General features: G+C 43.2%; 4 protein-coding genes across 4 annotated transcripts; 3 read left to right on the forward strand and 1 right to left on the reverse strand.

The window, feature by feature from the left end:
• Positions 1 to 8,383: 8,383 nt before the first annotated feature.
• On the reverse strand, positions 8,384 to 26,393 carry LOC102814840 (chromosome unknown open reading frame, human C9orf43). The gene is made up of 10 exons (XM_006865730.1): positions 26,231 to 26,393; positions 25,996 to 26,128; positions 22,749 to 22,800; positions 21,742 to 21,845; positions 18,782 to 18,785; positions 18,079 to 18,221; positions 17,059 to 17,209; positions 16,414 to 16,572; positions 16,111 to 16,198; positions 8,384 to 8,673 (listed from the first exon to the last, which is right to left on the reverse strand). The coding sequence occupies exons 1-10, from the start codon at positions 26,379 to 26,381 to the stop codon at positions 8,384 to 8,386; spliced, it is 1,275 nt and encodes a 424-aa protein (XP_006865792.1). The 5' UTR covers positions 26,382 to 26,393.
• A 3,091-nt stretch (positions 26,394 to 29,484) lies between these two features.
• POLE3 (polymerase (DNA directed), epsilon 3, accessory subunit) lies at positions 29,485 to 30,585 on the forward strand. Its single transcript, XM_006865699.1, has 4 exons — positions 29,485 to 29,550; positions 29,639 to 29,724; positions 30,037 to 30,155; positions 30,413 to 30,585. The coding sequence occupies exons 1-4, from the start codon at positions 29,485 to 29,487 to the stop codon at positions 30,583 to 30,585; spliced, it is 444 nt and encodes a 147-aa protein (XP_006865761.1).
• An 11,908-nt stretch (positions 30,586 to 42,493) lies between these two features.
• Positions 42,494 to 47,067, forward strand: ALAD (aminolevulinate dehydratase). The gene is made up of 11 exons (XM_006865700.1): positions 42,494 to 42,669; positions 43,745 to 43,795; positions 44,225 to 44,321; positions 44,664 to 44,799; positions 44,920 to 45,003; positions 45,111 to 45,199; positions 45,517 to 45,572; positions 45,648 to 45,735; positions 45,829 to 45,915; positions 46,195 to 46,324; positions 46,918 to 47,067. Exons 1-11 carry the CDS (start codon positions 42,557 to 42,559, stop codon positions 46,977 to 46,979), a joined length of 993 nt encoding a protein of 330 aa, XP_006865762.1. The 5' UTR covers positions 42,494 to 42,556; the 3' UTR covers positions 46,980 to 47,067.
• A 23,053-nt stretch (positions 47,068 to 70,120) lies between these two features.
• On the forward strand, positions 70,121 to 70,876 carry HDHD3 (haloacid dehalogenase-like hydrolase domain containing 3). The gene has a single exon (XM_006865731.1). It carries the CDS (start codon positions 70,121 to 70,123, stop codon positions 70,874 to 70,876), a length of 756 nt encoding a protein of 251 aa, XP_006865793.1.
• Positions 70,877 to 71,426: the final 550 nt, after the last annotated feature.

Here is a 71,426-nt window from a genome sequence, read left to right on the forward strand (position 1 = left end):
GCGCTGTGGGATAAAGCACTGGACAGCAATGTCAGTTTGAACCATAAAGTCGGTGGCTCAAACTCACCAGCTGCTCCTTGGAAACCCTACACAGGGTTACATGGGTCAGAACCGACTCAACGGCCCTTAACAACAACATCAAGATAGTTAGGAGCAGATTATCTAACATATAATAGATAGTCAATAAATATTTGTTAAGTAAGTGTATAAACAGAAGGACAAATTGATGTCATACCTCAGTACCTTATGGCAACTGAAAAAGAAAATTCAGAATTTTTTTCCTGGGTTCATCTGGATTCCCAAGGGCCTCTAATCATTCTAAAGGCCAGAGGTATTTCTGTCCTAAATTTAGCAAATAATTCCTTTGGGCTCATTTTAATAAATTGGAGTTTTTTGAAGGGTCACTTTTATCAGGGATGAAAAGCTATCTGCCACCAAACTCAAGGAGTCTTCTATAACTCAGCAACACAAAAAAAACAAAAACAGTCTACTATTCCAGATGTTGGGACCTCTACCAAAAGAAAAGACTGGTGGCTCTCTAAGGGAGAGAAAGCAGGCATAGAATGTCTGAAGATGTTTTCACTGACTGCTTCAGAGTCTTGCTGTAGTGCTGTAAGATAATCACTGGACTGCTAACCTCAAAGTCAGCAGTTCAAACCCACCAGCTACTCCTCTGAAATCCTATACAGGGTTGCTATAAGTTGGAACTGATTCAATGGCACACAACAACCTGCAGGTCAAAGTTGGGCAAATGTCTTTGTGCAATGTGTTTAGAAAATCATGGTGACTCAAACCAAGTGACCTATAGGAATCACAAAGAAAGGACCAAAGACAAAAAGCAAGTAGAAATGAATTTCCTGGGAATCTACGACTCCTAGGCAGTTAGACTGCCCTGCTGCTAACCTAACAGCTGCCAGTTCAAATGCACCCAGCAGTTCCATTTAAGAAAGACCTGGAAATCTATTCCCCTAAGGATTACAGCCAGAAAACCCTATGGGGCGGTTCTACCCTGTCACTTGGGGTTGCAATTGTAGGAATCAACTCAACTACCAACAACAAGGCAATTCTAAAGCTAAGTCATAAATCTCCCTGTCGGCTTACAGTACAGAGAAAGTCAAAAAGTATTACTACTAGGATTTCAGTTCATGTGTGTGCATGGCTTTATTCCAAACAGAACATATTTAAAGATGTCTCTGTGGCCACCAGATGACTGAAGACAAGTTCTGTCAGTAATACACTTGTCTTCGACTCATTAGAGTGCTTTCAGAAAAAGGTCCAATCAAAACAATAGCTTTCAAGTCAGAGACGTGAGCTCAGAATGGAATCCCAAAGGAGTAACCTTAATAGGTTTTCTCAAAAGACATGATCACAAGGATTTATTGGGAAAAAGTTTTAAGAAAACTGAAAAGTGTACTGGTGAGAAAAAAGGCCAGGAAATTGTGCCAAGGAATTTTTTTCCATCACAACAATGCATCTGCTCGTTCTTAGAGCCTAACTAGGGCTGACCAAGATTTCTTTGGAAAACTTCATCCCACCCACCTTACAGCCTTGATCTTGCCCCTCCAGACTTCTTTTTGTTCCCAAAACTCAAAATCATTCAAAGGGAACATTTTTTAATCCTTTGTTGTTGTTGTTAAGTGCCATTGAGTCAGTTCCGACCCATAGCGACCCTATATTGGGTTTCCGAGGAGCAGCTGGTTGTTGTTGTTGTTGTTGTTAAGTGCCATTGAGTCAGTTCCGACCCATAGCGACCCTATATTGGGTTTCCGAGGAGCAGCTGGTGAGCTTGAAGCCCCGACTTTCAGTTCAAACGGCTTTGCAGTCTGGTGCATTAACCCACAGCACCACACCAGGACTCCTTTAAGGACGCCCAAACTGCTGTTTTGACCTGGTATATCTAAAAGCACAGAATTCTTTGGAGAAGTGTTTTTGTTGATGATGTAAAGTGCCATCAAGTCAGTTCCGACTCATAGCAACCTTGCATAGGGTTTCCAAGGAGCAGCTGGTGAGCTTGAACCAGCGACCTTGCAGCTCAAACTGACCTTATAGTCCAGCGCATTACCCCACACAAACACCACCTTCAGAAGTATATAGACCTAGATAGAGGATATGTTGAGAAACAACAGTATCACATTTTGATATTTTTGCTTAATACAAGTTTCTATGAATTTGTAGCAATGCTTTTTTACTTACCATCATACATAGACCACATCTCCAAGCAATGCTGCTGGAGCCTCCTGATTGTTTAACCTAAAGCTCAGATTATCAGGAAATGGCAGTTAGCCACAGTTTGCCTGACTCCTCCTCTCTCAGAACCTTGGGAGCTGAAGCAGGGCTCCTCCCCCTCAGTCAGTTATTTTCTACAAGGCGGTAGTCTTCCTTTCTGAGCAAGAGCGCTCAAGTCTCAGCCGTGCATTAATGAATCACACAGGCATCAGGATACAGTGTAAGAGAAGAGACAGAACCGGTGTTCTAAACCCAGTTTAGGGTCTAAATTGACCCTTTGACTTCTGGAAAATCACTTTACCTCTCTAGCAGAGCTACCAGGTTCTGTTGTAAAGTGTGGATTACTCAATTCTAAGGGGGCAGTTTACATTGTAATCATCATAGATTTGTATATTCTTGGAGCAATATTTTCAAAGATATGGTAGCAGTCATTTTTTATTATATGACTTCACAGCATATAACCACCAACTCCACGGCACATAACAACAACAACATATAATGTGTGTGTGTGTGTATATATATGTTGTTGTTAAGTACTGTGGAGTCGGCTCCGACTCACAGCAACCCTGTACAGGGTTTCTGAGGCTGTAAATCTTTACAGGAGCAGAAAGCCTCATCTTTCTCTTGTGGAACAACTGGTAGTTTTGAACTGCCAACCTTGAGGTTAGCAGCCCAATTCATAACCACTATGCTACCAGAGCACCATATATATATATATATTTTATTATATATTTTTTGTATCTTATATTATATATATATATTATATACATATAAATATATACATATATATTTGTGATGATTACAGTGTAAGCTGCCCCCTTAGAACTGAGTGGTCCACAATCTTTGCATCAGTGCCTGGTAGCTCTACTAGAGAGGTAAAGTGATTTGCCAGAAGTCAAGGGGTCAGTTTAGACCCTACATTGGGAGTAGAACATGGGCTTTCTCGGTTGTTTTACAATGTCTCCTGATGCCTCTATGATTCATCAATGCAGAGCTGAGGCATGCTGCTAGTTTAGTGGTTACGAGTTGGGCTGCTAAGTTCAAGGTCAGCAGTTCAAAACTACCAGCTGTTTCATGGAGAAAGATGAGGCTTTCCGCTCCTATAAATATTTATAGCCTCGGAAACCCTATATAGGGTCACTATGAGTCGGAACTGACTTCATGGCACACCACCATCATATGTGTGTGGGGGGGGTATATGACTACTGGTGTGGTGCTCTAGGATCGGCAATGGATGGCAAACCTTAAAATGTATCTTTTGCTAGGTATATTCTAAATAATATTCTAAACAAATAAATGCCCCCACTCCTCACTTACAGGAGTCCTGGTGTGGTGCTGTGGGTTAATGCGCCAGACTGAAAAGCTGTTTGAACTGCAAGGTCAGTGGTTCAAGCTCCCAGCTGTACCTCGGAAATCCTATACAGGGTCGCTATGGGTGGAAACCAACTCAACGGCACTTTACAACAACAACAACAACTCCTCACTTAACAGCATGGTTAGGTTCCAAAGACCAGGTTGTTATATGAAAACAGGCACTATACATAAATGGAGATGATCACATCAGATCATAAAAAGATAAGTGCATTATTACATAGCTGTCAAATTATATCATTATATAACTGCCAAATTACTTATTACAGAACTGTCCAAGCCACGGAGAATCATGGTCAGCCAAGCTGACACACATCCTAACTGTCATGGTCAGCATTACCCTCGCCTCATACCTCGGCATTTGTTACTGTCAGACATACGTTGATAGTGTGCAAAATAGTCAAATGATAAACTTTTTTTTACTATTGTCATAAATCTGAAATGTCAGATAAATGAGATCAGTGATAAGTGAGGGGGAAAATATGGGATCCTGATGTGGCACTGTAGGATCAGAAAATTCTAGGGATACAGCTTACATTGTAATCATCGTAGATTTGTATATTCTTCAGGCAATATTTTTATAGTTGGTAGTAAAGTGTCATTTTTAACTATATATATATATATATATATATATATACATACATACATACATACATATATACATAGAGGACTCCTGGTGTGGATCAGCACGGCACTGCTAACCACAAAGTTGGTGGTTCCAAACCATCAGCCATTCCTGGGAAATCCTATACAGGGTTCCTATGACTACACTTAACAACAACGTATATGTGTATGTTGCTGCTGTTGTTAAATGCCATAGAGTCAATTCTGACTCTGCGATCCTGATAGGATTTCCAAGGAGAGCAGCTGGTGAGTTTGAACTGCAAACAAAGTTCAAATTGACCTTTCAGTCCAGTGCTTATCCTCCAGCACTAAACCAGGACTCCACGTATGTACATATGAGTGTGTACATATGTGTATATATACATATATATGTGTGCATATGTGGATATATATATATAACCAGCAATTTTGTATAAATTTTGAGTTTTGTTCCACATTCCTCTCCCACTCTATCTAGGACCTTCTAATGCAAGTTAGTTATCGTCTAGTTAGTATTTATCCTCCCTTTTCTTCCGACCTGTTAACTATCAAAGAATGCTTCCTTTCATATATAAATCTTTTCTTGAATTTTTATAATAGCGGTCTCATACAATATTTGTCCTTTTGTGATAGACTTATTTCACTCAGTATAATGTCCTCAATGTTATGAGGTATTTCACAGATTCAACATTAACATTGTGGAGTATTCCATTGTGTGTATGTACCATAGTTTGTTTATCCATTCTTACACTGACATGAGCATTGAGGTTGTTCCCATCATTTTGCTGTTGTGAATAAGGCTGCAGTGAACCTGGGTATGCAGATATCTATTTGTGTCATGGTTCTTATTTCTCTTGGATCTATACCAATTAGAGGCATGTTGGGTCACACTGAATTTTTATTTCCAACTTTTTAAGGAAGTGTCCTACCATTTTTCCATTATGATTGCACTATGTTACAGTCCCACCAGCAGTGCATGAGGGTTCTAGTTCCTTGCTAGCATTTGTTGTTTTCTGATTTTTCAATGCTAGGATGAAATGATATCTCATTGTAGATTTGATTTGCATCTCTCAAATGGCTAATTAAAATTCAAAATAATTTTTAAACTATTGCAGTAGTACATCAACAGGATGTTGCCAGAAATTCAAGCCAGATTCAGAAGAGGACATCGAACTAGAGAGATCATTGTTGATGTCAGATGAATCTTGGCTAAAAGGAGAGAATATCAGAAAGATGTTTACTTGTGCTTTATTGCTATGCAAAGGCATTAGGTAGACAGCAACTCGACAGCACCTAACAACAACAATGGCTAAGGATCTTGAGCATTCCTTCATATGTTTGTTGTTGGCTCAGAGACTTCAAGGGTACAGAAGTAGGTCATAAAACAGAGAGCTCTAAAGCCCTCTCAAAAAACAATGGAAGGAGGGAGAGAAAAAAAAACAAAAACACTGGGAGGTGTGGTAGAAGTTTGTGAAAAAAGTGTCAAACTCATATCCTGAAATCTATAAAATAGTGTTAAAAGGAATTTTGTTGTTGTTGTTGTTGTTGCTGTTAGGTGCCATCGAGTTGGTACCGACTCATAATGATCCTATGTACAACAGAACGAAACACTGCCCTGTCCTGGGCCAACCTCACACTTGTTGACACGCTTGAGCCCATCAATGCTGCCACTTTGCCAATCCATCTTGTTGGGGGTCTTCCTCTTTTTCTCTGGCCCTCCACCCTATCAAACATGATATCCTTCTCCAGCGACTGGTCCCTTCGAACAATATGTTTGAAGTATGAGAGACGACATTTGGCCATGCTGATCTCCAAGGAACATTCTGGCTGCACTTCTTTCAACACAGATCTGTTGGTTCTTTTGGCAGTCCATGGCACTTCCAATATTCTCTTCCAACACCGTAACTGAAAAGCACCAATTCTTCTACGGTCTTCCTTATTCACTGTCCAACTTTTGCATGCATATGAGGTTATAGAAAATACCATGGCTTGGGTCGGGCGCACCTTAGTCCTCAAGCTGACATCTTTGCTCTTCAACATTTTTAAAAGGTCTTGTGCAGCAGATTTGCCTAATGCAATACATCGTTTGATTTCTTGACTGCCGCTTCCACAAGTGTTGATGATTGATCCAAGAATGAAGCCCTTGACAACTTCAATCTTTTCTCCATTGATAAGAATATTGTTTATTGGTCCAGTGGTGAATTTTTGTTTTCTTTACGTTGAGATGTAGTCCATACTGAAGGCTGTGCTCTTTGACCTTCATAATGACCTACAAGGCCAGATTCAAATTCAGGGTTCACAGATTTCTGGCAGCAGCAGCATACTTGACGTGCAGCATGGGAAGAAACATCCCCAGCCCATAGTCCATCCTTGTCTTCACACCCCCAGCTCCTACCCTTACTGGAAAAGGATATATGCAGATACCTAAACCCACATGTTCAAGCTCTAGGCACTTCCTATCTAAATAGGCTCCTCTTCACCATCTTGGATCCAGCAGTGCACACAGTGGTAGTCCAGTGCACTCCTGGGAGGATGGATCCAGGAAAGAAGCCTTGGAAACGGACTGGAAGCCATCTGGGCAGGGAATTCCAGGGTTTGGAGCCTCAAGAACAAGGTCTAGAAGGGAACAAGGTCTGTGCAAGGCTCTAAAGCACTTCCTTGGCCCTGCAAAATCCTATCTCCAAGAGGAGGGGCATGACTAGAAAAGAGTCAGAGCAGGACTTAGAGCAAGGGCCTTTCCTGCCCGGATCTAAGTGTGGTGACTGGTACATAAATGTTTCATTATATTAGTCTCTCTCCTTTTCTGTAATTTTGAAATTTTCCGTAACAAAAAGGTTATTTTTTAGTACTAAAACATAAAAAAAAAAAAAAAAAAAAAAAAGTGCTTTCAAAAACAGTTCAAGAATTTAAAAATTCTGAGTCTTTATGAGCATAACTGAAATTTTCTTACAGATTGAGTTCCTTAGAAACTGGAGTTTTAGATTCTTCTGGGAGAACATGGGTCCAGTACTAAATATGGGTTCAGTATGACATATGACTTATGGTGTTGAAGAATTTTAGAAGTACCATAGACCACCAGAAGACAAACAAATCTGTGTTGGAAAAAGTACAGCCAGAATGCTCCTTAGAGGCCAGGATGGCCAGACTTTTATCTCTCATACTTCAGACATATTGTCAGGAAGGGCCAGCCCCTGGAGAAGGACATCATGCTTGGTAAAGTAAGGTCAGCAACAAAGAGGAAGACCCCCAACAAGATGGATTGGTACCATGACAGCAGCAATGGGCTCAGCCATAACAATGATTGTGGGGATGGCGCAGGATCAGAAGTGTTTTGTTCTATTGCATAAGGTCACTGTGAATCGGAACCAACTTGATGGCACCTAATAACAATGGTAGAATTCTCACCTCCTATGGGAGAGATCCGGATGGACTCCTGCCTGGTGTGGTGCTGTAGGATCAGCACTGGACTGTGAACCAGAAGGTGGGCAGTTCAAACTCATCAGCTGCTCCTTGGAAACTCTATACGGTGTCACTATGAGTCAGAACCAACTCAATGGCACTAACAACAACAGCAACAATAACAACAACAACTACATATGAGGAGTCCTGGTGTGGCCTTTTAGGATAAGCAAGGTTAGCAGTTCAAACCCACCAGCTGCTCCTCAGAAACCCTATACAAGCTCACTATGGATCAGAACAACTCGATAGCATGTGACAACAACAACTATATACAAGAGGACACAACTTATTAGAAAATGATGTGAGTCTCATCCCTAGAGGAAATCATTTCCAGGAAATGACAGGGTAAGCTAGGAACACAGTTGGGGTTTCCATAGGCCAAAGCTGGCTTCTTATAACTAGAAACCTTTCAGACTTCAGAAAGGAAATAAAAGTGAACACACACACACACACCCCCAAATAAAAGAAAAATCTCTCCCCTCCTCCCAAAAACAAAGAATGAGTCTTTTCACTGACAAAAATTTGTGTTTAATAATAAAACAGTTCTTGACCTAATAGAAGGAGAAAAAATCTAAATGTAAAAGTGATAGGGCTTTTTAGCTCTCTTTTTTCAGAGGCAAGTAGAAAGGAAGAAAGAAAACAAGTTCAGTCCCCAGTAACACCTCCAGAGAGCAGACATTCCCTCCCCTTCTGTCCTTTATATCAAAGGTTGTTGTCTTCAGGATTAAGTATCCTGCTCTCGAACAGGGTTGCCCTGAGTGATATCTTCAGCCTGTGCCTCCAGAGCATCTTCACTCTTTGCCCTGGAGGGTAGGGGTAGCATCTCCTTTTCCTCATCATCAGAGTCCTGATGAATCTTCAGAAGTTTAAGCTCAGGGTTCCAAGTGGTTTCAGCTGTACTGTCTAAAAGGTTCTTGGGGGTTTTCTCTTCACTAGAAGTCTGGGATTCCAGCTCAACCTTCCCTTGAGCACTGATGTCCTCCTTAGTAGACTCTGTCCTGACCAATTCAGTACCTAAAAGAAGACCCAGCCATTAATCACACCTGAAGCCATCCCCAAACTTGGAAAAAGGAGGCTAGAATATCTCTAGGAGCCATCTAAAGGCTGAGGACTGTGCCCTCCAGGACATAAGCCATCCTGTCCAACATAGGTTCCACTCTACCTGCACTCAGTCACTCACAAAGTCTTCTCCACCCTAGTAACTTACTCCTGCTCTTATGGAGGGAGTCTGGAGGATTCGCATGACAGTCCATCTCGGAGTGCTCTGTGGCATCCTGAAATTCATCGCAGTAAGTAAATTCAGACATTAGGAAACTAAAAGCATTTTTCTAAAAAATATTTTTCTTGTGGCAATTAACTTCTAATCTGAGTGCAGGTCAAAGAGCTACCTCCTGAGATTGGGGAGAAGTTTGTATCACAAATTCTTTGCCACCCAGGCCATCCAAATGAAGTCCAAACTCATCTTTTCCCCTTCCCAGTAGGCAGCTAAGAGCTGTGGGAGGTTGCCTCCAAGATGGTTGCCAACATTCCTCTCATTCCTGCACGCATATGCTGCTCCTTCTCACAGAAGATGGAAGATGTGTTCTTCCCTATTGATTCTGGGCTGACCTAGTGACTTCCTTGACCAATAAAATGTGGCTTATCTCTTAAGAAAGTGATCTCTTTCTCTTTTTTAAAAAATCATTATTGCTGTCAAGAAAGGAACGCTGGTGGTGTATGGGTAACTGCACAGCTGCTAACCAAAATGTCAATGGGAGAAAACTATGGCAGCTGCACAATGACCAGAATCACTGGCCCATCAACCCACAGAATCCTGAGAAATAACAAGTCGCTGTGGTTTAAGCTTTGGCGTGGTCTGTTATACAGCAATAGGCAACTTAAACAGGGCCTAGTAGTATGCCCTGGTACATGCTCACCTGCTTCAAAGTAGGTCCTTCTAGCTCCATCTGCTGTGGCTGTTTTGTGTCACTTTCCTGATCTGGCAGAAAACTGTGACCTAATAACCACAAAGTTAATTCAATCCTCTTCCTATGGGTATTTCACATCCCACTGTCAGGCCTCTAGCTGACCCCTAGTCTACAAAGGACTTGTCTTCAGGACATGACTGCACTTGGGTGGCAGGTAATAAATAGGCCTTCTGCATTTCATCAGTGATTCTGTTCACCTAGAACTGTGACCACAGCTGTTATCAAAGTAGTGATGAAGAGAAAGTGTGTCTTAAAAGGCCCAGAAGTCCTCCAAGAAACCTGCAGGCTGTACCTTCACATTACAGCAACAAAAGAAATTATAACTACCTTTTCAGTTTATCAATACTCCTCTTACCAGAATGGGATTCACTTTCTTCTGCCTCCCCTAATGATCCTATGCAGGTTTCTAAAAAACAAAACAAAAATAAAGCAAACAAAAAAATCTCTAATGGTGTTTTTTGTTGTTCTTTTCCCTTTAAAATGTATAACAATATAGTCAAATAAAATAAAAATAATAATTTATAATAAAAAGATGTTTCATCCCACTTTCTAAAAATCCCTCATTTTAACTTTTTTTATTTTAGATCTAGATATTATAGCCTTAAATCTAAACAATATTTTTATAATGCTGTTTTTGTGTCTACCTAAGGCATTATTCATTGTCTCTCTAGTACAAAAGATTAAGATTTAGCTCACATTATATTCTCTTCCCTATGGAGAAAAGACTGAAGTTGTCAAGTATTTCATTCTTTTTGGTTCAAATATCAACACTCATGGAAGCAGCAGTCAAGAAATTAAACAACATATTGCATTAGGCAAATCTGCTGCACAAGACCTTTGTAAAGTGTTGAACAGCAAAGATGTCACTTTGAGGACAAAGGTACGCCTGACCCAAGCCATGGTATTTTCAATAACCTCATATGCATGTGAAAGCTGGACAGTGAATAAAGAAGACCTTAGAAGAATTGATGTTTTTGGGTTACAGTATTGGAGGAAAATACTGAAAATGCCATGGGCTGCCAAAAGAACCAACAGATCTGTGTTGAAAGAAGTACAGCCAGAGTGCTCCTGGGAGGCCAGAATGACCAAACTTCTCTCTCATACTTCAGACATATTGTCAGGAGGGACCAGTTGCTGGACAAAGATATCATGTTTGGTTAAGGTGGAGGACCAGAGAAAAAGAGGAAGACCCTCAGTGAGATGGACTAGCAAAGTGGCGGCATCAATGGGCTCAAGTGTGTCAGCAACTGTGAGGTTGGCCCAGGAACAGGCAGGGTTTCGATCTGTTGTACACAGGGTCGCTATGAATCGGTACCAACTCAATGGCACCTAACAACAACAACAACATCTCCTTGACATTAAAAGATCTAGTTTCATTTCATTTGCATCAGATATTTCTCCAACAAATTCCTAAATGCGTTTGTTTTCCTTTCTCAATCTCCCTTTCTCTAAAAAAAAAATCTTCCCAGGTGCCACCTGAGATATCATCGTAATGTCTTGATTCCCAAATTGGACATTCCCAACTGCACATTGGAATAAGTGGGTTCCAGCAACTGAAATTTTGATTTAGTTGATCTGAGGTGCAGCCTGGGGATATAAGCCCTACCTACCTCCTTGACCTGATGTACCCACTCTACCCTCAGTACCCAAGACCACAGTCACATTGAACTTCTCAGTGTTCCCTTAGCAAACCATGACCTTCCAAGGTTTCATGCCTTTGAGATGATGGCTGTTCCCACTTGCAGGAATTCTCTTCCATATTTGGGGACCACCACTCATCTGTCAGTAATACCGTGGTGACTGGCATATTGCTGTGATTCTGAAAGCTACACCACCAGTATTTTAAATACCAGCAGGGTCACCCATGATGGAGAAGTTTCAGTTGCACTTCTAGACCAAGACAGAAGTGACTGGGTGTCTGGAAGTCAAAAGAGACTCTGATATGTGCTCTGCAACGTAGAGACGCTAACGTCAATGGAAGAAATGAGGAGAAAAATTGCTGAATGTAGCATTTTCAAGGGCAGCTCAAGAAGACAAAGCCAAATATTATAATAAAATGTGCAAAGACCTAGAGTTAGAAAATCAAAAGGGAAGAATACACTCAGCATTTCTCAAGCTCAAAGAAGTGAAGAAAAAATTCAAGCTTCAACTTGCAATATTGAAAGATTCTATGGGCAAAATATTGAATGATGAAGAAAGCACCAAACAAGATGGAAGTAGACTCCTGTCAACCCTGAGATGAGAGAAGAGGAAGGGCTGGCTAGTCCAAAGTTTGGGGAGACTTGGGAACTCCTGAGCCCATGGACACTGACCTAGCCATGGAGGTTAGAGCTGAGAGTAAAGTTTCCAGCTGAGATGAAGTGGTGGGAGGCATGCATGAATGCTCAAACTTGCAGATAGTACCCATTTGATCTAGCTTGGATGGCTTGATGATCAGAACTTGACTAGAAGAAGATAAAGAAGTTTGATACAGAAAGCAAGTAAAAATAGCTACAATTTGATGAACTTGACCTTTGCTTATGGATGTAGTTGCTCAAAATACCAACAGAGAGGGAAGGAGTCTTCACATTAAGGATCAAGCCTATCCCCTCAGTACACAGAGTAGATGGTGGTGGTTATGTGCCGTGGAGTCGGTTCTGACCCATAGCGACCTTGTACAGGGTTTCTGAGGCTGTAAATCTTTACGGGAATAGAAAGCCTAATCTTTCTCCCGCAGAACAGCTGGTAATTTTGAACTGCTGACCTTGCGGTTCACAGCCGTAACCACTACGCTACCAGAGGGATGGGCAACTTAGACGTTGGCTACCTAAAATGGGGAGTGGGAGGAGTTATAAAGGCAGGAAGTGGCTGGCTTACAGTTTTCAACAGGAAGTTTAGTTTCAGAGCAAGGGGGGAAGGTAGAATCCCCACTGGATAGTTTTCATCTTGTCTAGATGGATCTGGCGAAAGGAGATGGGGATAGGACTCTTGATTCAATAGTAATTGTTATCATGACTAATTGCAATTCTCACAACTGTAAAGGTAGAAAATGTGTAACCAAAAGGGGGGGATCAGTTAATCTTACATTCCAGGAACAGAGGACCCTAGGACCATCAAAAGGGAAGAACGTGGGACCCTAACCAAAGAAGCAGTGACACTAGAGGTGGAGGCAGAGGTAATGGCATGGAGAGACAGAACAGTTTAGGACTCAAGAGTCATGAAAAGAGAAAGGCTGTGTGTGGGTGGGTTGGAGACTGGTTTGCAAAATGTGCCCTTTGGTTGTTTAAACAATTATATATTCCTGTGTGCTTTTGTGTACATTAAAAAAAAAAAAGGAGGGAATAGAGGCAAATACTGTTAACCAATGGGGCGTGGAGGGGATTGTAATTGCAATGAAACAAAATACAATTGGTTGAGTGCAAAAAAAAAAAAAGGAAAGAATACACAGTCACTGTACCAAAAAGAAAATGGTGGATGTTTAACCATTTCAAGAGGTAGCGTATGATCAAGAATCAGTGATACTGAAGGAAGAAGTCCAAGGTGTACTGAAGGCACCGGCAAAGAACAAGGCTCCAGGAATTGAAGGACTACAAATTGAAATATTTCAATAAACTGATGCAGCACTGGAGGCACTCACTCAGCTATGCCAAGAAATTTGGAAGAAAACTACCTGTCCAACTGATTGGAAGAAATCCATATTTGTGCCCATTCCAAAGAGAGGTGACCTAACAGAATGCAAAATTCATCAGACAATATCATTAATACTGCATGCAAGTAAAATTTTGCTAAAGATAATTTTAAAACGGCTGCCACTGTACATTGACAGGGAAGTGCCAGAGGCTCAAACTGGATTCAGACAAGGATGTGGAACCAGGGATATCATTACTGATGTCAGATAGATCTTGGCTGAAAGCAGAGAATGCCAGAAAAACGTTTATCTGTGCTTTATTTACTAGACAAAGGCTTTTGATTGTGTGGATCGTGACAAGCTTTGGACAACACTGTAGATAATGAATGTTCTAGAACACTTAATTGTGCTCATGAGAACCCTGTACATAGACCAAGAGACAGTTGTTTGAAAAGAACAAGGGAAGGTGTGCGTCAAGGTTGCATTCTTTCACCACTTATTCAGTCTGCATGCTGAGCAAATAATCTGAGGAAATGGATTATATGAAGAAGAATGTGTCATCAGGATTGGAGGAAGACTCATCAATAACCTGTGATATGCCGACGATACAATCTTTCTTACTGAAAGTGAAGAGGACTTAAAATACTTACTGATAAAAATCAATGACCATAGCCTTCAGTATGGGTTGTACCTCAATGTAAAGAAAACAAAAATCTTTACAATGGATTTAATACAAGATAAATGGAGAAAACAACTGAAGCTGTCAACATTTTTATTTTGCTCTGATCAACTATTAACACTCATGGAAGTAGCAATCAAGAAATCAAATGACATAATGCATTAGGCAAATCTGCTGTACAAGACCTCTTTAAAGTGTTGAACAGTGAAGATGTCAGTTTGAGGACTGAGGTATGCCTGACCCAAGCCATGGTATTTTCAACAGCCTCACACGCATATGAAAGTTAGACACTGAATAAGAACTACCATCGAAGAACTGATGCATTTGAGTTATGATAATGGAGGAGAATATTAAAAGTACCACGTTGTTGTTATGTGCCATGGAGTCGGTTCCGACTCATAGCCACCCTGTATAGGTTTTCCGACACTGTAAATCTTTATGGGAGCAGAAAGCCTCATCTGTCTCCCGTGGAACAGCTGGTAGTTTCGAACTGTTGACCTTGCGGCTCACAGCCCAATTTGTAACCACTATGCTACCAGAGCTCCTTAAAAGTACCATGGAGTGGCAGAAAAACAAGTAAACCTGTGTGGGAAGTACAACCAGAATGTTCTTTACAAGCCAGGATGGCCTGGCTTTGTCTCTTATACTTTAGACATAGCATCAGGATGGACCAGTTCCTGGCGAAGGACATGATGTTTGGTAAAGTGCAGGGTTAGCAAAAAAGAGGGAGACCCCAATGATATGGACTGGTGCAATCGCAGCAGCAGTGTGGTAAAGCATAGCAAAAACTGTGAGGCTGGCACAGGTCTGGGCAGTCTTTCGTTCTGTTGTGCATAAGATTGCTATGAATTGATACCAACTCAATGGCACTTAACAATAAAAAACCACATATTCAAGATCCAGTACAAAATCATCTCTTCTAAAAGGCCTTTCTCAACTAAGTTAGGGCAAGCCACTGCTGTAAGAACAGCACTCAAAGAGGTACTCCATGGTGCAAGCAACACTGATCCTAGTGAAGGCATGACAAAGAGGTATGAAAGACACCAGAGAGGAAGTCAGAGAAGTAGAGTGATCACCCTGGATGACATACCAACTTTGGGCAAATTACATTCCACCCTGGGTCCCGGTCCTTGTTCTGTCTACCTCCCACGTGAAGGTCTGGAACCTTCTTCTATCTTTAGGCCAGAGAGCATTGCTGGTATCTGAGTGCTCAAATGGAATGAATGGGAAAGCAAGAGGGCAGCCCTTTTCTCAGAAGGGTCTCACATGAGCCCTCCTACTGCCCCAGGATCAGAGAGTAATTTTGATGAGTAAACAATGATTTTCACATTAAAATCAGTAGTGTCCAGCCTGAGAACGGCAGAATAAGCTTCTAAGGTTTGTTGTTGTTGGTAAGTGCCATTGAGTCAATTCCGACCCATAGCGACCCTGTATAGGGTTTCCAAGGAGCAGCTGGTGAGCTTGAACCATCAACTTTACAGTTCAAATGACTTTGCAGTCTAGTGCATTAGCCCACAGCACCACACCAGGACTCCTCTAAGGTTTAGGAGGATTCATTTTCCCTCGTTCACATTCCCCACTCAAGCAGAGACACAGGGCAGTATTATCCCTCAGTTTCAGGTGTGAGAAAAGGGCTCTAGACAGAGGGGATACCCATTATCCCTTCCAGCATGAATGACACAGAAAAAGGACTGCTCCTGGCTGAGGCTGGACAGTGTGTTGATTTCATCTTGAGATTCTCTAACTTGTGGCCGGAAGCTGGAGGGCACTGGAGTTCTGTTTACTCAGAACTTTTGAAGGCTTTCATAAGGACTCCCAGCTCTTTCCCGCCTCACTATCCAATGGATCCTCCGGGGTGTTCTCTTCATAACATGGGCTTATTATTATTTCTGATCCATTTACTAAGGTAGGACCTGAATTTAAAATGCTTATGACGCCTGCTCATGGCCATCTCCCAAATCCCTATACAAAACAGAAGTCTGTTACTGCTTCTTTGCTCAGTAAATATTTGGTAGCTGTATGATACGTGGTAGGCCACCAAACTTGAAACATTCCAAGGAGAATGCTGAGTGCGACAGAGGCAGACCCCATAATGACAAAACCATGGACAAATTTCCCTACCCTCAGCTACATTCTGGGAATAAGCTCAAGTATAGGTTCTTTCCAAACACACATTCACTCCAAACGCATCTTCTTACCAGATACAAGCTCATAAATGGTGTCAACTTCATGCTTATATAAAGTGCTCCAAAGCTCTGTATCACTCTTGGTTTCTTCTTTAAGCTCCTGAAACCCACGTAAGGAGGAACTAAATTAGGGCTTTTGGGAATGAAGAGAACTTATCAAAAAGAGTTTATAGAATATAAGATCTACAACCAAACAGTGGGGATCCCTGTAGAAGCCAGGGAGAATTCCACCTCTCATACATCCTAACCATTCCAGGCTGCAACTACTTCTCCCAGTCCCAGCAAGTCCCTGGGGTTCCCCCACTGCCACTCTACCTGTTTCTGAGCAGGTGTTTTCACCTTCCTCTGCTGCTGCTGCTGCTGCTTCCTGGGATCTGGCAACCACAGAGCCAGCTTGATTCTCTTCTCACTGACTGCTCCCACCCTGCCCCGTGGCTGCTTGCTGCGCCCCACTCCAGAATGGTGATCCTTCCCCTCTGGTCAAGACCAAGTCAGCAGAGCTGTTTCCTGTTTGACTGTGACCATAAACCCAACTGAATTGGGACCAAGGGAAAGTGTGGAAAACGTGGATGAAGTGTACCTGGAGATCTGGTAGCCTTAGGAAATCTAGATTTTGTCGTCAGGTTATTATGTAATTTCCTCAAATGTGCAGGTTGGCTCAGCCCCCGTCTCTGGAGAAATGAAGAAAAAGGCTCTAGTGCAGGTATTCACCTATTCAATGGGCACATTCGGAGAACCCAATGTTATGAGCCTTGTACTAGGGGTTATGGGTGATGGTGTGGAGGAAGAAGTGTAAAGAAAGAGAACAGTGCCTTCCTCAAACCTTCCCTCATACATTTGGGTCCAGAGTGGAAGGACAGAAGAAAAAGAAGAAATGAAAAGTCAACTCTTTGAACTCTGAAGAGAGATGAGTTTGGATTTTCATGCAGACATCTTCCTCTGATACTCCCTAGCTCTTACTTGCAGGGTGAGGCGGTGTACAGATAAAAACATCTTAGAAGAAATTGCACTGTCAGGCCGACTCTTTTCCATGGGACGGTTCTTTTTCATCATGGCCAATTCTATCTTCATAGCTGGAGAAAGCATGGTTACCCCTTCCTCTGCCAGGAGGCTGCACAGAACAAAGAGAGCTAGCTCAGGGACAGTCATCGGCTGCTTTTCTAGTAGAGTGTAACTTGAGACAAAGATAAAAGGGACTCAAAAATTTCCCACTTCAAGTATAAAAAGGCCTGCACCAGTAGGTACTCATTCAATAAAACCTTTAAATGCACTTAACAAAATCATACCTGCATTTACTGACACTATATAGTCTCGGGTGTTTTTATTCCACTGAAGGTTTATAACACTGTGACAGGTATTCTCCTCATTTAAAAAAAATTTTAAACAAGTCTTCAAGAGGCTAAGTGAATCGCCAAAACTCATCAAGCCAATAAATCAGTTTCAAGACAAAATTCAAAGGCTGCCTCATTCCAAACCACATATGCTATTCTGACTCCCACTTACCAATAACTCATCTCTAAGGAACAGAGTGTAATCATGCCTGTCTCCTCTGTTGTTGTTGTGAGCCTTGAAGTTCATTCCAACTCATAGTGACCCTATATGCCAGAGTAAAGCTTTCCCACAGGGTTCCTAGACTACAATCTTTACCAGAGCATATCACCAGGTCTTGTATATTCCAACACCAACCTTTTGGTTAATAGCTGACACTTAACCATTAAATGAGGCAGATGCCTAACGTGCTTAGCACAGGGTGGCTGATGGTAAGTGCTCGATAAATGTGGTGGTCATTACTGTCATCACTGCCCACCTGTGAGTGAAGGAACTCAGGAAACAAGTAAACAAAACAGCATGCTCATTCTCAGTAAGGAGACTGAAGGTTTACTCCCCTGCCGACTCAGAAAGAGCATACTGCTTAGAACCTTCTGAACTTCAGAGAAAAAGCAGATGCTCTGGATCTCCTGCGAGATTCTGGATACTCACTCCTTCAGCAGGTCCTGAGGCAGCATGTCTGTGTGGGGCCAGGAAAGCATGCGGATGGGGCTTAATGGCTCAGACAAATGTGCTGGGGACGGGGGAGGCACAACCACCTTGTGACTCAAGTAACTCGAAGATGACTTCTCTTCCTGGAAGAGAAATAGTGAAAAGGACTGCTAGAGGCACTCTCTGCCAGTTCACGTCTTCCCGGACAGCCTAACCTTCCAAACCAATCCTGCCCTATTATACTACATGTTTCCCAGTTACAGACTCCTCATCCAGCAGTCCTTGCCCTCTGCATTGTGACAGATACCACATTTTTCTGATTCCTTACTTGATTGTTGTCTTCAGATCATATGGGAATTGTCTTTTTTCCAGAAGGATTATTTATTGATTCCCTTACAAAAGTGAACAAATATGAGTCTGCCAACTCCGTGTCAGGCACAGAGCTAGGTCTGGGGATCCAGCAATGAATGAAATCAAACATAACACAACTCACATACACTCAGCAATCCGAGTCCAGTACCATGACTTACCCAAGGTTACATTTACCCCATAAATGAGAGAATGAGAATTAGAATCTCTAGTCTTGTAACTCCTGGTCCTTTGAAATTCTATTCCCATCATCCTAGGGACTTTAATTTAATAGGACAAAAATTCTATGAATAGCCAACCATTCCTCCAATTGTCTCTTCAAGGCAGTCTTTACCTCTCTACAGGGACAAAGAGCATCTGAATAAAAAATTATCCCTAAGAAGGGATTTTCTTCAGACTTTGCTTATTTAGAGAAAGAATGAAAAAGGGGGAGAAAGACCTGACAGGAAAACAAAAATTAAACCCTTCAGGAGATCATAAATGCTTGGCCACACCACAGAACTTACAATTGTAGATTTCTTTCTCTTCTCCCTCTCATCCTGGCTGGTAACACCTGCTTTCTTAGCTGAACTTGAAACAAAAACAAATACAACTTATTATAAAACATTTTAAACAGAAGCACCAAGGATATCTGTAAACAATGGCCACAAAGGATTCTCTTTCTGTAGTCAGCCTACAAAGATGGCTGATTGGAAGCCCAGTAGCATTTGCTACCCAAAGGCTGCTAAGAACAAGCCATTACCCTCACATCCAAATTCAGTTCCCCACTATTCTCTCATATAAAGTTATTTACTTCCATAGTATTAATTCAAGGAGCTCTGGTAGTGTAGTGGTTACGAATAGCGCTGCTAACCTCAAGGTCAGCAGTTCAAAACTACCAGCGGTTCCGCGGGAGAAAAATGAGGCGTTCTGCTCCCATAAAGATTTACAGCCACGGAAACCCTGTGCAGGGGTCACTATGAGTCAGAACCGACTCCACGGTACTTAACAACAACAACAACAACAACATTAATTCAAATTGATCATTATATACTTAGATGTGGTTATATGTGTAATGTCTAACTCCCTTTAATACTATAAACTCCACCAGGACAGGACCAAGTCTGTTTCATTCTCCACTGAATCTAAACTGCTTAGCACAGAGGAGGTGTTTAAGAAGTACTACACTGAATGTGCCCTTTGGTTGTTTAAATTATTACATTTCCTGAGTGTTTTTGTGAACATTTCCTCACCTCATCGCCACCCCCAAAACAAAACAAAAAAACAAACAGACGGAATGGAAGCAAATAGTGTTGTACGATGATGAATGGAGGAGACGGTCGTCACTACAATGAAACAACGGTGTATATATATTAAAAAGAAGTACTGCATTATGTTTTTCTCTCATCTCTTCCTCTTTCTTCCTTCCTGGCACATGGACATTTAAGTCTATTTCTGTATGCTGTTGTTGTTGTTGTTAAGTGTCATCGAGTCGATTCTGACCCACAGTGACCCTGTGTAGGGCTTCCTAGGAGCAGCTGGTGAGCTGGAACTGCTGACCTTGCAGTTCAAACGGCTTTGCAGTCTGGTGCATTAGCCCACAACGCCACACCAGGACTCCTATTTCTGTATGCTCCCACTTGAATGAAATTGGCCTATACATAGAGACCACAGCTAATGGTCTGAGCTTTAGCAGCCAGCTCAGCTCTTTAAAATACCCCTGAAGCATCTTAGACTATGGAAGCCATGGCTTAGGATGACAGCCCAGAAAGCTAGAAGGCATCTGGCTCTCTGATCCCCTCATGACACTGACCTACTAGTCACAGGCTACCAGCCTCTGAGCTGCTTTTACATGAAGCAAATAAACTCTCAGAGTTTTTGCTTGTTTGTTTATGCCATGTATACACATATATTTTTAAATTGTACATATAAAGAAGTATTCACAGGATCATTTTAGAAAAGAATGAAAAGGAATACTTCAATCTGAGCATCTCTAAGCAGTCACTTAATAATAACCCGAAAGCCTCAGTGGTCACAAAAGTTGAGCCAAACACTTTCTTCCAACAGTTGTGAATATAAGCAAATCTTTGGGACTTCACCTAAAACCCCTGTTGTGACGTTCTGCTTTGTACACAAGCCTTAGATGCTCGTCATTTTGCACCACTGTATTAGCTTTGGGATTGAGGTTAGAGGTTAATGTTCTTCACTGAAAACTTTGTCCATTAGTTGCTGGTAACTAATAACAGCTAACAATCAAAAGACATTTCTTTCTTAATCAAATCTCACAAATACATTGGCTGTATCTTGTGTGCTACTTATAGCCATGTAGAATTGGACATAGAGAAGTCTCAGAGGACCTTCAAAGTACATTAAAATAAAATTCCAGTAGGCAGATCCAAAGAGACAGAAAGTTGATAAGTAGTTGCCAAGGTGAGTGTGATGGGAAGTAGGTAGTCATTGCTAATGGGTACAAAATTTGAAAAAATACTCTCAAATTGACAGTGATAGTGGTTGTTGTTGTTAAGTGCCATCAAGTTGGTCCCGACTCATAGAGACCCTGGATAGGGTGTCCAAGGAGAGGCATTGAACTGCCAACACTGTGGTTCAAACTGACCTTGCAGTTCAGTGCTTTACCCCACAGTGCCACATCAGGACTCCAGTGATCATGATAGTTGCACATATATGTGAATATACTAAAAGCCATTAACTTCCAAAATTTAAGTAAATCAATAATATAGTACATGAGTTATATTTCAATAAAATTATTATTTTTAAAAAAGACTATTCCTCAGCCATAAAGAGAAAGGGCTACAGCATGGATGAACCTTAAAAATGTTCATGCTGAGTCTGTCACCAAAGGCCAACTACTGTGTGCTCCCTCTCAAATGAAATAGGCCCAGGCAAAGAGACCACAGCTGATTAGTGGTTGCCAAGGGTGGGAGAGAGCAGGAAAGGGGAAGTCATTGTTTAGAGGCCAGTGAGTTTCTGTTAATGGCTGTGGGATGGTAGGAATCATTTGGAAAAGGATATTGGTAATAGTTGCATAATATGATAAACATAATCAGTGTCACTGAATTGTACATGTGAAAACTGTCAAATTGGAAAATGTTTTTATATAATACTTATGCCACAATTTAGAAAAATAGAACTCCAGTGTAGACAGAAGCAAATTCATAAGGCCATGGCTGCCTCCTTTGCTGACCTCTTGCTCATGCAATGAGGTCGCTAAAAGAGATCACAAAAAGGAGACCTGCAGAGGATTTGCTTAGGGATTTGTACAAGATAAGAGTTAAAGTTTCTAGACGTGGTGTTCACCTTCTCCTATTCTTCTCTGGTTCTTCAGGGATCCAGATTACAGCCATATTTCTAACATCGTGAAGGCAGGGAAGCAGTGTGTCATTCAAATTCAGCACTGAAACCTAAGAGAGAAACATAAAGCCTACGTATGATGCAAACTTGAAGGACCACTCTTAAGCTGTGAAATTTGACCTAGGGTTAGAAGAAATCATTCTGTATGAAGTATCTCAGAGGGGAGAGAGAGGGAATCCAGCAGGACTGTAAAGAGTAGCAAATATTTTTTTACTATAGATAAGTAGTGTAGTATCTCTTCCTATTGAGTCTTAGTTTACTCCTGATTAGCTGTGTACTTTAGCAAATCTGTGTTCCTTCCGTCTAGACCTCAACACCCTCAGCTTCAAAGATGAATGAGATATACGACAGCAGGATTTCCCATGCTGCAATTGCAACTTATTCATGAGCCATTAAATCCAATTTGGTGACTTGCAGCCCACACTGTTTGAAAACTAAATCAAAGAAAATAAAATAGGGCAGAAAATATGAGAGTGTCACCCATGGTGAAGGGAAGGACTACCTTATATTTTGTTGTAAAATGTTTTTCTCATCTTCGGTCATAGCTAAAAAAGTTTGAGAGTTAACAGGTGAGATAATCTAAGGTCCATTTCAGGTCTGACGTTCTAGTGTTCTAACTCCCCTTTATTAGGCGGTGACAGTGTTTACTTAGTATCTGAACATACTATACATGGAATTGAGACAGAAAAGGAACACCCATGCCAGACCTCCCCAAATTAATCCCACCTCTGCCTGGGATTTTCAGAAACCGTATAGCATGTAAAGCCACCAACAGAGAGCCTAGCATATAATAAGGGCCCAATAAAAGACAGTTATTGGTCTAAACATCATCATTATGACCATTATTCTTAGTACAATCATCTGGAGAAAGAATGCAAAATAAAGGTAAAATCTTTAATTCTCACTAGTAAAGAGTTTAATAGTGACATGCTTTTTTTCCATCTGTGACTTACTTTGGGAGGTCCATTAGAACTGCTGACCAAACCTTTGTCATGCTTCTGAGTCCTAAAAAGTATAAAATTTTCCCAAAATGAAAAACATACAAGAGATTTATCGAGATGATAAAGTTAGTGCTTGATAAAAAGTCTTCTATTTATTTCTAGAAAGCCTCTGGCTTAACAGTTATCAAATAAATGTAGGGTCTCACCATCTCTTGGTTGGATGGCTGGTTGGTTGGTTGATTATTCTGGAACAGACATTGTATACTACAAATACCTCAGTACTATTTCTAGCATCAAATTAGATTCATAACCTATGCTTCTCTCTCTAACCAGAGGTAGTTGCATCACCATCAACATAATTTTGTAAAGTTCATTTGATGTAGACATTCAAAAACATGTTGAATGGACTAATAATGCAAAGATATAAAATAAAAACCCAATTCCTTATCCTGATTTATAAAGTTCTTTGTCATCTAGGTCCCTGAGATTTCTGTTACAGCTCCCCAGGCTCATCCCTGACCACTCTCGCCTTCTGTGGTATAGTGATTTATTTGATGTCTTCTTTAGTCATAGACTGTAATTCCCACTAAACAACAATTGATGCCCTGCTGGGTTTGGGTAAGACAATGTGGAAGAAGATGCTGATAGGACATGATTCAGCTAGGCATGTTAGCTGAGTTCACTGTAATTGTAAAAACGTAAAACTCTAGTCTGGGTATAAAATGAACCATCTCCGAAACAGGAAGGGGAATCTCACTACCATCAAAGAAGAGCCTAGGAGTGGAACATGTCCTTTGGACCCCGAAATCCATGTGCATTGAACCTCCTCACCCCAGAGACAGAAAGCTGTAATGCCAGAGGAGTGACAGAGAAACAGCAGCAGCAGAACCAGGAACCAGAGCACAAGACAGAGCTGTGGACTTCCCAGCCCACGGAACAAGTAAAGCTGAGTGACTTTGGGCAGGAAGCTTGCTTGTAGAGCTGGGTGCCTCCAGACACTTAATTAGAGGAGCTGTATTTGCTGACCCATGGAGCTGAGAAGCTCCAGGCTGAGGCTTACAGTGGAGTAGTGTGTCCTATGGGCATTTATCAGCAGCCCTAAAAGAACTTTGTACCATTGTCCAGGTAGGCAGAGAGAGGCCTACCTGTGGTCACTGCTGAGGAAAGGCTGTTTTGCCTGAAAGAACTGAGCCCTGTGTATTTTCTGGCTCTGACTTGTTAATTTCCCTAATAAACCCCATAACTGTGTGTATGGTGTCTGAGGTCTATGTGACCATTACAATGAATTAGCAAACCCACTTAAATAGAAAGTCTTGTGGGAGGTTTGGTTTGTTGACATGTATTTTTACACATTCCTACTCTTATCTTCTGGACTCCTGGTGTGGCTCTGTAGGATCAGCACTGGACTGTGAACCACAAAGTCCATAGTTCAAACCCACCAGCTGCTCCTCGGAAACCCTATCTATACAGGGTCTCTATGAGTCGGAACGGACTCCATGGCACTTAACAACAACAACTCTCCCTTCCAGACACACTGAGTTTTCCCCTAATATTTGAAGAGTTTTCTGTTGCCTCCAAGGCTTTGCACATGTTATTCCGATAGCCTGGATTTGTCTTTCTACCACACATCTCCTACCTGTAACCCCTACTTCACTAGGCTACTCAAACTTCAGGTGCCGTGTCTACAGAAAAGTCAGCGTTCACCTATAAGTTTCCACACACCCAGGGCACACTCCTCTCACACACTCATCACATTGATTGGTCCCTGCCCACTTAGTTATCTGCCTCCCCAAAAGGACTAAAAGCATCTTAAGGATAAAAACTGTATCTTGTTTACGGTCGTATCCACAGTGCCCAGTATAGTGGCCCCCAACTAAGATGTATTTATAAATCGATTGAGAGGCTGAATGAATGAAGCCATGGTCTCTGCTTTCAAAGGGCTTACCATCTAGTCAAGCAAACAGAACACAGGCATGAAAATGCCAACAACCACGCCAGGGTCAACAATTGCTAGAAAAGTCGGTCTCAGAGAAGAGAAGCCAGCCAGTAAAGAGGCTGTAACTCTAAAATAGGGAAATCTGGTTCTGTGAAGTCCTGGTGTGGTGTTGTAGAAGCTGTTAATTGCAAGGTTGGCAGTTCAAACCCACCATTTGCTTCTCAGAAACCCTACACAGGGTTAACTATGAGTGGGAACTGACTCAATGGCACTTAACAACATTCTATATTAAATGAAGGGCTGGTTGTGGGCTTTTGTTCTTTGGTGAAGAGATGATATGAGCAACATTTGTGGAAGGCTAACTTGTCAGTAAGATTTAGAGGGGAAAAGGTAGGGAGGCCAGCTCAGAATGCACATCAAAATCCCACACAGGAGGTAATGGGGGACTGGTAGAGGACAGAGAGATGAGATCAGAAAGGAAGAGATGCTGAAGGATGAAAGTATGGACCAGGACTGAATGGATGGGCATGGCAGGAGCGGAAGTGTGTCCCTGTGTGTCTATGTGAAGCACAGCCCAGGTCCTAACTGGGAGATACAACTGTTTTCCTGGAGTTCAGGTCCTAAAGAACCTGAGACTAGTCCTATCCCTTCCAATATTGTTGCCTTTCAAAACCTGATGCCATCGAAGTCGATTCCAACTCCTAGCAACCCTATGGATAGAGTGGAACTTCCCCCATAGGCTTTCCAAGGTTGGAGTCGTTACAGAAGCAGGCTGCCAATTTTTCTCCAGCGGAACAGCAGATGAATTTGAATCGCTAACCTTCTACTTAACAAACAAGCACTTAACCAATGTGTCACCAGGGCTCCTTATACTGTCTTTAGCCTAAGAGAAACCATCAAAGGCGACTTAAATAAACAGAAGTAAAGAAACCACTCTGAGGGCCACAACCAGGAGTTTGATTGAAAGCAACTGGATCTTTGGATTTTAACAGTCTAAGTGTTCCACAGATATCTGTCACATATCACCAAGCCTAGACTTTACAGAAAGTTTAAAAGAAAAAAAAGTCATTCCTTTTGCCTTTAGGAGTTTACAAACCGTTTCAAAACTAAAATTAAAACATATGTGTGGAAACAGTTTTCTGAGATGTCCCCAAACTAGTCAACTCTTTTTGTTTCCTTCTCTCTATTTACCACTTCTTAAACTGAATTAGTGTTTTCTTCTTAAATCAGCATTCTCAAAGTCTTCTACATATGGGTAAGGAAAGTCATAATGCAGCATTCTGAGACAGAACGTGCTTAAAAGAAGAGTCAATGATCATTTACCTGCCTTGAAATCTGGAGTCAAACTTTGGGCCCCGAGACAATAAAGAGTGAGCCTTGGTTAAGGTAGATCCTGCAAGTCTCGTGGGCCGGGGAACATCTGGGATATTTACAATGGTGAGCACTGGGAGTTTATCTGAGAAAAGAGGCCAGGAATGTAAAACAGATCACCAGACGAAGATCAAACATAAAGTTTCAGGAACTTGTGAGGAAGGAGACAGGGGCTGGCTAATTTCACCTTCCATATCCAGAGAAGTCTTGTAGGGTGAACCCAGCATACGAGGGTTGCCCCTCTCAATCCTGCGAATAGCTGCCCAGCATTGTGGATGCTGACAAATCACAGAGTTACAAATGGTTTCGTCCCACAGGTTCTCGTCTGGTAAATTCATAGCTACAAATGGTTTAGGACAAAAACCATCCTGCAGCTTTTTAGTTTTCTGGAAAAACAATAACCACATAATTAGAGAGCATTAAACATTAGCTAGGCAGTTCAGATCTTAATTTGGACTCAAAGGATAAAGCATTTCTGGTGAGCTCACATAGATAAATGGTGGACCTAAGATAATTAAGGATCTGAATACAAGCAAGCATGAAAACATCTTAGCATGAGGTATTACGGAATTTGCTTCAGAAAGTCTTCTTGTTGACCATTTAATAGCTGAGTGACCTGGGTCTTAGCCTATTTCACAGGGTTATTATAAAATTAGTTAATGAATACTAAAAGGTCTGACATGTGTTGTTATTAGGTACTAGTGAGTTGATTAGACTCATAGCCATCCCACATGACAGAATAAAACTGCCCATAGTTTGCCTAGGCTGTAATCTTTCTAGAAGCAGGCCTGGAGTGTCTGAACACATAGTTCATAATAAATATTAGTATCTTCTTCTTTTCCCTGTTATAATCATTAAAAAGAAGATGCCATGGTTTCCTAAAAGCCTTTTCAAATTACAACTAAATTATTAGACATGCCTTGTTGTTGCTGCTAAGTGCCACAGAGTTGGTTCCAATTCATCACAACCCTCTGAGGAGCGGGCGATGGTTTGAACTGCCTACCTTTCGGTTAACAATCCAGTGCTTATCCTACAGCACCACACCAGGACTACAGAAGTGCTTAGGTGACTCAAAGACACAAAGAACACCACTTTTCCTTAGGAAAGCATGCTTCAGTTTTCAATATGTTCCAATTCCCGTGCAGGCAACTAAAATACCCTCTAGGAATGATTGCATTTGCTCAAACAAAAAAGCAATAGCCTTAAAGCAGTAACATCAGAGGCCATTGGATTCTTATTTACTAACTGTACTGTTTTGAGCAAGTGACTTCACCTTTTTGCTTCCTCAGAGAGGAAAAGAGTCCCTAAGGATGATAGAAGCATTAAATGAGATCATGTACATTTATGTGTAATTTATAAGTGCTCAACAAATATTATCATCTTTCCTTCTCTAAAGAAGATGGAGGTAAGCACTACCACCCTAATAGCTCTCTAAGGTCAGTGCCTACACCTTCTTTCTCTTATTCAACATATATTTATTGACTATCAAGTATGTAAAGGAACTGTTCTCGGCACAGGAGATGGTAATGAACAAGATGAAGTTCCTGTTTTACGAGTTTATAACTTAGAGTTACCAAACTACAGCCCTGGGATTACACCTGCTCTGTGACTTGTCTTGTTTGGTCTGTACTTTATGGCAATATTTAAACATTGAGGGTGTCCATAATGTCCAGCTTTCTTGCTCCTCTTAAAAATAAAAATATCTAGCAATATTGGGCTAATTCTAAAACAAATGGCAATTGGCAGGAGCTGATTAGCTTTAATCAGGTCTGCTCTATCCAAGTGTTTCCCACCAGATCCTAGGGCCTCTAACTGAAGCAATTTCCGTTGTCATTTTTCTCATAATAAATATTTCTCTGTACTCATGTATCCATTAAAATCAGGAAAATGAAAGGCTGACTTAAGAGGGCCATGATTCACACACACACAAAGTGGAAATGAAGGCAATTTCTGATACATATATATCAATTAAACCACCACAATAAAACCATAGTATTTTTGACTAGGAAAGATGTGAGGTGAACAATTTAAAGAACTAAAAAACACAATTTCAACATTTGTCACTTATTAGTAGTCATCTAAGGAACAACTGTTGGTCTCTCAAAGTGCAGAAGAAAGAAGAGTAATGAATATTACTTGGAATCACTTAATCCAATGGACTAATGGAGCATATGATTCAGAACGATTCAGAACTAAATGGTCATCACTCTCAACTGCTCTGAAAGGGATCGCATTATAAAGTCCTGGATAAAGTGGAAGAAAATGTGAGACAAAATTCAAGATTATTAAAAATACAGGACTTATTGGTCAGAGAGACAGGAGAAACCCCAGACTATGTCCCCAACTCACCCTGATAGCCCAATTTTCAACCAAGTGGTGAAAAGGAATACAGGGGGGACAAGGAAACTAGAGAGGTATGTGCACCATGGAATGGTTATTCAAAATTGAAAGGGCAACGTTAACCTGGAGATAAGATTCAAATGGGTTGGGAAGGTAACTGCTGTTGCATGGAAGGGACTGCAGTCATTGAGATGAAATATCTGTTGGATGTAAAACTGATCATCTGCTCTGTAAACCTTCACTCAATTCACTCAAAACTGATCATCTGCTCTTTAAGATTTTTTTAAAGACGTGTTTTTCCAATGTGATTGTGAGTTGCATTATTCTTACACTAACGGTTGCTGGTCCTTTCGTTATCCGCCCAACCAAAATTAAGAACCGGGATCTAAGCACACGCGGTCCAATGGAGCCAACATTCGCGCTGCAACAGGAGAGTTGTTTGCAATGAGTAAGGTTTAGATACGAGTTGTCATAGTATGATCATTACAAACTTAGCAGAAGTGAAAATATCAAGGATGAACATTAATTCCGGTAGACGTGGAAAAAGACTCCCCGTTTTGCTTAGGGAAAAAGAGAAACCGGCATCCGAAAACTGCGATTCGGTGGACCCAAACAACTAGTGTAATACCGCCGCTATTGGCGACTAAATTAAGTCAACTGGCCACGCCCAGCCGACTCTGTTTACGCCTCCATCTGTATCGCCCGCCCCGAGGCCAGGCCGTCGCCAAGCAGCGGCGCGGAGCCCTATGGGAAAAGGACGGAAGTCCCGTGCGCCGCATGTAATTTGGTGGAAAGATACAAATGTGTTGATGACGAGAAGCATCAAAAAAAAAGGGCTGGGGCAACGGGGCACACGAGGCACTGTGAGATCTGAAGCAATCCCGGAGGGCCCAAAACCTCAGATGCATGGAAAGTTTGGATTCACCGGCAACTTGAGGCGAAGGCGGGGCTGGGGTGGGGAGAGAACGCTGCGCAGGGCACTATGGGACAGACACAATGTGGGCTGGGTAGAGCAGAACGGAAGCCTCGGTGGGTCAGATCTCATCGACGCGGGAAGTCCGGACGTCGTAGCTGCTAGAAGAGGAGGCCGTCATAGCGGCAATGGCAGAGAGGCCAGAGGACCTAAATCTGCCCAACGCCGTCATCACCAGGATTATCAAGGAGGCGGTGAGCAGGCCAGGCTAGAAGTGGGGCGGGGCGGACGAGTGGCCAGGTCCCCGCTCGGCAACTTTGCTCACCTCCGCTCTCCTCGCAGCTCCCGGACGGCGTCAATATCTCCAAGGAGGCCCGGAGCGCCATCTCCCGCGCTGCCAGCGTCTTCGTGCTATATGCCACGTCCTGGTGAGTTCAGCTAGAATTGAACCATTAGGGGGCTCGGAGTTACTGGCCTGGAGTCCGCCAACCCGCTGGCTGTTTGCTAGCCCTACGGGGAGAGGTTCACAATTCTCACCTAATTCTTAAAGGTTCTAAGCAACAACAGAGTGACTTGACTTCTGTCCTTTTGTGCAGGGAAGGGAGGTACTTAGCTGTGCCACACACACACATCTAAGAAGGCCATCCCAACTCAGGTTACTAGCTCCTGCCCATTCCATACACGTCTAAAGGGGATCAGACAGCCTCTGAAGGTCTTTTCTCCTACTCTTCCTCCTGCAGTGCCAACAACTTTGCAATGAAAGGGAAGCGCAAGACGCTGAATGCCAGTGATGTGCTCTCAGCCATGGAGGAAATGGAGTTCCAGCGGTTCATTACTCCACTGAAAGAGGCTTTGGAAGGTAAGCACACACATAGAAAAGGGTGAGTTTGTGTGACCTGCTCCCTGGCTTTTTCAGTGTGGGTCTCTTCAAGTCTAGTAAGCCAGTACTGTGTTTCAGACCCCCTTCAGTTAACACCATCTCAGATCTGTTTTGTGACTCTGGGCAGTTTATATTTCCTTCTGCGCCTGAGCTTTTCCAGCTATGGAATGAATTCGCTGCTGGAGTTGGTTTACTCTTGTAGCCCTACCTCCTAACCCCTTTCTTTCTCCCCTTAGCATACAGGCGAGAACAGAAAGGCAAGAAAGAAGCTTCAGAGCAAAAGAAGAAGGACAAAGACAAAAAAAACGATTCAGAAGAACAAGACAAGAGCAGGGATGAGGACAACGATGAAGATGAGGACAAGCTGGAAGAAGAAGAACAGAATGAGGAGGAGGAGGTGGACAACTGAATGGGATGGGAAGACCATGGCACCTTAGAAGGTACCACTCTGGAATGTGGTACACATTTATATGAAGCTTTTTCCTGCTGGGCAGAGGAGTCTTAGCAAACGTACCTGAGAAGATGGAAATATAACTGGCTAGAATCATCAAAACCAGCGCTTCCTAAACTCAGGGCATCTGAGTAGCAGAATTGTGTTTTGCATAATCAGTCTGAAGTTTATGACTTTTTGACAAGAGGGGCTCTGAGCAGCTAATTAAATTAGCCAATTTGATCTCCCTTGTTTAGATATATATATGGTTATGCAGTTTTTGATCCCCCACAAAGAGGTAATAATTTCCATCCTGCCTGCTGTGTTCCACATCACAGTCAAAGCTCAGGAACAATGTGGGCTTTGATCATGATCAGCCTGTATTTGATTGTACAGTGTTTGGCAATACTAGCTTATTAAAAGTGAGGAGAATGAGCTTTAGGAGACTACTAAAAAGCCATGGGAGGAAAATGAACTCTTATCTCTTGACTGAATCTTGACGGATTGAATTAACTTGCTGACTGCACTCTGGGCATACATGCGTTAAATTAGTACTATACAGTGTAATTAGTCAAACAAGGGTGAGAATGTCATATTCTTAACAAAACATGGCTTAGGTGTCACTCACTGTCGATCGCTGTGCAGCTTTAGAATTTATCTTCACCCCCTGGAAGGTGTAAAATCCCAGGCTTTCTCTTGTAGTCCATCTCCCAGACTTGTGAACAGCTTTTCATTCTTCAACTCCTGACACGTTCCAAACTTCATACCCTCAAGGCACAACTTTTTCCTTCTCCGCTTCTCTCTACCTGTCTCTAGTCAGCTTCCTATTCCCACTTTCTTTCCCCCTGCTCTCTTTTCTGCCAATCCAGGAATGTTGATAACTTGCTTAATATCTAAAAATGTACATTTCTCAAATTCCTTACTTATAGTTATCTTATGTCTTGTAAAGATGGCTCTGTAAAACTCCTCTAAACCTTAAGGGAAATCTGATGGTGCTCAGGAATCTAATTCCCCCACGCTATCCATCCCTTTTAACTGCTAAAGTATCTCTGTTGGCCTCTCCTAGCCTTTTGCTCTTTCTCTTTGGTGCTTCAAGCACTTTTTGTCTCTATGTTGAATGTTTAGCGTTTGACAGGCGGTGAAGTATAGTTTGACACTGTTAACATGTCACATGATTCCAGTGAAAAATTTGCTGATGAGTGAGTGAAGAGTGTAGAGAAAACTGTGATGCATTGTTTAAATAAAGTACATTCTTGTTAAAAGTGATGAATTTTGTTTTGTCTTGTTTCTGGTGTGCCTTTAGATTTAGAGAGAGTGACCCACAGATTATGCTTTATACAATCCATGGGATATTGCTAAGCCAGACTTGTAAACATTAGATCCTATGTCATCCCAGATGACCCAACAGATCCTGCTCATTAACAGATAAGCTTCAGCCACAGCAGACAATTTCACTGACTTGGTGGGAACCCATATCACACAAGTACTAGATTCTCAACAATGACAGACATTTATTGAGCCCCTGCTGTGTGCCAGCACTTTTTAAGTGCCTTCAAGTATTAACTCTAAAACCCTGTAAGGTAGCTCTGCTCTTAACTCTAGTTTAAAGACTGTGGGCAAGTTTAGAATGATGAGGGAACTAGTCTAAATTTATACAATATGAAAGGCAGAGCCAGGATTTTAAGCGTCTGTGTGGCTCCAGAAGGAGCCCTGGTGGTGCTGAAGTTAAAGCGCTTGACTGCAAACTGAAAAGATCAATAGTTCAAAACCACCATTCACTCCATGGGAGAAAGAGTACAACATAGAAAAACCTATGGGGCAGTTGTATTCTGTCCTGTAGGATCAGTATGCCTTAGAATCAACGGCAATGGGTTTTTGGTTTTGGTGTGACTCCAGTCTGTTCCCCTAACTATAATGCTATATAATTATAACCTTTTTCAAATATTAAATTGATTAATAACATTTCATGAAGGTATATCCCTAACAATCATTAAGTCCTGTAGCCTTTTCCTTCACATCAGAAATAGCTTTTTTAATCCTCATGAGCACCACTCCAGGCTCAGCCCTCAAGTTCCATCAGCTTTTTTAGATGAATTTCTTGCCTTGTCTCTTGCTTACCTTAGCCATTTGTTCCTGGAACTTTGCTATGTTATATCCCTCCCTGCATCCTACGGAATCAAATACATACTTAGTCTTTTATTCAAAGCCTACATAAGGAGGAATCACCTTACCACCTAGTCTAATGTGCTGCTACTTCCCAGTAGATGGCTGTGTGCTCCAGTCAAGAACAAATTCTCAAAAGAATGCTTTTTTTCCATGTGGCTTCAATTCATTCTGCCCTAATCCTCACCAAGTTGTGTTTTTTTTTTTTTTTTCACTCCCAACTTCCCACAACTTCTCTGCCAAGTCTTTCCCATTTTCCAAAGTTCTTTAAATCCCATTTCTTTTTGCCTTGAAGCAGTTTAAAAGACCCATGTCCCATGCTAATCTGCAATTTGCCACTATTCTGATACTCAATTTACCTATTGTTTCATATAGACCCATCTGTTATTAGACTGAAAGGTGACTTCAGAGAGTGACTTCAGTTCCAAGATAAAAAGGGTATCTTTCTTGGGGCAACAGTGTCAAGGGTTCCTCTAGTCTCTATCTTAACAGTTCATAAGTCTGGTCTTTTTTATGAATTTGAGTTTTGTTCTCCATTTTTCTCTCATTCCAACTGGAATCTTCTGTTGTGTCCCTGGTCAGAAAGGTTGGTACACAATGGTAGCCAGGTACCACCTAGTCTGGTCTCAGGCTAAACAGGCTAGTTCCCATGGGCCATTAGACTTGGAGACTAAATTCTTTCTTGAGAGACTAGTCGGTGTATCTTAGATATCTGCTCACTGGTTTTTAAGACACCACATGCTACTCATCAAACTAAGATGTGAAATATCAATGAACTGTTATGCCACTTGTCCTAGTTGTCCCATGAGACAATAGCCTAACCTATTGTTATTAAGTGTTATCTAGTCGGTTCTGACCCATAGAGATCCTATATAGGGTTTCTGAGCAGCAACTGGTGAGCTTGAACTGCCAACTTTGCAGTCCAAACCGACTTTGCAGTTCAGTGCATTAAGCCACAATAAAATGAAGCTGCTCAGGAATAAGTGACTTGCTCAAGCTCTTAGCCACTAATTTTCGAAAAAAGATCCTGTTCCAGTGGCCTGCACCCTTACTTCCATTTTTATGCCTTTCACAGCATTTAGCACAACACCATGTGTTGTTGGGAGGCACTCAGTCTTTGTGTGAATGTGTGTGTAGTTGTTATGGAAGTATATAATCTACCTACTAAAATGTACTTAAGTGTTGAGTCTGATGAATTTTTTCAAACTAAACACATCCATGTAACCATGCCCCAGAACAATAAGCAACATTACCAGCACCCTCATAACCAGGACACTCAGAATTTCCTTCAGATTTCCCTTCCAATCACTCCCACCTCTGCAGAGGTAACTTTTATACTGGTTTCCAACAACACAAATCAATCTTGCCTAGTTTTGTATTTCAAGTGAAAAAAATCATACAATATATTCTTTTTTGTGCCTGACTCCTTGTGCTCAACATTATTTAAGAGTTACCGGTATGGTTGCATTCACAATACTCTGGTATGAACAAGAGTGAAAGGTTAAAGTAAAAATTTAAAAAAATGTTTTAATGCAACAGGCCTTTCAATCAAAAAGAAAACATTATATGAAACATCAGCATCTTAACACTTTCCTGACTTTATTGTATTTTATTTATATACTTTGAAATGAAAAAGTATCTTGGAAGAAATGTGCAAGCACCTAAACTGGAAAAACTAACACGAATTACCACAATGAATTGAAAGACAATGGTTATTAGGCATTACAGAGGAAGCCCATTGTGACATTGTTTTGTTAAGTGCCATATGTAATTCTGACTCATTGTGACCCTGTATAGGGCTCCCACAACCACATGTCTGTCAGTTTGGCGTACTGTGGTGGCTTGTGAGTTGCTGTGATTCTGGAAGCTATACCACTGGTATTTTAAATACCAGCAGGCTCACCCATCACCACTGGACCAATAAACAACTTCCTTATCAACAGAGAAAAGATTGAAGTTGTCAAGGACTTCATTCTTCTTGGATCAACTATCAACACTCATGGAAACAAAAGTCAAGAAATCAAATGACATACTGCATTAGGCAAATCTGCTACACAAGACCTTTTTAAAGTGTTGACGAGCAAAGCTGTCAGCTTGAGGACTAAGGTGCACCTGACCCAAGCCATGGTATTTTCAATAACCTCATATGCATGCGAAAGCTGGACAGTGAATAAGGAAGACCGTAGATGAATTGATGCTTTTGAGTTATGGTGTTGGAGGAGAATATTGAAAGTGTCATGGGCTTCCAACATCAACAGATCTGAATGTTGGAAGAAGTGCAGACAGAGTGTTCATTGGAGGCCAGGATGGCCAAACTTCGTATCTCATACTTTGGACATACTGTCAGAAGGGACCAGTCGCTGGAGAAGGATATCATGTTTAGTGGGGTGGAAGGTCAGAGAAAAAGAGGAAGACCCCCAGCGAGATGGATTGGCAAAGTGACAGCATCAGTGCGCTTAAGCGTGGCAACAATAGTGAGGTTGGTCCAGGATCAGGCAGTGTTTCTTTGTTCTGCTGTGCATAAGGTCGCTATGGGTCAGTGCCGACTCAATGGCACCTAACAACAACAACATAGGGCTTCTAAGGAGTGGTTGGTGAGCTTGAACTGCTGACCTTGCAGTTCAAACCGACCTTGTGGTTCAAACTGACCTTACAGTCCAGAGCATTAACTCGCAGCACCACACCAGAATTTGTGACGTTGGGCAAATTACTTAATCTCCCTGAAAAAATTTCCCAATCTGTACAATGAGAATGTCATGTTTTCATAAATCATTGTAAACTTCATGGTCCTGTCCCTAACTTCCTTTTCACACACACACACACACACACACACACACACACACACACACACGTCCTTGCTGGACACAGATAAAACTGAGTTGGGAACAAAGTGTCAAATATCTCTGGCGCTAAATCCTTATGCCTCTTTAAAAAATACAAAGCAGCATTTAAAATAGATTTGGGGTACAGATCGTGAGGAGTAAAATCTGAAAATAAGTGTAGTTCAACCCACTGGCATCCTTTACATTTCAGAAAAAGTCAACTTTTTAATAATCCCTTTCCAAAAACCTTATTTCGCGGAAGTAATGATCCTGGACTCTACTGAATCCAATTTTAACCCATTTCCCTAGCCCCCCCACCCCACCCCGTGAACCTCACGGATCCTGTTCTTGTCTTGCAGCACTTTCTCAGCTCTCTCATACTCTTGATGCCCCTATCGGACCTTAGAGCTTTTCGAAAATGACCTTTCTTTTACATCAAATCTTCTGACAGTATAAGCCTCAAGTAAATTTTTTATGAAAACTTGGAAGACAGTCTGATGCTGAACTCAACAATTTTTAAATGTTCAGTCCGCAAAAATGGATTTATTTAGCTATTGTGTTAGGCCTTATGGTATTGTTTTAACATCCTTGACATCCAATTATTCTTTAAAAAAAAAAATTGATAAATGCCAAGTACACATAATGCGTTAGCCTGGGATGAGGAAGACTGTAAGCAACCTCCGGCTTTAACCATCTCCCTCGAGGGCAGGAGGGCAGATCACACCACAGTCCCCTACCAAGCTGTTACTACACTCCCCACGTGGGATCCCTTTGGCCTTTCCTCAGCCAAGCGCAGGCCCAATCATGGGGAGGGCGGGCCCTCCAGCCCCTCAGCACATCCAATTGGCCAGGGCTCGAGTCCATGTGTGTGGGCGGTGCCGCGTACTGAGGGGTCAGCCCGCGGAGAATCCGCCTGAAGGGGCGTGGCTTGCGTGCTCAGGGGGCGGGTTGTGGGCGGAGGAAGCTGCTTCCGGGTGAGCTGCCCCGCCCCCACGTGGGTCCCGGGAGACAAGAGCAGTCGACAACGGTGCCGGGAGCAGCGGCTTGGAGCTCTAGAGGAGGCAGGTGAGCTGAGGGTTGGCAGGGAGGAAGGAAAGGACCGGACTGGAAGAAAGGGCGGCTTTGGACGGCGTCTCTGGGGCGAGATGGAAGCTGTGGCACCAAGAACCCCTTGTCCCCGATTTTGCTTTGCATCTGAAGTGCAGGCGTTGCAGCCGGGGACAGAGCCCCTGTGGGACCCTGGTTGGACTTTTAAAGATAGATGGTTCTACTCTACTGTAACCGGGATTACGGATTCTGCGTGCCATAGCATTTGGGAGCCGGGGGGCCAGGGACCGTGCTCCGGTTTTATTCATTGAGATCCACCCCTTCGGAGACTCCTGGAGCAGTCTCCATCATTGCCGAGCCCTGGTGCCTCCAAGGATGGGGAAGGGAGGTGGAAACAATAAGATGTATTCATTGTACTAGGCATGAAAGTACATTACAGCAATGGCCCATTCAGTTCTTACAACAACCCATTTACCAGATGAGAAAACTGAGGTCACAAAGCTGGAAACTGACAGAACCAGGATACACTTTACAGGCAGCCTGCGTGCTTCCTGCTGTTGTTGATGCTGACTCAGTGACCCAGTATAGAATTTCAGAGGAGCAGCTGGTGAGCTTGAACTGCCAACCTTGTGGTCCAACTTTACAGTCCGGCACATTAGCCCACAGCGCCACACCAGGACTCCACAGCCTGCAGTTGTTGTTAAGTGTGGTCAAGTCGGTTGCGACCCTATATAGGATTTCCGGGGAGCATCTGGTGAGCTTGGCTTGCAGTTCAGACGGCTTTTCAGTCTGACACATTAACCCACAGCGCCACACTAGGACGTCGTTGCCTGCTGTAGGACAGTCCAAAGTGACACATTCACCCAGAGTTCACTAGCCCAGTTATGCTAGAAAGCAGCTATGGAATTTTGGGGGCATTCAGAATTGAGTGACTGGAGACCTGGATTCTAGCCCCAGATCTTCCACTGACTGGACCTACTGAGACATATATATATTTTGTAGCACAAATATATATACCAAAACATTTGTTTCTACATTTTAATCAGCATTACTTAGATTCGTTTGTCATCTGCAACCTTCCCCCCTTGGGCTAGTGTCTACCTTTATTTACCCCTTTCTGATCCCTTTCACCACCATTTCAATGAGGGACTAGTAATCACCAAGCTTTAAGGATATTCTGCATTCTCTTGGTCCAGTGAGGGTTAGGCTTGACAAGGCTTGGGTCTTAATTCATCTCTCCAGTCCCAGTATCAAATACCATAGCAGACCCAGAGTAAGTATTCAGGAAATGCAGGCTGAATGAACAGGCAGAACTGTCTGTCAGTTGCTATCCTGAACCTTTCTGGAGCTTTCTATTTCTCAGCACTGCTCACCTTCCCCCTAGCTGGCCCTCCTCACTACCTCTTCCCCTGCTAGTGGCAGCGCCTGCCAGAAATAGCAACAGCTCCCAAGCTTTGGTGCCAAGACCACAGCCTCTGGAATCCTTAGCGGAGCATAACACAGATGATTCAGGACCTGAAGCTCATTCTCAACGCCCCCGGAGGCAGCTCTCAGGGTGCAATTTAGGCTACTCGCAGGTTGGAATCCTGGTATGGTGCTGTGGATTAATGCACTGGACTGCAAAGTCAGTTTGATCCGCAAGGTCATTGGTTCAAGCTGACCAGTTGCTCCTTAAAAACCCAATATAGGGTCGCTATGGGTCAGAACCGATGGCACTTAACAACAACAGGTTGTTTCTAAAGACAGAAATAAGCTTCAGAACCAATCTGAAAAGCTAGTCATCCTTCAATGTCCCCTCTTCCTTGAAGCCATCCTTGATTCCCAGTACCTGGTTCACCCTTCTAGTCTAACATCATGAGTGATTATGTCTCCTCCACCACACGATGCTGCTGGAAGGCAGGGAGGGACTCCAACTCAGATATCCTGGAAGACCCTGTGCCCACACAAGTTGTAGTAGATGTGCTCCCCACTGGGTGTGGTGTAGAAGGCACAGCTTTGTGCTGACTTGTTGAAAGATACCAGCCTAGCTCCATTCCTAATAATAATAAAAATAGCTGCCTGTTTGCAGTGTGCCTCCTCCATGCTTGGCACATATCTCATCCCTCTCTCTAATCTTCTCTACTACCTTGCAGGTTTGATAGTATCATGCCCATTGTATAGAATTCAAAATGGAGACTGATAGGTTGACAGGAGGGCAAGGTTCTTGCTGTCCAACCCCACTTTGTCTTCCAACTACACTCATCTAATGTGAAGGTTGCTGCTGAGCACCATGGTGACTTGCTTGGGGAGACATGCCCTCCCACCATGTGAAAGTTTCCCAAATTTGAATTTTCACAAAGCAAAACCTCAGCCAGGATTTGGCTCTGCAGACTGATGTGAATCTAGCTCCATGGGCATTTTTCTACCTACCAGATATTTTTGAAGTACCTCCTGTAATAGAATGACTCTCATGTGGTCTAGTCCCTGCACTGTACCTGACTCACTGTATGATCACAAGTCCTGTCCCCTCACAACACCCCATTTAGTAAACTAAAAAAAAAAAAAGAAACAAACAGGATCAGTAACTTCTCAACTCTTCATTTGTTTAGCATTGTTGCCTGTTTTTAAAATCAAACCTTTCTCTAATCCGTAAAATAAACAGATAAGAACGGAACAGCCTTACTCACCTCTTCTCCCTCCTCCTCTGCACCCTGCCCCCTATTTTCTCAGAACTCAGTTTGGCCTGCCGCCCTCCCAGGCAGCCCTGCCTGTTGCTTCTGATAAGCAGAGGCAGTTGCTCCTTCAGCCTCCAGTGAGAGTGGAATGCAGCTTTGAGTTCCAGAAGCCAGGGTCCTGTGACAAGTTGTTCTAAGGAAGCAAACCAGAAACTCATAGACCTGGCTTCAAAATCGGACTTGAATCTCCAGAATGGCACTGAGCAACAAATTGCTTAACCTCTCTGAGCCTGTTTCCTTATTACTAAAAGTTGGAACAACCTTCTGCAATCAAGTGAGATAATATGTACAAAGCAATGCAGTGCCCAGCAATATAATCTGCATTCAGTATATTTTTCTGTAGTTCCCTCCAGCTCTCCAGCCCCAAGACAGAATCAAGTGTTGATCAGTACTGTGTATATAGTAGGGAAGACTATACTTGGGAATCGACAGCAAATTCTGATTCTGCTTCTGTGGCCTTGGGCACATGACTGAACTCCCTCTGAGCTGGACTCACTCCTGGCAGACCTGATCAAAATCCTGCACAAAATAAGCAGGCCCCTGGATCTACTGAGTGATTACTCATTTGGGGGCCTGGGAGGCCTGGCCTGCCCCTGTATCCCATGTTGAAGCTGGCCCAGAGAGGGGTGGCAGGGTGGGTCCCTGTGTGTGTGACTCTTGATAACTTGAACCCCACCAAGAAGGAGGACCTGATAAAATGGGCACCCACCCTGCAGCTAGTTGGGAAGCAGCTGAAGGGTCTGGGAGACAGTGTACTAAAGGATTCCCCTGTCAGTTGACACACCAGGACCCTGATCCAGCTGGTTTGTCTCAAAGTTTCTGTGTGATCTTGGGTAAGTGTCTTCTAGCTCCCACATTCTGTGGCTCTTCTTTTCCCACTGGGTTACTAACTGTTCCCCCAAAGGAAGTGTCTAAAATGAAGCTCTCCACCTCCTCCTCAGTCTGCTTCCCACCGCCCTCTTCCTGTCCCGTCACTGTCAGGCAAGCATCCGCCCTACCACTGCTTCTTGGCTTTTGGCCGTCTTCCGTTTAGGCTGACCCTTCTCTGCCCCTCCAACCCCTACAGTCTCCATGCTCATCTGCTTCCGGTCTGCTCTGCACAGGGACCTCCTGCTCTCTGTTGAGCAAACTTCATCTTCCTCAGTCTGCATTCAGGCCTCTTGTTCTCACCAGTCTGGCCTCCTCTTCTTCCTCTCTTCCACTCCTCCCCCTCTTCACGCATGCACATTTCTGACTGCCTCTCGATTGCTTCTTCATGTCCTCAGAAGAGTTCATAGGCAGTTCCTCCTTCCTACCGTTGTCCCCTGCTCCATTCATCCTGCAGAACTGTGTTCAAACTCTGTCTTCTTCCAGCAAGCCTCTTCCAACCTCCTCATGTTCTAATTTGTGGTCACAGCCCTCCTCTCTGAAGTGTACACAGCCCTACCTCCTAGACTATTGTGTACTTGAGAAATGGTGTGAAGAAGAGCCCAGCTTGGCCTGGTACGCCAAGTAGGTGCTCAAGAAACAATGTTCATGACCCAGCTTCCTTCTGGGTTACATTACTCATTTGGCATTTGGAGTATATTGCTGTATACTTTGTATAATTGAGTATGTACTGTGTGCCAGGCCCATGGAGCTCTGGTGACCTAGTGGGTTACACACTGGACTATAAATATTTACAGCCTCCACAACCCTACATAGGGTCATGATGAGTCAGAGTCAACTCATTGACCGTGGGTTGGGTTTGGTGTGCCAGGCCTAGGATAAAGGGAGAGGCAAAAGAGAGCCAACCATGGACCCTGCCCTCTAATGAGCTCTGACTACTGGGATTAAATAAATCTACAAAGAACTGTTATGTAAGAGTTTGTGATCCGGGGCCGGACTAGAAGCTTCAGGAGAGAGGAGGGGCTTCTCGTGAAGAGTCAGTAGGATTTGGGTGGGTGTGGGGAGGGTGTGGAGAGAACTGGAGTGTCTAGGTAAAAGCAGCAGGATGAGCTGAGTGAGAAGGTGGCCAAGTGTAACTGGCATTTGAGGATCAGTGGATTGGCTGAGACAGAGCCACACTCCAGTGTATCTGTCTTTCATGCTGAATACAAAGTACTTGTGCTGGGGTACTGGCTGCACTGCTGTCTAGAAAGAGTTACAGGGATGTTTCTCTTTGCTTACCTGTCATTTTCTAAAATGTCTGTCAGAAACATTGGCCTTTTTCAAGAAATGAACAGTTTAAATGTTGGCTACATCAGTACTTCTCAACCATCTGCAAGGAAGACCAACTCTTTTTTTCCCTTCCTAATCCATTATCATGGAGTTGTAGTGTGGCACTGTGGGTTAATGTACTGGGCTGCAAAGCCGGTTTGAACCACAAGGTCAGTGGTTCAAGTTCACCAGCCGCTCCTCAGAAACCCTATACAGGGTCACTATGCATGGGAACTGACTCAACGGCACTTAACAACAACAAGAACAATCCGTTATCATAGGTGTCTTGGTGTGGTGCTGTGGGTCAATGCACTGGACTGCAAAGCCAGTTTGAACTGCAAGGTCAGCGGTTCAAGCTCACCAGCTGCTCCTCAGAAATTTTATACAAGGTTGCTATGGGTCAGAAGTGACTTGACGGCACTTCACAACAACAACAACAGCAATCCATAATAGCAAGTGCAATGACTCCATAGGATAAGCACAGTGAACCACAAGGTCAGCAGTTCAAGCCTACCAGTTACTCCGCAGGAAAAGATGAGGCTTTCTGCTCCTGCAAAGATTTACAACCTGGGAAATTATACAGGGTCACTATGAGTTGGAACCATTCAATGGCACTTAACAACAACAACCCATCATAAATAGATTCTTTGATAAACTTATAGTAAAAAGAGATTATTAGAAAAATACTATTGCTTTCAAAAAATTGCCATACAAAACCTAAGCCCATTTAAATTACCAGCCTACCTAAAATGATTTTGCCACATTGCTGTGACCATGTTGAAGGCTTACTTTTCATTTCTCTATTCAGCTGGGTTTGGTAGGCAGTACTCTGTGGAGCAGTGGGCTAGGGAGCAGGGAGGCGGGGATCCAGAAGGGCCTGGGTCAAGGGGTGTGTGACCATCTTCTGGGGACAGGGATCATATCTTCTGTTCCTCCTGCCACCCCTCTCCAGGGCTCAGCACACAGCCAGCACCCAGGAGCACTGGATTCTGGCTGCCTGCTTTGTATCCCCACTGAGACCATACCATGCAGCCCCAGTCTGTCCTACACAGTGGCTACTTCCACCCACTGCTTCGAACCTGGCAGGCAGCCACCACCACTCTCCACGCCTCCAACCTCATCTATCCCATCTTTGTCACGTGAGTCCCTGGGAAGGGGCCAGCCCTCTGATCTGTCAGGGTGGGGCAGGTGTCAGCATTGCTGGGGTGGTACAGTGGGCTGTCAGCTTGGAACTCAGATGGCCCTACTACTGGAAGTGACCTACTGGTTTAAGGGCAGCAATCCTAGGAATAAAAGAAACCTTGGAAAATGAGAAAAATAACACTTGCCTGCCATTCTGAGCTTCTGTAATAAGACAAAAGGTACTTCATTGACTGCAAAGTGCGTGTACATGTAAGAGGTGGCTGTCCTGATTATTCATAATAGCAATGGCTGACATCAATTGAGTGCTTACTGTGTGCCAGCAGCTGTGCTAAACGTCTACATGTTATCTCATTTAATCCTGACAGCATTCATTAGAAGAAGGTAGTTATACTCTAGAATACCAGCCCCATGAAGCCAGGGGATTTGTAATCCACATGGTTCACTGCTGTATCACGAGAGCCTGGAACAGTGTCTGGTACATAATAAGTGTCCGGTAAATAGATGTTAAGGAGCTCTGGTAGCGTAGTGGTTACAAATCAGGCTGCTAACCTCAAGGTCAGCAGTTTGAAACTACCAGCCATTCTGCAGAAGAAAGATGAGGCTTTCTGTTCCCGTAAAGATTTATAGCCTCGGGAAAAAAAAAAAAAAAAGTGCAGGGTCACTATGAGTCGGAACCGACTCCACGGTACTTAACAACAAGTAGATGTTGAGTGAATGAGCCCGCTTAGGGAACCAATGATGACACAACAAACAAAAGAGATGATACAACTTGGCCAAAGCCATCCAGTCTCTCAGTTAAGGAAGCAGGGGTCATTTGACATCAAAGTCCAACTTCTAAAGCACATGGTTCACTCCTGTGACTACTGTTGTTTTAGGACAATGCTCTTGTTGTCACTGTTATTCTTGTTCCTGTTGTTATTTCAGGCCCTGGGCTTGGCCAGGCAGGGAAGCCAGAACTGGATCCCATTCTCCTCCCACCATGTCCACTTCCATATTCCCTCTCCCCCTCAACTACCCCCCTCACTGGTCCTCCCACAGCTACTGATCTATAGTCCACCTCCACTCTTGCAGGGATGTTCCTGATGATGTGCAGCCTATCACCAGCCTCCCAGGAGTGGCCAGGTAGGAGGCATGGTGGGAGGGAAAGGAGATGGCTGAGGAAGCAGACCCAGGTGATGGAAGCTTGAGAGAGACAGACTTCATCTCAATAGAGCTTTCTTAGGGGCCAAGTTGCCTCACAGTAGAAGTGACCCTTGACAGTAATGAGCTACTTGCTAGCTGGATGGGGCTGTTGCAGTGGGGGGGATGGGGGGGGTGTCTGAACTTCAGGTGGGAGTTCAATGACAAAACCTTGGAAGGTTCTTCCATAGCTGAAGTCCATAGCTCTGCTACTTGGGGCTCAGTTTTCCATCTGTTTATTGGGTGTGTTCCTTCTCCCTGTATTGTGGCTGTGGTGCATAAGCAGCCTGGCTCTTCACAGAGGCACAGTGCTGGGGGTGGGAAGACCCCTGCCTAGGACCTGCCTCACTTCAATCCCTCCACCCTGCCCAGGTATGGTGTGAACCGACTAGAAGAGATGCTGAAGCCCCTGGTGGAAGAGGGCCTGCGCTGCGTCCTGATCTTCGGCGTCCCCAGTAGAGTCCCTAAGGTAAGAATCGGACAAAGGGGAGGAGCTGGGGGGGTGGGGAGAGGGTCCACACTGACCATACTCTGGCTCAGGCCCTCTGCCCACCCAGGGGCCATGGGAATGAACATGAGCCCTGCCCTAAGAGTAAGCATAGTAGACCACAACACTCTGCCTGGGCAAGCCAGGTCCCCTGTCTGGGCCTCTGTTGCCCGCTCTGTATAATGGGACAGTCCTCCCTGTGTTTACACACTAGGGGCTATGATGGTGATAGAAGGAAAGGGCCAGGTTGTGCTCCGTGGTGGCTGGCATGCCTTCCTGAAACTTCCCTGTAACAGACACAGCGCTTTCTCCTTCTGCCCCTAGGATGAGCGCGGCTCTGCAGCTGACTCTGAGGACTCCCCAGCTATCGAGGCAATCCGCCTGTTACGGAAGACCTTCCCTGGCCTCCTGGTGGCCTGTGATGTCTGTCTGTGCCCCTACACCTCCCATGGGCACTGTGGTAAGCTACCCCCTCTGACCAGCCCTGCTGCCAACATTGCTCCCACTGTCCAGTTCTCCCAAGGATGGGGATAGGCCAGGGACCAAGGTACTCTCCAAAACCCAACCATCTGTCCCATAGGTATCCTGAGCAAGAATGGGGCATTCCAGGCTGAGGAGAGCCGCCAGCGACTGGCAGAGGTGGCACTGGCCTATGCTAAAGCAGGTGAGTGCGCCAACCAGCAGGAAGGTGGCAGGAAGCCTGTAGGTCAGGGAGGTGGCAGAAATGGTAGGAGGGTCCCAGACTTCTGAAGGCCACCCTCTGTCCTTCAGGATGTCAGGTGGTAGCCCCGTCGGACATGATGGATGGACGCGTGGGAGCTATCAAGGAGGCCTTGATGGCACATGAACTTGGCAACAGGGTACGGAGCAAGGAGTACAGGCCATACCCTGGAGGGACATGGGTAGGTGTGGAGATAGCTGAGCCAGCCCTGCCCAGCCTAGCTGCCAAGAATGGCAGAACTGAGGACAATACTGGATGAGGCCTTTGAGATCCATCCATCCACCTCTGTACCTCAGCTGAGGAAATCAAGGCCCAGAGCTCCAGAAGACTTGCCCAGTGACACTGGTACCAGAACACAGGCACTCTAGCCCCCAGCCTAGGTCCTTCCTGCCCCTGCCACATCACCCTGGGACATGCATAAAGGACTGGCTGAGCCCTGGCCCATTGTTTCCACAGGTGTCAGTGATGAGCTATAGTGCCAAGTTTGCATCCTGTTTCTATGGACCCTTCAGGTAAGTGAGTCTGCTGTGAAATCCCTGGTCAGTTAACCCAAACCTAGAGCTCACCTTAATGACTCTACTTCCCAGGGATGCAGCTCAGTCCAGCCCAGCTTTCGGAGACCGCCGCTGCTACCAGCTGCCCCCTGGAGCACGAGGCCTGGCCCTTCGAGCAGTGGTGAGTGACCAGGGCTTGAGCCCACTAGCCTTTCCCTGCCCTTTCAATCCTTCCTCTCCCCAGCACTGCCCATACCATACTCTCATCCCTAAGGAGCGGGATGTCCGGGAAGGAGCCGATATGGTCATGGTGAAGCCAGGAGTGCCCTATCTGGACATCGTGCGGGAGGTGAAGAACAAGGTAAGCACAGAACAGAGACAGAAGGGGCCTCAGGGAGAAGAGAGAGTTTACCCATAGACCTTACATGAAGGGACTCAGAGTTGGAAGGGATCTGCCCCGACCAGAATCTTTTCCTCCCGATCTCTGCCCAGGCACCACCATGAGTGTAACAGCTCAAGAAGGTCCCGGGCTGCGGGCAACAGTGGCTCAGGGTGTGGGGTGGTCGCAGATTGGGCAGGGAGGAAAGGACACTCCAGAGGTACGTGAACCATGTTTGCCTGCCCATTGCTGCTTCTCTAGTACCCAGAGCTCCCTCTCGCTGTGTACCATGTTTCTGGAGAATTTGCCATGCTATGGCACGGAGCCCGGGCCGGGGCGTTTGATCTCAAGGCTGCTGTCCTGGAGGCCATGACTGCTTTCCGCAGAGCAGGTAAGCAGGCCTCGGTGACTGAAAGGAACTTTGCCCAGGTAGGGCAATAAAGTCATGAGGCAGCCAAGAAACACAAGGGATCTAAACACAGATTGAGGAAGAGACATGGACCAGGAAGAACACACAGAACATGGAAGGGTGAAGAAAGCTGAGCCCTCTGTTCCTTTTTGTTTATGAGACCTTGAGCAAGCCACTTCTCTGAGCCTCAGTATCCCCACCTCTCAAGTGGGGATAAGATAGTTGGTGCATGATTGTCCTGAAGGTTAGATGAGATAATGTATGTAACTGGCACTCAATCATTGTTTGCATAGCACACCAGTGTGGGAAGGACACTGACAGCTTGTCTGTTTCCCCCCACCATGCATTTTATCCAAGGGCAAACTGAAGCCCAGAAAGAAAATGACTTGTCTAAAGTCACACAGCATACAGGGCTAGAACTGACTCCAGCTGGACTCAGTGTTGTGCTATGGCACCCCTTGGCTGTGCCTCTTCATGGTAATCAGAGGCCCTTCCTCCCTCCCTGGCCCTCATCAATCAGAAGCTGTGCTAAGAGCTGAAACCCCCATTCCCATTCCCGTTCCTCCCCACCACAGGTGCCGACATCATCATCACCTACTACACACCTCAGCTGTTGCAGTGGCTGAAGGAGGAGTGAGATACAGAGTACAAGACCCAAGAACTGGAATGTAGAATTCCTGGGACCTTGGAGAAGTGAAAACCAAAGTAAATGCTTTTAGAACTGTGCCCTTGTGCCCTCTTCCTGCTCACATGCTGGTGGTTTCTGTGAGCACGCTACATCTTTCCACTGCAGCCATGTTCTCCTGGGTCCTCCAGAGGTTCCCCAGCCCTCTCCTGGGTTAGCAGGGAGGCTCACCTCTGCCACCCCCAGCTCCTGCCTTTAGTGTGTCCTCCTCTTGAAAGCAGCTGAGAGGAAGTAAGGGGTCTGAGAGAGGAGCTATTGGAGCATTAGGGGAGAGGAGAGCCATTGGATCCTAAGAAGCCCTGGAAAACCCAGGCCTCTGCAGCACAGCTGGACACTGGAACTGAGATCTGGATGGACAGCCCCAGGTTTAAAGTTGAGATTTGCTGCATTTCCACTGGACGGTGTTTCCCATCCAGGCTGCCTAAGTACTCCTGTTCTACCCTGAGCCACACACCGAGAGAGGAATTACTCAGTAACTGGCAGAAATGTTGCCTGAGGATCAAATTCAGAAGCAATGACATATTTCTTGACTGTTGAAGATGCAACCACCAAGAAAGACTTTTTATTCAAGAGAGATTTGTCAAGAACCTGGGCTGGGTGCTAGGGATACCTCAGCTTGTCTGTCTTCATGAAATTCAGACAAAGAGACAGACAACAGCAAAAAAAAAAAAAAAAACCCCACATAAATAAAAGCAGTTATCAATCATTGTAGGTGTGTCAAAGGAATCTGAGATGAGATAAAGAATAACAGGGGAGGGTGGCCAGAGTCCCATGAGCTTGAGCCCTGTGAGGAACACGGGAAGATCCTTGCAGACAATGGAGTGTGGGCTACGGAAGGCTGTGACAATGACACGTGTGAAGACCCTGCAGTGGGAGGAGGGGGAGAAGAGGGTCGGTGACAGGACGAGAGGTTGGATAGGTAGGTCAAGGCCAGTTCCTACACCTAGGGAACTTGGATGGCTTTATCTTGCATCTATTGGGGCAGAAATGGAAGGGTTTGGGCCAAGAGTTTCCCCAAATTTTGCCATTGGGGAAGATGAAAGAGCAGAGAGACTGGTTAAGGGCCTACTGAAGGCCCTGGTGGAGAGTGAATGGCATGGACTAGGGTGGTGGCAGTGGAGATGGGAGGAAATGTATGAATTCAGGATACATTCTGAAGACACAACAGGCAGATTTTGCCAACATTTTCAATCAGCCCTCGATAGGGAAGGAACAGGAGAGCAGAGAAGACTGCGTTTCTGACTTGAACATCCACTGGGTGTGTGGTTTCAAGCCATTCTGAAACTAGCACATAATGTTTTTCCCTAGGGAAAGTAAGGAATCCCGCATGGTGCTGCAGGATCAGCACTGAACTGCTAATCACAAGGACCAACCGCTCCTTGGAAACCCTAGTCAGGGTCACTATGAATCAGAACTGACTCGATGGCACCGAACAACAACAAAAGAGAAAGGAAGGCCCCACTAAGGAAGGAGCCAGTTTTCAGGCTGGCAGGGAACCCCAACTGTTGAACCAAAGCAAGTTCAATTTGGGCCTTGTTATGTGCCGTTAAGTCAGTTTTGATTCATAGCAACCCTGTATAAGGTTTCCAATAAATAGTTGGTGGGTTTGAACCTCCCACTTTGTGGTTAGCCGCCCAATGTTTATCCTACAGTGCCATTAAAGGACTCCATTTGGGTCTTGTTAAAGTGCTGTTGAGTCAGTTCCAACTCATAGTGACCCTTTATAGGATTTCCAAGAATCAGCTGGTGAGTTTGGACCTTAAAGCAATACAATTCATTTTAAAATTTAGAAACATAAGCTCCTGCAGTCAGACCCTTCTTGCTCCCTTCTAGCTCCCCTTGGATTTCTTCCCCAGAACTGTGCCTGACTTACCTGGAAACCTACATTTGCCTGCCCCATCCTTTTGGGGAAGTGGCCAGGCAAACTCTGCTTGAAGAACCACAAAGCTTCACCTTCTAGGGAACCTGAGCCTGAATCTACCACCTTGGAGCCCGAAGCACAGATCAGAGGCAAGCTGTTGACAGGCCTTGGAATTTAGACCCAAGCTGTTGGCCATCTTAGCTTCTTGGCTGCCTATCTCCAATACTTGGCCCCTGAGCTCATTTCTGGATAATGAAGGGAAGTCTCTTCAAAACCATCCAGACTCATCATCATCAAGCAAACAGGAAACCTAACTCTGCTCTAGGCATAGAGAGATGGGTGACAGTCACAGTCCTCTGGGTAAGAGCAGGAAACAGGCAACTCTGTCCCAACCTCCTAACCATGTTAGCCTGTTGGACTATTTCAAAAAAGGGGGAAGCTATTTAATGGATTTTAAGCAGGGAAATGACGCAATCTGAATTTCAGTTTTTCTGCTGGCAGCACCAAGGCAAAGTGTAGATGAGAAATGGTGGTGACCTGAATGGGTGGTGACAGGGGTAGGGAGAGAATAAATTTAGGATGTGTTTTAAAGGTAAATTAGATGTTTCCATGAGCTGAGTAGCTAATGGGCCATTTACTGAGACAGAGAAGCCTGGAAGAAGAACAGGGTTGGGAAGGGAGGATGCCCAAAATTTAGCTGGAGACACTTTGCAATGAGGAAGCTGTATCTGGAGAGCAACTTGCCCAATACTACTCTAGACTAGGATCTCAAACACTAGTCACCCAAAAAACAACAGAGCTAGGGTTTGAACCCAGATAGTTCAACTCGAAAGCCCCTGCACTTGACCACCTGTCATACCTAATAAACAATAGCAAAGTTATGGATCTAGTGTAATGCTTTAATAGCTTTAGTAATGAGAAGACCAGGGGATAGAGTTGCCACCAGGCATTGTGGTCTATTTGAGTGGCATCCTCGAGTCAGGACTTGTTACTGACCTCAGACTGTGTGTCTGCTCCAGCCCACCAAGTTTTATCTACTAAGGCCACACTGATCAGGGAAGCAGCACTCAGATGGAAGGGTCCTGGAGGCTCTGGCTCCCTCAGGGTCCCAGTCTTGCTAGTAATACTCTTACCCTTCAGCAGAGAACTCAGTTTCCCAACCCTTCAAACTCCCAGGCATCACAGTCTGTCGGCGGCCGTTAAAGGCCTCTCCAAGCAAGACTTGATTTGTTTCACTATTAGATACACCAGTTCAGACAGAAGCTGCTCTCTTTCTTATAATACCTTATGGAAGGCCACATAGCCCATTATCCTGACATTTTTTGTCTTAACCCTAAAACTTCAACCTCAGTAAGCATATGGTTAAGGGACCCCGCAAAAAAAAAATTTTTTTTATACACAACAGGCCACTTTACTACTTAAAAGCAAAGATAACCAATTTCCCAACTAGGTAAGGAGGCATCCTAACCACCATGCACCACACTGGCTGCCTGTTGGGGCTTGTGATTTGCAGGACCTCATTCTCTGGGCCCTTCTGGTTGTAAGTGACAAAGTCCAATAGCAAAAAAGGAAATTGTTGGTTTCCATAACTAGATGTGGTAACCAGGTGTGGTTAAATCCAGGGTTCAAAGGCTCTCAGAGAACTTTGTCCCTTTCTAGTTCTCATCTATGTTTGCCTCTGCTTGGTTTTATTTTCAGGCATGTTTTTGTCTCTTGACAGCAACATAGGCCCCAATAACCTTAGGTTTAGGTGGTCCTTCAGGAGAAAGAGGCTGTCTCCTCCCATAAAGCTTTAGTCTCAGTAACCCTGTAAAGCAGTTCTCTTGCCTATGAGTCAGAATCAACACACAATTGTTGTTGTTGTTAAGTGCCAAAGAGTCGATTTCAACCCATAGTGACCCTGTATAGGGTTTCCAAAGAGTAGCTGGTGAGCTTGAACCACTGTTGTTGCAGTTCAAACGACTTTGCAGTCTGACACATTAGCCCTTCTGTGTCATCATTCACATAATAAAACTCTGGAGGTCTCTTGATTGGCCCTGCTCAGGTCACACAACCAATGTCTTGGCTCACTCACTAAACACTGGAGATGAGGTACCATACTGACCAGGTCTGCTCAGTTACAGGAGAAAGCTGTTTGTTTTACTATTATTACACCAGTGGTCCCTTTTGTTTGGAATACTTTCTCCCCAAATCTGTATGGCTGACTCCTTTTTGTTAAGATCTCAGCTTAAGTTTACTTCCGCAAAGAAACCTGCCCTGACACCTGATCTTATGGCATTCTCCAGTTAGTTTCTATGTATTAGGATTCAGGACTAGTGGGATTTTGCTTAAAACAACAGTAGTTGAAGATGAAAATCTACTTCTAAGTAATCCTGGGTTGATGTCAACTACATGGAGTTGGGAGGTCTGGGTTCCTGTTTTGTTTTGCCGTCCTCAATTCATAACTTCTATCTAATGATCAAAGATGGTTGGTCCAGTTCTTACTATCAGATTTTCATTTCAGTCAATAGGAAGAGGAAAGGGGCAACTGAAGGGTATTAGCCTTCTTCTTAAGGCCATAACCCAAAAATTACACAAACCACTCTGCTCACATACTCTTGCCTGAATATAGTCACTTGGCTACACCAACTTGTATTAAGTTGGGCTGGAAAATGGAGTCCAATGGGGTAGCCATGTGCTCAGCTAAAACTCAAGGGTTTGATGACTAAGGAAAATGGAGAAATTATATATTGAAACAAATGGCCATCTCCATTTGTTTCCTGTAATCCCAGAAATAGTGGTCAGAATATTAAAGCAAAGAGGTTGCTACAGGCCATCTAGTTAAAACACTCATTTTAAAGATGGGAAAAAGACCCAAAAAGGGGACTTACCCAAAATCACACCACAAGTCAGTGTTTTGTAAAACCAAGACTGTGATTCAGGTCTCCTAACTCAAGTCCAGTGCTCAAAAGTGTAAGCCACTGATAGTATGAGCCTATGAAGGGGGTAAGGTTGAGGGGTTCATTTAAAAGTGATTCTGATATTAACAAATATCAAATGCATTTCTTACAAGAATATACTCATATATTTGTATAATCGGAAATGTGATCAATAAATACATATATAAAAATGTACAACTTCATTATCAATGGAGAAATGCATAATGAGATACTGCCATACTTCCATCAGTATGCCTAAAATCAAAAAAAAAGCAAACTTAATATAGAACAACTGAAACTTGTAGTTATTGCTGATACAACCATTTCAGAAAATTGGCCTTACCTACTGAAGTTGAATGTATGCATACCCGACAACCTAGTGATTCCATTCCTAGGTATTTACTCAACAGAGATGTGTAATACGCTCCCCAAAATACATGTCCAAGAATATTCATAGCAATACTATTTGCAATTGCCAAAAGCTAGAGAGTCAAACCTGATGTAGTCACATAATGGAATATGAGAGCTGTGAAAATGAATTAACTACAATTACACTCAGAAGAAACTTGGTTTCCCAAAGGAAAACAACTGAAGCCAGTGTCCACACAGTAACACAGCTGGTCTCTTTAGGTCAAGGCTCACACAGGGCAGGTCAAGGTATGAAACTGACTGAGGATTTCTTTCATTGGATCTCACAAGATAATATCCCCCATAAAATATACCAGTTTTGAACTAGCAGAAGCTTGTTCCAGAGTGGAGGAGACCAGTCAGTCCCTTTTCTGTAACATGCAAAATCAACACCACAATTTCAGGAGACATTCACAATTGTCTTGGAAGCATCCCTCCAGGAGTTATGTAGCATAATAGCCCTAGGTTGAAACAGTTATTGTGATCCCCCACCCCCACCCCCAAGTAAAAACTCTAAATCTCTCAGAAGCTTCCTTTTTTTTTCCATCTGAAAAGAATCACATTTTACTTCTCAAAGAGATCTTCCATTTGATCTCATTTGATGTTGATGTAGACATTATTGTCAGTGGAGTTGAGTTGCTTCCAACTCATAGCAACCCTGTGTAGGGTTTCTGAGGAGCGACTGGTGAGCTTGAACCACCGACCCTGCAGTTCAAACCAACTCCGCAGCCCAGCACATTAACCCACAGCATCACACCAGGACTCAGATTTAGACATTACATTAGGCAAATCTGCTGCCCAAGATCTTTTTAAAGTGTTGAAGAGCAAAAATGTCAGCTTGAGGACTAAGGTACGCCTGGCCCAAGCCATGGTATTTTCAATAACCTCATATGCATGCGAAAGCTGGACAGTGAATAATGAAGACCATAGAAGAATTGATGCTTTTGAACTATGGTGATGGAGAATATTCAAACTGCCATGGCTGCCAAAAGAACCAATAGATCTGTTTTGGAAGAAGTGCAGCCAGTGTGCTCCTTGGAGGCCAAGATGGCCAAACTTCATCTCTCATACTTTGGACATATTGTCAGGAGGGACCAGTCACTGGAGAAGGATATCCTGTTTGGTAAGGTGGAGGGTCAGAGAAAAAGAGGAAGACCCCCAACAAGATGGATTGGCCAAGTGGCAGCATCGATAGACTCAAGCGTGGCAACAATAGCGAGGTTGGCCCAGGATTGGGCAGTGTTTCGTTCTGCTGTGCATAAGGTCGCTATGGTTTGGTACTGACTCGATGGCACCTACCAATAACAACAACATGGTCTATTTACATATGAAAAAAACTGAGGCTCAATGGGGCAAAGTTTAATTACCTTGGAAATAAATTAAAAGTTATCCTCATCCTTAGAAGTTTTGTTGGATCCTAATTTTTACGAAACCTTAAATAGGGTTGCTATGATTTTGAACCAACTCAACAACATTCAATAACAATTTTACACATTGAAAAACTAAGGACTCCTAGTGTGGCACTACAGGTTAATGCGCTGGACTGCAAGATCAATTTGAACCGCAAGGTCAGTGGTTCAAGGTCACCAGCTGCTCCTCAGAAACTCTATATAGGATCGCTGTGAGTCGGAACTGACTCAGCAGCATTTAACATTAACAACAATCCATAGCCCTGGTGCTGTAGGATAAACACTGCAAGGTTGGCAGTTCAAATCTACCAGCTGCTCCTCAGAAACCTTGTACAGGGTAACTATGAGTTGGAACCAACTCAACAGCACTTTAACAACAACAAATCCACAACCCTGAAACCAGAAGAACTAGCTGGTACCCTGCTATGGCTACCAACTGCTTTGAAAGGGATCACATTAGAAGGTCCTGGATAGAATGAGAAAATGTGAAACAAAATTTAAAACCATTAAAAAGACCAGGCTTACTGACTGGATAGAGATTGGTGGACCCCCTAGACTATGGCCCTTGGTCACCCTTTAGGTCTGGAGCTGAACTCACCCCCATGGCTTGATTTTCAGATAAGCAGTAGCTAGGTCTATCTGGCAACAAACACTACTGAGGCACACTCGATAGAATTATCTACCATGTAAGAGCAAAAGTGCAGCATTTACCCAAGGGCAAAGTTCCAAAGGGTTGGAAAGGAGGAGGAATGGAAACAAGAAAACAGGGAGGAAGTGAGATATGTAATATTTCACTGAGGGGATTACTAGTAATGAGATAAAGGAAAGATTGTATGAATGTAAAACTGATGATCTGCTCTGTAAACCTTCACCCAATTCACAATACAAAGTAAAAAAAAAAAAAAAAAAAAGACTAATGCCCAGAAAAGACACAGGAAGTAACTGAGGATTCACAGAGCTGGCAAAGCTGGGGCCAGAATCCAGAGCTCTCTGAAGGGTTGAGTTTTAGGTGTCCTTGAAAAATGGATAATCCCAGATTCTGTGAAATATATATGAACCTTTGGCCTCACGTCACAATTCCCACCCCCTAAGAATTGTGATTGTTACACAAAACCTGTTTTGCCAGCTAAGTCCCTGGAGTCAGGCTCCTGACAGGCTCTGTAGTATGTGTTTCCTTTCAGGCCTAAGTCCAGTAAGAGGGTGAGGTGCTTCTGAATGAAGTGAACAGACTAGTCTTGGAATATAGGAGGAGGTTGGTGGGTTTAGAGGGTGGTTTGTTTGTTTTAAAAAAGGGGGTAGATGGGTGAAAACCTGGTTGGCCAGCAATGTGGCAAGACCTGGGGACCCTTGGGCCCAGAGTCAGTAACGTAGCCACAGAGGACTAGAGTGGAGAGTGAAGAGTCCAGCTGATAAGAAGAGAGGGCATATGCATAAGAACACCCACACTTGCAGATAATACCTACTTGCCCTGGCTTCAATAACTGGATGATCAGAGCTCAACCAGAAGTAAAAAGAGGAAAAAAAAAAAAAAATTCTCATACAATTTGATGAACTTGACCTATACCTATGGAAGCAGTAGCTCAAAAGAGGGAACAAGTCCTTACAGCAAGAATCATTCCCACCCCCTCCACACACAGAGTAGACAGGGATGGGCAACTTGGACATTGGCTACCCAAAATGGGGGGCAGGGGGTTACAAAGGCAAGAAGTGACTGGCTTACACCTAGACCCAGAGGCCCTGGAGGAAGGTAGAATCTCCAGTGAGTAGCATTCAATCTGACTAGCCGGGGCTGATGCAATGAAATGCAGACGGGTCTCTTGTGATACAATAGTGAATAATTGTTATCAGGACTGACTGTGAGGGTTGGAAATGTAAGGGTGGACGTTTTATAGCAAGGATGGGAGTGATTGACTTTTCAGTCTAGGAGCAGAGTTCCCTAGGACCATCAAGGGAGAAGAGCAGAGAGCGGGACCCTACCCAGAGAAGCAGTGATGCCTGAAATAGAGCTAGAGATGATGATGTGGAGCTATGGAGCAGCTGGAGACTCTACACCCAGAGAGGGAGAGCGACTGTGTGCTGAAGACCTGGGAGGCACGGGGGAAGGATTGCATGGAGGGGATTGTAACCATGGCAATGAGACGATATATGATAGAATGAATGTAAAACTAATGTTCTCCCATGTAAACTGTCACATAATTCACAATAAATCATTTAAGAAAAAAAAAAAAAAGGGGGGGGGGTAGAAACAAAACATGTGTGTGTATGTGCTCCTATGTAAATGTCCCCACCGCTTGTCTATCAGTTAGTTGTACTGTGGTGGCTTGTGTGTTGCTGTGTACTAGAAGCTATGCCACTGGTATTTTAAGTACTAGCAGATCACCCATGGTGGACAGGTTGCAGCTAAGCTTCCAAACTAAGGCAGACTATGAAGAACGAGCGGTGAACTATTGCTGAATGTTTAGCCACTGAAAACCTTATGAATAGCAATAGACCCCTAGAATATTGAAACATAATGAATAGCACCAGAATATTGTCAGATATAGTGCCAGAACATGACCCCTCAGGTTGGAAGGCACTCAAAATATGACTGGGAAAGAGCTGCCTCCTCAAAGTAGAGTTGACAGTGATGACACGAATAGAGTAAAGCTTTTGGAACCTTCATTTGCTGATGGAGCACAACTCAAAATGAGGGGAAACGGTTGCAAACATCTATTAATAATTAAAACATGGAATGTATGAAGTAGGAATCTAGGAAAATTGGAAGTTGCCATAAAATGAAATGGAACCCATAAAGATCATATTCTAGGCATTAGTGAGCTGAAATGGACTGGCTAGGACTGGCTATTTTGAATCTGACATTCATATGGTTTACTATGTCAGGAATGACAAATTCAAGAGGAATGATGTCATATTCATCATTAAAAAGAACAAATCAAGCTATGTCTTGAAATACAACAATGTCTGTTACAGGATAATATCCATGCACCTACAAGGAAGACCAGTTAATAGCACTATTATTTAAATTTACGCATCAAACACTAAAGCTAGTCTGAAATTGATCAAACATGCAGTCAAAATATATTGAAAATTATTGGTGATTGGAATGCAAAGGTTGGAAACAAAAAGGATCAGTAATGGAAAAATATGGCCTTGGTGACAGAAATGATGCTGGAGAGCGCATGATAGAATTTTACAAGATCAGTGTCTTATTCATTGCAAATGGAGTCCACAGATATCAAACTGATTACAACTGTGGGAAGAGATGATGGAAAAGCTCCATATCATCAGACAAAACAAGACAAGGGGCAGACTGTGGAACAGATCATCAATTGCTCATATGCAAATTCAGGTTGAAGCTGAAGAAAATTAAAATCAGTCCATGAGAGCCAAAATATGACCTTGACCATATCTCACCAGAATTTAGATATCATTTCAAGAACAGATTTGATGCATTAGAAGCATTGTGGGATGACATCAAGAACATCATACAGGAAGAAAGCAAAAGGTCATTAAGAAGACAAGAAAGAAAGAAAAATCCAAAACGAATGTAAGAAGAGATTCTGAAACGTGCTTTCTAACGTGAGATGCTAAAGCAAAAGGAAGACATGAAGAAGTAAAAGAGCTGACCAGAAAATTTCAAAGGGTAGCTAAAAAAGACAAAATCAAAAATAATAGTAAAATGTGCAAAGACCTGGAATTAGAAAACCAAAAGGGAAGAACACATTCAGCATTTCTCAAGCTGAAAGAACTGGAAAAAAAAAAAAAACAAAACCCTGAAGTTTCAACTTGCAAAAAGGATTCTATGGGCAAAATATTGAATGATGCAAAAAGCATCAAAAGAAGATGGAAGAAACACACAGTTACTGTACCAAAAAAAAAAAAAAAAAAAAAGGTTAATGTTCAATCATTTCAAGAAAGAGCATAAGATCAAGAGCCAATGATACTGAAGGAAGAAGTCCAAGGTGCATTGGCAAAGAACAAGGTTCCAGGAGTTGATGAAATACAAATTAAAATATTTCAACAAACTGGAAGCATTCACTCATCTATACCAAGAAATTTGGAAAATAACTACTTGGCCAAGTGATTGAAAGACATCTATATTTGTTCCTATTCCAAAGAGAGGTGGCCTAACAGAATGCAGATATCATTGGAAAATATCATTAATATCATATACAGATAAAATTTTGCTAAAGATAATTTAAAAATGGCTGTACCTCTACATCAACAGGGAACTGCCAGAGGTTCAAACTGGATTTAGAAGAGGACATGGAATGAGGTACATCATTGCGGACATCAGATGGATCTTGGCTGAAAGCAGAGAATATCAGAAAGATATTCTTTACCTGTGTTTTATTGTTTATGCAAAGGCTTTCGACTATGTGGAACATGACAAGCTATTGGTAACATTGCAAAGAATGGGTATTCCAGAACACTTAATTGTGCTCATGAGGAACCTGTACATAGACCAACAGGCAGTTGTTGGAAGAGAATATGGGCACATTCTATGGTTTAAAACTAGGAAAGGGGTGTGCTGGGGTTTTATTCTTTCACCATATTTACTCAATTTGTACGCTGAGCAAATAATCTGAGAAACTGAATTATATGAAGAACGAAGACTCATTAACAACCTGTGATATGCAGATAATACAACCTTACTTGCTGAAGGTGAAGAGGACTTAAAATACTGATAAAGATCAAAGACCACAGCCTTCAGTATAGGTTGCACCTCAATGTAAAAGAAAACAAAAACCCTCATATATGGACCAGTAAATAACATCATGATAAATGGAGAAAAGACTGAAATTGTCAGACTTTATTTTGCTTGGATCCACTATCAACACTCATGGAAGCAGCAGTTAAGAAATCAAATGACATCTTGCAATAGGCAAATCTGCTGCACAAGACATCAGTTTGGATGTCAATTTGAAGAGTAAGCTTGGCCTGATCCAAGCCATGGTATTCTCAATAGCTTCATATGGACGTGAAAGTTGGACAATGAATTAGAAAGGCTGTAGAAGAATTGATGCATTTTAGTTATAGTGTTGGAGAAGAATATTAAAAATATTATGGACTGCCAGAAGAACAAATCTGTGTTGGAAGAAGCTCCTTAGAAACCAAGATGGCCAGACTTTGTTTCTCATACTTTGGATATATTATCAGCAGGAACCAATCCCTAGAGAAGGACATCATGCTTGGCAAAGTAGAAGGACGGCAAAAAAGAGGAAGACCTCCATTGAGATGGACTGGCACAGTGGCAGCAGCAATGTGCTCATGGATGGTGCAGTACTGAGCAGTGTTTCACTCTGCTGTGCATAGGGACGCTGAGTCAGAACTAACTTGACAGTACCTAACAACAGATAAATGTCTGATAGAATGATAACCAAAACTGTTGTTGCAGCTATTTCTGGGGACTAAGATGGAATGCATGGTGGCCCTCCTCCTCCATCTCTCATCCCCCCACTCAATTCCTCCTCCCACCACCCTCCCTCCCGGTCTCTAGCATTGACATTGCCCCTACTCAGGAAGGATGTTCCAGCTTTGACAACTTTGCTTTTGCTTAGATCTTTGCCTGGTGGCAGTGGTGGATTAAGCAAAGTAAGCATGTGCCTAGTGATTAGGGCATCAACAAAACATGGGCACCAGTTGTCCACAGCAAAGACCCATATTTTTCTTTTTATTTGTTTATATTGTCCTTTTTATTTCAGACCAATTGGGGTATAACCTCAAATTCAGTTGTCTCTTGTCCAGTACATACGAATGCACTATAATCATGTGACTTGTGACATATCTGGTTCTGCACAAAGTTAACCAGATTGACCATCCTCTTGGGTTTGTATCGTGCTCTTTGCAATCACTCTCCTTCCAGAGGGTATCACCAGTAAATAGTCCAATGAGCTGTGAAGATGCAGTATCAAAGGCTGGAAGGACAGTGTGCAAGTTTTTAAGTATGATTTCAGGATGAAAAACACTCATGGAGATCTGTGAAGGATCTACCAATAAACATCTTATAAAAGAGGCAGACTACTTTTCAAATAGGAATTTATGTGTTAACATCTAATTTTGCATGTAAATATTTGATAAATTTTACTTTTTAAAAAGAAAAACTTTTAATTGTGAATTGAATGAAGGTTTACAAAGCAGATCAGCAGTTTTACCTTCAACAAATCATATGCTTTGCTTCATTACATGGTTGCAATCCCCTCCATGTACCAACATTTAACATCATTTACCTCTATTCACTTTAACTATTGCATTCCTCCCTGTGTCTCCTACTACCTTCATCTTTCCTCAGCTAACCTTCCTCTTGTTGTATATTGTCTGCTCTGTCACCCATATTACCCATATATCTACCCTCTATCCATTAATAATTTCTACACCCCACCCCTACCTTGTAACCATCACAGATTGTTTCTTTTAGAAACAAAACTTTTTTTTTAACTTTTTACAATGTTGGTCTCTTACAATGTTTGTCCTTTGGGGATTGACTAATTTCACTCAGTGTAATGTTGTCCAGGTTCAACCATGTTTCACAGATTCATTATTTTTCTTCAACGTTTTGTAGTATCCCATGTGTGTATGTATCAAAGTTTATTTAGTCATTCTTCTATTGATGGGCCTTTAGACTGTTTCCATCTTTTGGATGTGTCTCTTATAGACAGGATATTGAAGGATCTTGTTTTCTTACCCATTCTGCTCTTTATGTCTCTTGACTGGAACATTTAATCCATTTACATTCAGTGTAATTAACAATAGGTATGAATTGATTATTGTCATTTTCCTGTGTTTTTTAATGGTGCTGCTGGATTCTTTGTTCCACATAACTTTCTATGATGAGTTCATTTTGTTTGTATATTTTCTCTTCATTTTCATTTATGTTGTGTTAATGTTTATTAAATCATTCTCATTTTCCTTTTCTATTTTGATGTGTAGGTGTATTATTTTTCTTTGATGTTACCCTGTAATTTTTCCCCCTGTTTAAAAGTGTATTTTATCTTGAAATCTTCCCTGCCATTTGGAAGTTCTGTATCTACCCTAGTTCCACTTTTTCCTTTGTAGTTCACTTCATTGTACATTGATAATACATTATACATTGGTATCTCTGGTTCCCTATTTTCAGTCTTGTAGGTTTCTTTTGAATACTTCTGTATCTGGATTGCATTCTGTTGGTGTTATTATGTATGGTAATATTAGGTTGTTGTCTGCTGTTGTTGGTTCTTACTGCAAAGAACACCCTTTAGAATTTTTTGTAAAGTTGGTCTAGTCATTACAAATTCCTTTAATTTCTGTTTATTAGGAAATGTCCTAAATTTACCATTATGTTTGATACTTAGTTGGCAATTTTTTCTTTCAGTTTTGTATATATCATTTCATTGCCTTCTTGCATGCATGGTCTCTGCTGAGAAATCAGAGTTTAGTCTTATTGGTTCTTCTTTGCAGGTAACTTTTTGTTTTTCCAAAGCTGCTCTCAGGAATCTTTCCTTGTCTTTGATTTTGGAAAGTTTGTGCTATGTCTTGCTGATTTTCTTTTGGGATCTATCTGTTTGGGGTTCATTCAGCTACCTGTATGTTTATCTTCTTGTTTTCATTATGTTAGGCAAGTTTTCTTCCAACAACTCAATGACAATTTTCTCTGTGATTGTCTCTTTCTCTTTAGGAATTCCAACTCCCAGAGATCAGAGTCTGTGTAGGAGGTAGATGAGGATGGGAGCTGGCCATACTTCTGGTCACCAGCGGGGCATGGTAAAAAGAAGAAATCACACTTTTTCCATTGTCCATGCAAATCTGCTTTGCTAGATCTCCCTCTGCTGCCAAAGCTGCTCACTATATGACGGAGCTCTGTCTGGCCAGCTGTTCACTCTCCCTAGCTTGTTCGTGGTACCTGGTAGCCCTCTCCTCCCAGCAAGCACCCCATCCACCTCTCTAATCTTTTTTCTTAAGTTCAGGGTGCTAGAATTTTCATCTGTATCCATTTTATATTGTCTCTCATATTATTTGTTGTAGAGGGTCCATGTAGGGAATCTGTCTAGTCTGCCATCTTGCCAGAAGTCTCCAATTTCACCTGTTTTATTAATTTATTTTTAATTATTCAAATTTATTTGCTATGGTAGAGCCAAATTTTAAAAGTGACATAATTTTATGTCCAGGTAAAGTAAAATGGTTACAACCATGTGGAGGACAAAAACAAAAGTTCACAGAAGATAGAAAGAAAAGGACTTGTGAATCCTAAAGACAATTCCAAAACTAACTTCCTTTTTAAAACATACTAAATCAGAAAAGACTGCTGTTGAACACTTGGGTTTAATGAGTGCCAATCACTGTACAAGTACCAGTAGTGCTTAAACGATCAATATTGTTGTTGTTAAGTGCTGTCCAGTCACTTCCGACTCATAGCAACCCTGTATAGGGTTTCCAAAGAATGGCTGGTGGGTTTGAACTACCAATGTTTCTGTTAGCAGTTCAGTGCTTATCCTATAGCGCCACAACAGGACTCCAAAATTACTAACAGCAGTATGAATACAATAGATTTGTTCCAAATTCTGTGTCCATTCCTTGATGTAGTAAAAAAAAATTTAATAACAGAAAGTGAAACTATTTTAGAGTCTAAAATTAGCTTATCTGCTTTTAGTGAAGTAAATTCTTGTATCAAAAAAGAGTCAAGTCATTTTCACAATGAACCACTTGAAAATTTGTGTAGAAAATTTCTGGATGGTAAAGAAATAAGGTTGTATAGCTAGAATATATTTATAGGATACAAAACTGAAGATGAAAACTATAATTAGTGGCTACTATATTCACTATCAGGAGTCCTGGTGTGGCGCTGTACACTAATGCATCAGACTACAAAGTCATTTGAACTGCAAGGTCTGTGGTTCACGCTCACCAGCGGCTCCTTGGAAACCCTACACAGGATAGCTATGGGTCGGAATCAACTCGACAACATTTAACAACAAAAACAACATTGTATATTGTTTTGTTTATAAGTATTCAGTCCTAAATCATTTAATTCTCTAAATGCTATGGATTGATTTAACAATTGAAACAACTCAAATATGACTGATGAATATGAAAATAGTTCAAGTCATGGAGACTGTATGTTGTCATATTTAAACCAAAGACATGATTTTGTCTTGACTCATGAACTGAAAACACAGATGAATGAACAATGTCAATTTTGGAAAGCCATTTTACAGCACATTGTTACTGTCATTATAACAATCACTGAATGTGGACAATCTTTTCAAGGAAGGAATAGTGTTTGGATCCCCACAAAATTGAATTTTTTTTTTGCATTTACTTGAACTTGTTGCTCAGTTTGATACTTTTTTAGCAGGTCACATCTAAAAATATGGTAACACAGGAAAGAGCAACCCATCTTATATCTAAAACAACTTGTGAAGAATTAAACATGGTGGTGGTGGTTATGTGCTGTCCGGTGACCCTGTACAAAGTTTCCAAGGCTGTAAATCTTTACGGGTGCAGAAAGCCTCATCTTTCTCCTGTGGAACAGCTGGTAGTTTCGAACTGCTGACCTTGAGGTTCACAGCCTGATTGATAACCATTACACTACCAGCGCTCCTTAGAATTAAACATAGTAAGTGGTAAAGTTCAATCAACTATTTTCTGTGAAATAGCAGTGCTCAATATTTCAGTTTGTCTATAGATTTCACTCCTGCTTTTTCTCATACAGATCAGCTAAGTATCGTTGTAAGATATGCACACATCTCTCCAAGGAGCTCTGGTAGCATAGTGGGTTACAAGTTGGGCTGCTAACCAAAAGGTCAGCAGTCAGAATCTAACAGCCACTTCCAGGGAGAAATACAAGTTTCTGCTCCCGGAAGAATTTACAGCCTTGGAAACACAACACAGAATCTCTATGGCTCAGGACTGACTTCTAAGTACTCCACCATGCATTATCTCCAACAGATGGAAAACCTGTCAAGCTATTTAATCACATTTACTAGCTTCACATTTACTAGCTTAAAAGCCATACCAGTATAGAAACTGCAAATCAAATTCTTCACTATGCAATTGAAGTTTGCAAAACTGATTTTTCTAAATGCAGAGGTCAATACGATGATAATGCTGCCAATATGTTGAGGTGTTATGAAGGTAAGCAGCAGAAATTTCAGAACTTAATGAATATGACATTTTCATACCGTGTGCTGTATGCTACACTTTTTTTGCTGCCTCTACTTACTGATGAGTAGCTCTTAAAATATATTTAGTCAATAATCAAGTATTAAAATGTCTTTGCAGTACACACTGGGAAGTATATACTGTAGCAACAAGTTCAATCCTAGAATCATACACTTACATTTTAGATGCCTTAGAAAATATTGCTGCCTGCTCCAAAGTCTAAAAAAAAAAAAGAAAGAAAATATTGCTAACAACCAGGCACAACAGGGAAATACCAAAAGAGAAGTGGAAAGTAACATCAACGAAAAGCAAAGGTCTTTATATTGGTTATGTGGATTAATAATTACGGCATTTTCAACCGATAGGTCAAGGTCCCTAAGATTCAGAACTAAATTTAAAGACATGCACAGATCTCTACCAGTTATTAACAAGGCATTTACATAATTTAAGAGACGATTTGAAAACAGCAAAACACATACTGCTAAATACTGATTATCAAGTAGTTTTCCATCCTAGAAGCATTAGAAAAAAACAAGTAAATGATGGAAGAGCTCCAGAAGTAGTGAGCATCAAAGGTCAATTCTGCATAACTACATATTATATTACCATTAATGTGCTTCAATCTTGCGTGAAAAGGCGAAAGTGTAGAAAGTACTTTCAAACAGATTTCCCTTCTTAAACGATGTGACTATGTCTGATGAGGAATGGATGAAGACATCTGAGAAATTAGTGCAGTCTTACCCTGATGACTAAAGAGCTCTACTCTGGCGCTATAGGATAAGCACTGGACTGTTAACCACAAGGCTGATGGTTCAAACCTACCAGTCACTCCTTGGAAATCCTATATAGGGTTCCTAGGAGTCAGAAATAACTGGATGGCACTTAACAACAACAAGGTGTGATGAAGTGGTTAAGCACTCAGTGTTAACCAGAAGGTCAGCAGTTCAAACCCACCACTCAGTCAATGAAAGAAAGATGTGGCAGTCTGCTGCTGATGCTGCCCTAAAAATTTGTTCTTAGTCAGCTCCGATTATAGCTACCTGAGCACAACATAATGACACTCTGCCCAGTCCTGCACCATGCTCACAATTGTTATTATACTTGAGCCCAATGCTGCTACCACTGTGCCAGTCCATCTCATTGGGGACCCTCCTCTTTTTTGCTGACCCTCCACTTTATGTCCTTCTCCAGTAACTGGTCCCTCCTGATAATAGGTCCAAAATATGAGAGACAAAGGTCCTGGCTTCTAAGGAGCATTCTGGCCATACTTCTTCCAACACAGATTTGTTTTCTCTTCTGGCGTTCCATGGTGCTTTTAATATTCTTCTCCAACACCGTAAATCAAATTTTTCTACAGTCTTCCTTATTCATTGTTCAGATTTCACATACATATGATGTTATTGCAAATGCCATAGCTTGGGTCAGGCACACCTTAGTTCTCAAACTGACATCTTTGTTCTTGAATACGTTAAAGAGGTCTTGTGCAGCAGATTTGCCTAAAGCAATAGTCAACTTCATAGTATACGCATGGGGAATTAACCAAATCTCTACATTCAGATGGGATATATTCAAGGTTATATTTTGGCTCTCACAGACTTGTTTTAATTTTCTTCAGCTTTAGCTTGAACTCGCATAAGAGCAAATGATGGTCTGTTCCACAGTATGCCCCGCTCCTTGTTTTGGCTGATGATATGGAGCTTTTCCACTGTCTCTTCCCACAGATGTAGTAAATTTGATTTCTGTGTAGTCCATCTGGTGACATCCATGTGTATGTTGTTGTTGTTGTTGTTAAGTGCCATGAAGTCAGTTCCGACTCAAAGAGACCCTGTATAAGATTTCCGAGGGCGACTGGTGAGTTTGAACCACAGACCTGAGGTTCAAACTGACCTTTCAGTTCTGTGCATTATCCTACAGTGCCACAATAGGACTCAATGCATGCATGTGTTGTTTAAAAGAGGTATTTGCAATGAATAAGTCATTGGTTTTGCAAAATTCTATCATGCAATCTCCAGCATCATTTCTATCACCAATGCCTTATTTTCCAACTACTGATCCCTTCTTTTTGTTTCTAAATTTTGCATTCCAATCACCAGTAATTATCAATACATTTTGATTGCATGCTTGATCAATTTCAGACTGATGAAGTTGGCAGAGTTCTTCAATTTAATCACCACTGGCTTTTGTGGCTGGTATGTAAATTTGAACAGTAGTGGTATTAACTGATCCTCTTTGTAGGTGTATGGATATCATCCTATCACAGACAAAACTGTACTTCAAGATAGATCTTGAAATGTTCTTTCTGATGATGAATGTGATGCCATTCCTCTTTGGTTTAGTCGTTCCCCGTAAACCATATGATTGTCAGATTCAAAATGGCCAATACCAGGCCATTTCAGCTCACTAATGCCTAGGTTATTGATTTTTCTGTGTTCCATTTTATTTTTTACAACTCTCAATTTTCCTAGATTCACACTGATTATTAATGGATGTTTGCAACTGTCTCTTCTCATTTTGAGTTGTGACATCACACATGACCCAAAAGTTTGTATTTCATTCGTGTCATCATGGTCAACTCTACTTTGAGAGGGCAACTCTTCAGTCATATTTTGAATGTCTTCCAACCTAAGGGGCTCACCTATATCTAACAACACTCTCTGGTGCTAACCATAACGTCTTCATCTTCTGGTACTGTATCTGACAGTAGTCCTCTGCTATTCATAAGATTTTTAGTGACTAAGTGTTCAGAGTCCTGAACACTGCGGGTTAATGCTGGACTGCAATGTTGGTTTGAATCACAGTTCAAGCTCACCAGCCACTCCTTGGAAACCTCATACAGGATTGCTATAACTCAGAACCGACTCGCCAGCACTTAACAACAAAACATTCAGAAATAGTTCACCTCTCCTTATAGTGATTACAAATGGGGCTGCGAACCACAAGGTCAGTAGTTCAAAACAACCAACTGTTCCGTGGGATAAAGATGAGGCTTTCTGCTCCCATAAAGATTTACAGCCTCGGGAACCCTACACAGGGTGGCTACTGAATCGGAACCAACTTCACAGCACATAGCCACCACCACTTCCTAATTTGTCTTAGTGTGGAAGCTCAGATGAGCCCTGTCCGCCATGGGTGACTCTGCCGGTATTTAAAATACTGGAGGCATAGCTTCCAGAATCACAGCCAACATGCAAGTCACCAAAGTACACAAAGTAAGACATATATAGGTACATATACTTGTATATATACAACTCACATAGCCTATTTGAACACGTGAGTAAGCAGAGGAGGAGCACCACAGATTATCAACCTTTAGGGCCCTCACACGCCTGTCTCCTCATTCAGACCTTTGCTTCTTTCCTAACCAACACATTCAAAGATGCCCTGGTTACTGTTTCTGAAACTGTTGTTTTATTACCGTAGTGATTTTAGCACTATCTGAAATCTTTTGTTTGCACTTACCATGTTCTATAGACAAGAACCCTGTTTTCCACCGTATACACAGTGAAAGACAGCATCAGAAATGTAAAATTCAATATTTAGTAAATGAATGCAGTTGGAGGGCTGGCTTTCATTTTTTATTATGTGCATTTTAATTTTTTTTTTTTTTAGGTGAGCATGCATTAAGTTTGCAGAACAAAATGAAATGTGTTTTTCAAAAGGAAAAAAAAAGGTAACTGCAGAGGAGTCTTCCCTCAGCAAAACGTCTTGGGTTAGACCAGTCTCCCACTGAAAGCAATTCCCCTCTGGTACTGATGGACTCGGGGGCCCAAAGACGGGCCGAGCCTTACCCAAATCCACACAGCAATCTGCAAGCTAAGCCGGGATCCAAATCCCTTTCCTCTCTTTATCAGCCAAGGCAAACCGCCACTACCGCCGCCCCCACGTGTCCAGATTCAAGGGAAACAGAGAGGCACGTGGGTAGGCAATGGGGAGCAAAGATAGCGCCCAAAGGCGAGGAAGGAAGGGCGCAGGGGCAGCGGAGAGAGGGTGGAGCTGGAGCATGGAAAAGGTGAGACATGGGATGGTCGGGGAACCGAGAGTGTGGAGTCTCATGGAGGGAACGAAAGGAAGGAGAGAACCTAGAGTGACAGAAGGGACCTGGGTTAACTGGAGGAGGAGCGAAGGTTCGCTGAAGGCTGGTGACAGTGGGGCGCAGGGTGAAGGAAATGAGGGTGCAGCGGGGGACGCAAAGGGAGGGCAGAGAACAGGTAACAAAGGGGAAACTGAGTGGAGGAGACTAAAACAGTGGGAGTGCGAGGGGTTGCAGTGGAGGGGCGGTCGCGGTAGAGTCGGCGGGGGATGGGAGAGCGCCCCCAGCGGCCCCGAGAGCCGGAAGGACTCTGCAGAGGTCGTGCGCCTGCGCGTCTCTGCCGCAGCCGAAGCGGTTCGGCGGCTGCTTTCCATTTCGGGTTTTTTTGCAAGGTGAGTGGATTCTGGGCCTCGGGGGCCGGCGTGTAGCGTGGATGCGCGTTACAGTTGAGGAGAGAACCTAGGAGTCCAGCCCTAGGTCCAAACGGCTGCAGGATTTGGCGTTAACTGTAGGCTGCCTAACTGCCTTCACTGAGCCCTGGAGGCCGGGACATTCACGCCTGCAGCCTAGAGCCCCCAGCCCCGGCTTCCAAAAAGGGAAAACGCTGTGCATACGGAGTCCAGAGCCCTTCGTTCTGGTGTTTCCCGGACGTGATCTGCGGTTAGTCCAGCCCCTCACTGGGCTTCCATCTGCCCACCCGCAAAGTAAGTCTGCCTTCAGGTGCCTTTCTAGGTTTTAGATTGTCCTTAAAATTCATTTCCTTGAAAAATTTCCTCCAAGACGCTTCCCATAGATTTATCATCCACAGCCCCTCCATCAGCATCTCCTTGGCCACCCCAAAGGACCCAGACCTGTCAGCTGGACAGACCTGGGTTATGCTTTGGGGAAGAAGCTACATTCAGTCTGTGGACCACAGGCAGGGTGATTGTTTCCTAAGCATTAAGTCTCTAATGTTTTCCACTGTTTTCCTGCCAGGCAGGTGTATTGGTGAATGAACTGTTCTCAGCTCCGTTAAGATGAGGAAACTGGGAGGGTCTGAGACCGGGTTAGGACCACGTTGCTATGTCCTACATTATTTCCTGTGCTACACAGGTTCACCAAAATCGGATTTATTTTTTAAGTGTGCACTCTCTGGCTTAGTTTTTCCTGCAGAATAGTGGGGGTGGGGGTGGGGGGGGGCGTTGGTCATATGTTCTAAAGGACTCTTTGGCATTGTTAATAATAGCAATATCAGTCATAATAGTTGCTCCCTTCTCTTGATCTATAAGATCCCACTTGAGCTAGCCCCTGTCTACCAGAAACACTAGACTCCTTTCCCTGCCACTTGCCAGGAACACTTACCTACCTCCACTTCCCACACATTTGCTTTTCAGATCCCCACGGAAATTTCACTTGCTTTCTCTTGACAGATTGGCCCCCCAATTTATAGACTCATGGTACCTCCTGCCTTAATTATGTTTCAGTGTATAATTCTTTATCTAATATTGTTGTTAGTACCGTCGAGTCGGTTCTGACCCATAACAACCCTGTATAGGGTTTCCAAGGAGCAATTGGTAAGCTTGAACCACCAACCTTGTAGTTCAAACGGCTTTGCAATCTGGCACATTAACCCACAGTGCTACACCTGGACTATAGGTATCCAGTATTCTTCAGTACCTGTAAAGAAATCTGCCCTGCCACCTGTTGTTGTGATGTGCTCTGGAGTTCATTCTGACTCATAGTGATCCTGTACAGGGTTTCCAAGGCTGTAAATCTTTACAAGAGCAGAAAGCCTCATCTTTCTTCCACCGAACAGCTGGTAGTTAAGAACAGCATCTAGCAAATAATGTTGTTATATGCCACTCTAACTCATAGCAACCCTGTATAGGGTTGAACTGCCATCTTTGTGGATATCAGTCTAGTGCTTATCTTGTAAAGCCATACCAGAGTCCTAGCAAATACTAATTCTTAGAAATTTTTGTGGAATGAATGAATGATCTCATTTGATCCAACAGCATCTTGAGTTTGGTGTTTGGTTCTACTCATTTTACATATTAAGAGACAGGAATTGAGAGAGTGAATGATTTTCATAGGTTCACACAGTGAGTTAACAGAGCCAGAATTTGAACCCAGTCCTGAACTCCCACCTCATCTGCCGTCTCTTACTCTAGGATCCTGTGCTTTGAAGATGTTCCTCAAGTGCCCTGTATCAGCCAGCGAGTCTGACCTACGAGGCTTGTAAAGAGAAGATTTTGAAGTTTTACAGTGGGGATCTTGTCCAGCTCAGTTCTTCTTTTGCCCCTGAGACGTGAGGTGGAATTAAGCTGTGCTTGGCCTCTTTTTGCACACCCATGGCACCCCGACTGCAGATACGGCTAATGACGTGGGATGTGAAAGACACACTACTCAGACTCCGCCACCCCGTTGGGGAGGAGTATGCCACCAAGGCCCGGGCTTATGGGCTGGAGGTGGAGGCCACAGCTCTGGGGCAAGCCTTCAGGCAGGCGTACAAGGCTCAGAGCCACAGCTTCCCCAACTACGGCCTGAGTCGGGGCCTCACCTCCCGCCAGTGGTGGCTAGATGTGGTCCTGCATACCTTCCACCTAGCAGGTGTTCGGGATGCGCAGACTGTGGCCCCCATTGCTAACCAGCTGTATGAGGACTTTAGCAGTCCCTACACCTGGCAAGTGTTGGAGGGGGCCAAGGCCACCCTTATGGGGTGCCGCAAGCGAGGTCTGAAGCTGGCTGTGGTCTCTAACTTCGACCGGCGGCTAGAGGACATCCTGGTGGGTCTTGGCCTACGGGAACACTTCGACTTTGTGCTGACCTCTGAGGCTGCTGGGTGGCCCAAACCAGATCCCCGCATTTTCCATAAGGCTTTGCAGCTTGCTCACATGGAGCCAGTGGTGGCAGCCCATATCGGGGACAGTTACCGCTGTGATTACCAGGGTGCCCAGGCTATTGGCATGCACAGTTTCCTCGTGACTGGCCCAGAGCCTCTGGACCCCACAATCAAGAAATCTGTACCTAAAGAACACATCCTCCCTTCACTGTCCCATCTCCTGCCTGCCCTTGACCGCCTGGAGGGGTCTCCCCAGAGGCTTTGAGTCTGCTAAGGGAGACCCTTCAGAAACTCCTAAACAAACTTCAGAGCCAGGAAGCCCCTTCCTTCTCTACAAAGCTGGCCCATGCTCCTCTCCCTGTGGCCTTTAGAAATCTATTCAGGACATAAAGCCTTCCGCCCTGCCTCACACACCTGTTCCTGGTCGGTCTCTTCACACTTGGTCCCTTTTACACCTCCAGTGAGTTTCACTGAGGGTCCAAGAAGGTTCACAACCAAACACTTTCAAATTTTCTTAGTAGGGCCCTATAGTCATATCTTAACAATATACAAAAAATGAGAAGCTGCAAGAGTTGGAACAGGCTCCTGTAGCCTCCAAGATACCCTCTCCCCAGAAGTGTGGGATGAGAGGAGTTGAGTTTGAAAATCGGGTGTTAAACTGTGCTATAAGGGACATTATCCATCAGATAATGGGAGTCTCAACAGGAGATTTTAGACAAGGAAAGCCCTAATTTCAGTCATGAGACCACCATTAAATCTGTCATGAACCAGGTACTCTGCTAAATTCTTAATATGTCTTACCTTGTTTAGCCTTC

Source organism: Chrysochloris asiatica, unplaced genomic scaffold (assembly GCF_000296735.1).
Source record: "Chrysochloris asiatica unplaced genomic scaffold, ChrAsi1.0 scaffold00081, whole genome shotgun sequence".
NCBI lineage: Eukaryota > Metazoa > Chordata > Mammalia > Afrosoricida > Chrysochloridae > Chrysochloris > Chrysochloris asiatica.

Coding starts and splice junctions, on each gene's coding strand:
- ALAD (XM_006865700.1), top strand. CDS start 42,557: ATGCAGCCCCAGTCTGTCCTACACAGTGGCTACTTCCACCCACTGCTT. Junction 45,200..45,516: donor CACATGAACTTGGCAACAGG/GTACGGAGCAAG, acceptor TTGTTTCCACAG/GTGTCAGTGATGAGCTATAG. Junction 45,573..45,647: donor TGTTTCTATGGACCCTTCAG/GTAAGTGAGTCT, acceptor TCTACTTCCCAG/GGATGCAGCTCAGTCCAGCC.
- LOC102814840 (XM_006865730.1), bottom strand. CDS start 26,381: ATGAATTTACCAGACGAGAACCTGTGGGACGAAACCATTTGTAACTCT. Junction 16,573..17,058: donor TACACCGCCTCACCCTGCAA/GTAAGAGCTAGG, acceptor TCTTGACCAGAG/GGGAAGGATCACCATTCTGG. Junction 16,199..16,413: donor AAACACCTGCTCAGAAACAG/GTAGAGTGGCAG, acceptor CGTGGGTTTCAG/GAGCTTAAAGAAGAAACCAA.
- HDHD3 (XM_006865731.1), top strand. CDS start 70,121: ATGGCACCCCGACTGCAGATACGGCTAATGACGTGGGATGTGAAAGAC.
- POLE3 (XM_006865699.1), top strand. CDS start 29,485: ATGGCAGAGAGGCCAGAGGACCTAAATCTGCCCAACGCCGTCATCACC. Junction 29,725..30,036: donor GTGCTATATGCCACGTCCTG/GTGAGTTCAGCT, acceptor TTCCTCCTGCAG/TGCCAACAACTTTGCAATGA. Junction 30,156..30,412: donor ACTGAAAGAGGCTTTGGAAG/GTAAGCACACAC, acceptor TTCTCCCCTTAG/CATACAGGCGAGAACAGAAA.